The sequence below is a fragment of the Haliotis cracherodii genome, unplaced genomic scaffold (assembly GCF_022045235.1).
Source record: "Haliotis cracherodii isolate W230 unplaced genomic scaffold, xgHalCrac1.p SCAF_15, whole genome shotgun sequence".
Taxonomy (NCBI): Eukaryota; Metazoa; Mollusca; class Gastropoda; order Lepetellida; family Haliotidae; genus Haliotis; species Haliotis cracherodii.
Window position 1 is genome coordinate 13,529,868 of NW_027266270.1, and position 72,089 is coordinate 13,601,956.

The following is a 72,089-nucleotide window of genomic DNA, read 5'->3' on the forward strand; positions in this document are numbered from 1 at the left end:
GTCAAATGTTGCACGGATATCGAAGCACGAAGAAAAGGATTCTCATAAAAAACAAATGTTCTGCATGACATTTCCGGGCAGAATGGTTGTGTTGTTTTTATTTTCATTTATTTATTAATTTATTTGAACTTTCCGATTGTACTTTAAATCGAGGTGTTTTGTTACTATAATGTTGTATTTTAAGTCAGATAACACACAAGTATCTGGACAGTTTGGTGAAACCCACGAGCACGGGTATGATGCTGATAAACCTAGAAACATAATCCGGGCGAACCGGGATTCGACCCCACAATCATAGGTTTCTGGCATGCCCAAGGGACACAACTCTGCACAGCGACGACTGGGCCACTGGCAAAACCCTTTCCATATTCATAAGAAATCTCTTAGAAGTTATCGTTACCGTAAGATATTAAATGGATACGGTTGTCAAGTTTGGTGACGTGACTTTTGATTACCTGTAACCGTACGCCGACGGGATGTTGCTCACAATACCAGTCACTGGTTTGTCTGGTGCAGACTTGATCAATATGAAACAAATAAGGTATTGCATGCGTGCAATCCACCTGCTATCTTTTACTGAGTATTTGATTAAATAAACTTTCCAACCTTTGGTCTCAGTAAATCGTAATTAAACGAATTTCATTATTTATCAACATCAACGTTCTCCATCCTCCTTGTGATTAAATCTCAGTTCATGTCCCAGGTAAAAACAATAGCAACACTCTAATTCATATATAATAAATAATAAATATTCCCGATACTCATCCTACAGGTCAAGCGTGTCATTCACAGTTTAACCTTCATGGCATGTCCGTCACCATAGCAACATCAACATGAAAAACACATAGCGTGTCAGCACCATTCAGGTAAAAGCAGGTAATCAATATGCTGTTTGATACAGTTCAACCATTTCTAATTGGACATATGCAGTGTCAGGGCCACGTTTGTTCCCCGTGTCTCCACACAAGGTGATTTCACAATGATCCGCTGGCGAAGCTGTCAGTCACGCCCGGTTTGGGAGCGCACTCTTGTGTCACTCTATTGCATCTGCCACTCCGACTAAACAAAGGTACAAGCCGAGTTATGGGATTTGTGGAAGAGCGACATCGACCTCCTTGCACAGGTAGTTCAACCTTTCTTGATTTTCAATTATTTCAATTTTCGAGAAGATATCTTGCTCGTGTATATGTTCTGGGCACGTGGTCGTTTTTAGGTAATTCTTGGACACTGCTTACTAAAAGTCGCCAAAATATAATGATTGGCCAAGTATAGATAACAAGAGTTACAAAGATCTAGGGATATGGATATACAACGAAAGGAATTTCAGGTAAATACAGAGGTCATTGGAGTATTATGTGGTACTAACAAAATGTTTGTGAGGGAAATATATAAAGTCTGTCACAACTTTCGGACATTTAGAATATACACACATAGATGGAATGATCTATATTTGTTCCATACCTGGTAATTAGATGTTTGTTTTCTGCTTAACGTCAGCGATCCTGACCACCCGATTCCGTTAGTCGCTTCTTGCGACAAGCATAGTCGCCTTTTACGGCACGCATGGGTTGCTGAAGACCTATTTTACCCCGGATCGTCACTGGTCGATAATTGGATGTTGTACCAAATCAGTATCTGACGTTGAGAACCATGTCACAATTGAATTGTATTCCTTGGACGTTGACATTGTGTACACAGCTTATTATGCCATCGATCCCAATTGCGTGGATCGATGCTCATGATATCAATCACTGGATTGGCTGGTCCAGACTCGATTATTTACAGACCGCCGTCATATAGCTGAAATATTGCTGAGTGCGACTTTAAATAACAAACAAACCAACACGGAACCGCCTGAATAGTCTTGTGGTAGAGCGTCTGTCCAGAGAGCAGAAGGCCGGTTTTTCGATCCCCGTCTGCGTCATATCAAAATGCTTGAAAGATGGTACTTGTTCTTACCCTGTCTGGCAATCGGCATTAAGGGGCTAAAACACGGACTGGTCGGTACGTAATCAGTACACTGTGTCTGAGTGAGGTATTCATGTTAAATTGCGCCATGGTATCTCAGTGGGCTAGCACTGTAAAACTGCAATTTCTCCGGACCAGTACAGGCAGATATTCACACGAGTATGCACCTGCTATATATGTGGAATAATCTTGAACGAGAAGTTAAACGCCACCTCACCTCACCTCACCTCACCTCACCTATTATCTGAATCCAATGGTGATTAAATACATTAAACTTCTATTCCATGAGTTTGATAGATACATGTAATTTCTTAATTGAATTGACATGTACCTTCTCGGCCCATATCATACAGCAATAACTGCCCGTTTAAGGATATCGAAAAGCGTTTGCCAATGTACACATAGTTAAGTAGCGAACGCTGCAGAGTCGTCCTAATGTGAGTCAAATTGCAATTATGTATAAAACATGGCATAGTACAAAATCGAATAAACGTGAATAAACATCCAAAATGTAGTCAAATGTGACAAACAAAACTCTAACATGGTCTCGCTGAAACTAGTTCCTTCGATCCACCGTACCAAACACGAACCACGATCACTCGATTCTTTGAAATTACATCTAGCTGCTCGCACTGCTTAGTTATACAAAATGTAATCATTACAACTGAAATTAACAACGTAAAACATATAAGTCGCGTTTTAGTTTAGTATGACCTTCACGTGACGTTTTCGGGGGCACGGGTGGCCCAATCGTCTAAGGCGCCGCGATTCGCTGTGCAGAGTTGCGTCACTTGGGCACGCCAGAAACCTATGATTGTGGGTTCGAATCCCGGTTCGCCCTGATTAGGTTTCTAATTTTGTGAGCACCATACCCGTGCTCGTCGGTTTCACCGAAGTGGTAAACGTCTGGGACCTGCATCACTTCGGGCTTTCCTCCCACATTAAGCTGACACGCCGCGATATAACAGGAATACTGTTAAAAACTGCGTTAAACCAAACTCACTCACTCACTCACGTGGTGTTTTCACTCCTCCTTGCTCACTGACTTTTGCTATGTTAATTTCAATGGTGTGAGTGTAGGGTGTAATCGATAAAGCAAAACATGCTCAACCTCTTCGAAAACACCTGGTGTCATTATAAGTTGCCTTTTACGTCGTATGAAATGTGTATCGACAGATATTCGATAACGATAACGTTCTGGCATTGACGTTTTGAATTTACTACCCAAGGGAAATAATACGAGTGTATGATAGAGTTTAATCAGAATTTATTCATGTAAATTACAGCTTTATGGTGAAACATACATGTCCAATAAGTATTTCCTCGCCCGTATTCTCTGGCGTTGACGTTGCCAATTACAAAGCATGTTAACTTCTTCATTTGTCCGTAGAATTTAAGTATTCCAGACTTGATCAAAAGTTGTGTGATCGTCACGGGTCGAAATTAGGTCTTGCGCTGCTAGTACTGCTAAGTTATACAAAAATGTAATTATTACAACAGTTACTGAAATTAATAACGTAAAACATACAACACGCGTTTTAGTTTCCATGATATGAACTTCCCGTGGCGTTATCACTCCTCCATGCTCAATGACTCTTGCTATTTTAATTGCTAGTCCGTAGAATTTAAGTATTCTAGACTTGATCAAAAGTTGTGTGATCGTGGTTACAACACTCAAGGCATAATCAACGGTTCCTTAACGTAAAGTGGTGGACATGGAGTGATCATTACCAACGATGTAATTCCCTATTTTCGACTTGTTGCATATGTTTTTTTCATGTGATCAATTCACTTGCCTTTGCATGTGTTTGTGACGGGGTTGGTTGGTTGGTTGTTTTACGCCGCACTCAGCAATATTCCAGCTATATGACGGCGGTCTGTATATAAACGAGTCTGGACCAGACAATCCAGTGATTGATATCACGAGCATCGATCCATGCAATTGGGATACGATGACATGCATCAACCAAATCAGCGAGCCTGACCACCCGATTCCGTTAGTCGCCTTTGACGACAAGCATAGCCACCTTTTACTGCAAGCATGGGTTGCTGAAAACCTATTCTACCCCGGATCTTCACGGGTCTCACAGGTTTGACTTTGTATGTTGTTAGACCACCAGCTTAATCACTTCTCTTCATCGGGTTGCCAGTTCTTCAGATTCAGATTCTTTATTTCTCCACAAACCACCGACGGTGGTACAAGAGCATAACTTGACAGTTCCTAAGACAATTGAGTGGGAGTGTTGGAGACCAGGGTTTCCAAATAAATTTGAGCTATTGAGCGTTTACTCATTCACACTGAGTATTGATAGTTTGTTGGGGTATTATATTATATTATTACTCTCTTCCTGTCCGTTAGGTTTTGTAAAGTTATGAGTGACCTTTTTGAAAATAATTGACTGTACTTCTATGCTGTTTTTGGTTTCAACTTCTAATTTGCATGCGTTGTGTTGCATAACTTCATTACAATGTTACAAGTTACATTAAGCGAGATGCTGCACATTTGTGAATTATTCACTGCAGTAGACGTTTTGTATACACCAGGCCTACATTTAATAAGTAGTGAGATAGTATGGTTTTACACCGCTTTTAGCAATATCACGACGGGGGACACCAGAAATGGGCTTCACACATTGTACCCAAATGGGACTCGAAACCGGGTCTTCGGAGTGACGAGCGAACGCTTTACCCACTAGGCTACCCCACCGTCCCCATTCATTCAGCGAGAAAAGATATGTAAAAACATTTGTGTTCGCAATTGGGTAATTACGCACAGAGCTCTTACACTATTGCTCTAATTGGGTTATCCAAATTCATCAAGTAACTGAAATGGGTTATGGATTCACAAATGTGGTTTGCGTATGTTACGCAAATACTAGCTTATCAGGTGCTCTGGAGAAGTATGAATACATTAACATCTTGCACAGATCCCCTATTCCCCTACCCTATGGAATTTTGGAGAATATATCACACAAGCACATCGCACATAAAATATGCTGCACGTGCACATGCAAACATGCTCGCACAGCGTCATAGTAAAGCACTAGGACAGCCTTGTGATTAATGATTTCAAAGTTTGACAGAAAATGTATCGCCAGCGGGGTTCGAACCCGCATCGTTGATTTGGGGACGTGTAACTATAAATATGTTCAATTATTTGCATACTCCTTAAACGCTAAATCAAATTGTACATAATCTTGGGATAAAAAAGAGTACCCATACCAATGTTCATATCCAAAGCAATAAGGTAAGCCTTTGACGAAATATTCAGGCAAACATGTATACCCTAGTTCAATTACCTTCATGGTCTCGTGGTCGAGCGTCCGCCCGTAGAGCGGAAGGTTCGAGGTTCGATCCCCGGCCACGTCATACCAAAAGACGTCAAAAGATAATACTTGTTGTTACCCTGTCTGGCGCTCGGCATTAAGGGACTAAAACATGGACTGGTCAGCTCGGAGTCAGTATACTCTGTCTGAGTGGGGCATTCATGTTAAACTGCGACATGGTATCTCAGTGGGCTAGAACTGTAAATCGGCATCAGTCCGGACAAGTACAAGCAGCCACACACACACGTGCATGCATGTCGCTATATAAGTGCAATAATCTTGAAAGCGACGTTAAACTCCATTTCACCTCACCTCACCTGGTTCAAAGCTCTACATTTGCTAAAATCCCCATCAGCATGCATTTGACAACGTACAAACGACTAGTACAATACTAGTTTAGGACCCTACGGAATTATGACGAGCCGAGTACCATGCATTGTAAATGTCAGCTCGCGACGGGGCTTGGTGCACGTGCAACAGCGGCAGAGAACGTATTCCTCGTGCATCATGCATGGGCGACTCACACAGTACAAACACAGTTTACAAAGCTTTCGGGATTATTTTTCAAATATTTTCGCAAGAGAATGTTTTGTCAAAGTGTAAGGATGTGTTTTCAGTAGTAGAATATCTTCGGAATTCTCCATTCCCTAAAAATAATGGGCCTTGGCTCCATTATTTTTAAGGAATTGAGAGTTAATCGGACATTATCCTCTACTTAAGGGAAGTAAATAGGATTTAGTTGTGTTTCATTTCACCAATAGAGAGAACAACCTGCAAGATTGCATAATCAGGGCTTGTTTCGGCCCATGATAACAGGGTTCTGGCACGTCTAAGGCCCATAAAACCTACCTGGTGAAAAGAAAGCTATCATTTGAAATCAAAATAACAAAGCAGATGTCAGTAAACCACACACCGTTAGGTAAAAGTGAATCTAAATTACCATTTCATCGTGTTTCTAGAAAGAAAAGTTAACTCTATTTTTCAATTAATTCACTAAACATTTGTCAGTGTGTTTATTCAGTAAACAAATGAAAGATCTGTGCGTGCTGGAAGAGGCTTTATTTCCGTCATGGAACCCATGCTGCGCTGATCACAACTGGTGACTTTGTAATCTCTGTTAGAATAAGGCAGTTATTAGGGCTGTTAACGAACTAGCACTTGTTTGGCAGATAAGGTTTCATTAAAAAATAGGGGCGGTCGGGTAGCCTAGTGGTTAAAGCGTTCGCTCGTCACCGTCACTTGCTCGAAGACCCGGGTTCGATTCCCGACATGGGTACAATGTGTGAAGCCCATTTCTGGTGTCCCCCGCCGTGATATTGCTGGAATATTGCTAAAAGCGGCGTAAAACCACATTCACTCACTCACTCACTCACCCAGGTATTTCAGAAGCCATGATCGTGGGTAGAGAATCTCAGATTCGCCCGGGAAACAGCTCCAGCTGTGTCAGCAACTCACCCGTCCTCCACCACAGTCTTAGACGTCCATGATCGCGAGCTGCATCAATTCTGAATTTCTCCCACATCAAGACGTCACGCCGTCATATGGTGTTCAAACAGCGTTACCGTAGCCATCACTTCAGGGCGGTCGGGTAGCCCAGTGGTTAAAGCGTTCGCTCGTCACGCCGAAGACCCGGGTTCGATTCCCAACATGGGTACAATGTGTGAAGCCCATTTCTGGTGTCCCCCGCCGTGATATTGCTGGAATATTGCTAAAAGCGGCGTACTCACTCACTCACTTTAAAAAATATGGCGTACAATGACGATAACCACCTTGCGGAGACGCTTCTACTGTTGTAGGAATCGTGCAGAGTAATGGGAAATGTAATCACAGTGCAATGAAATTGAGCATGTCAGAAGAGAAATGTCGATCGTTGTGTGAGACTTTATAATTCTGTTTGTTTGTTTTAAACATATTTTATTGACATACATGGTTTGGGCAAAAGTTATCAAACTTAGGTGGCCCTTTCCCTAATGTATTTGCACAGACAATTATTTTTTATATATATTAACATATTCACATTATATGTTAAGAAATATATTAACATCATGTTTGGAAGAAGAACATAAACATACCTTAAATGTCTATTTGAACACGTTGTACTTGTATATACACATAAATACATAAACACAAATACACATGCAAGCCTACATATATCTTACGCACGCACGCACGCACGCACGCAAGCACACGCACACGCACGCACGCACACGCACACGCACGCGCATGCACACATATATACACACATACATGTACATACACACATGCACAAACATACAGATGTATATATACCCGTACAAATTATGCTTGCAGACAGAGGCAGATACACCCCTATATTCATATATATGCATGCAGTTTGCACTCTAATGTCGTAATTAATAGTAAGTGGTCACAGAGCGATATTATATACTTATGATAAAGAGTTATTCGAATATATATGATTGAACGCTGTTGAAAATTGTGACTTTCCTGGCATGCACTGATTTGGAAAACACCGTCACCTTCGTGTAGTGTTTCGAGTCGATAAATGTCATGAGTCAATGTGTCTTGGCATGTGTATCGGAATAAGTTTTACTATAGCTGTAAGTCACACACAGTCTAGCTGCTTTCACAAAATGAGTTTTATTTTTTTTATATTTAACAATGCTTCTTAAATGAAACATGACACTCGGAGGGTTAAATTTCCATATGACCTTTACGTATTCTCAGGTGTGTTCATATTTAAAAAGTGCATCAGAAATGAAACATGCCACTCGGAGGGTTAACTGCGCAGTTTAAATTGTAGCCTTAAAAATAACATGCAACGAACTATCAGTTGCGCAGATAATCTCAAATCACGACCTTGACACAAGGACTACGCCATGTGCAGACGAGGTGAGATGATATGATTATGCTGTTTTCTCCCTGTATTGTATGCATCGTTTATTATATGGGATCCAATCATATGTTTATATGACCATGGGGGCGTTGGGGGTGGGGGGTGTAGAAAAGAGAGGATACGTGTGTCTGTTCTGTATGTGAAACATACCTCCCAAGGCTTGCGGATAGAGCGTCTGCCCAGGCAGCGGAAGGTTGGTGATCCCCTGGTCTCGGCACACCAAAAGACGTTACAAGATCGTACTTGTACCCACGCCTGTCGCTCGGCATTTACAGGCAAACACAATGACTGGTCGGTACGGACTAAATGTACTGTGTCTGCGTGGAATTCCATGTTATCTCAGCGGGCTAGCACTATCAAATCGGGATGCAAGTCGAAGCTCTCTCCAAATGACTTCTTTGGTACACTCTGCATCACAACTATGGTTTTGCATGTTCTAAAATGACTCTTTGAGGCATATTGGATTCGACTTCTCACCTTTCTTTCTAAGAGGGGCGGTCGGGTAGCCTAGTGGTTAAAGCGTTCGCTCGTCACGCCGAAGACCCGGGTTCGATTCCCGACATGGGTACATTGTGTGAAGCCCATTTCTGGTGTCCCCCGCCGTGATATTGCTGGAGTATTGCTAAAAGCGGCGTAAAACAATACTCACTCACTCACTCACTCACTCACTTTCTTTCTAAGACGTTTTTCGTCTGGGTGTGTACGTCTGCTGTGTACAAGTGCAGAAATCTTTCTGCTTGTAAGTAAAGAAAAACGTTAAGAAATATATTCATTTTTCAACACAGTGGGGCGCAGTTTTAAAATCTCGGCCCAAACATTTCCTTTGTAGTTGACTCAGCATAGATAAATGCTACTGAGTTTATGATGACTCGGAGACTTTATTTCACCAGCAGAAACATCGACCCAGTTCAAGTTCGGGTAGCCCAGTGGTTAAAGCGTTCGCTCGTCACGCCGAAGACCCGGGTTCGATTCCCGACATGGGTACACTGTGTGAAGCCCATTTCTGGTGTCCCCCGCCGTGATATTGCTGGAATATTGCTAAAAGCGGCGTACTCACTCACTCACTTTAAAAAATATGGCGTACAATGACGGACCAGTCAAAGCAGCCACACACACATGTGTGCATATCGCTGAATAAGTGTAATAGTTTGCCTGGTCCAGAGTCAATTATATACAGGCCGCCCTGATATGGCTGGACTGTTGCTGTTTGTGGCCTTGAACAATCGATATTGATTACTACGATATTGATAAACATATTTAAAAATATTATCCAAGGATGTGACATACTTGAAGCACTAAGGTAATTTAAAGTGGGAAATCCCTTGTTACTGATCAGAATGGCCGATTGCCATATTACGTAACTGTTCGATTTATCATATTTTCAAAAATATTATCATCATCGTAATCATTATTATTATTATTATTATGTACAGATAAAAATTAAAAATGCAACAAAGAGGGTTTGGGTGATCCTGGCACAGTCAGGCTGGTTAGGCTCATCATCAGCTCAGGGCCCTTGCCCCCTCTACACGCAGCCCAGACAGCGAATTGGACTTCTCCCAGGAAGCGATGCCTAGTCAAACCCACCCAGAACTTGAGAATGTGAAACACTACAGCCTTCTGCATTACCCAGATTGTCAGAAGGGCTGTATTCCTGGTAACAAACCCGGGTACCCTCCCAATGTCTGTCAACAGATTGGGAGGCACCGAGAACAATGGGGAGTCGGACAACTTGGTACTTGGGATGCAAGCGTGACATTTCGAAAGCTCGGTCTGCATATTTGCCATGTTTTTCCTCAATCTTGTCAATCACATTACTGTCAAAAGGGACAGAAAACTCAATGATATAAACGATTTCACTGGATTTATCAAAAAGGACAAGATCAGGTTTGTTGGCCTGGATACGTCTGAGGCTGTAAATGGGCCTATTCATGAGAATTTTGAATTGATCATTTTCCATGACGCCCTCTACATATTCCGGGTCGTACCATGGATAGACCTCTGTGTCAAAACCACAAACATGGCGAAGACGGTAATAAAATGATGGAGCTACACCATCATGTCGTTTAAGATACTGTGTTTGTGCCAAAACTGGGCATCCACTGACAATGTGCTGGACAGTCTCATTAAATCCATTGCATCATCTACATTTCATATTTACATTTTGATGAAAATCCCACATTGACTGGTCCTGAGCAGTAAACGGAAAGCCTTCTGTTTCACTTTTCAGACCAGCCTATTTGATCCAAACGAACGACTCTGCAGGGTTGCTGACCTCATCAACAAACTGCACATAAACGCGAAGCAGTGGTCGTTCAGATAGCCTTTCCTTGAAAAACTGAGTCTGGGTCGATTTGATATGGCACTTCGCTTGGTTGACACTCATTTCTGTACCGTTCAGCAGTACAGGAACATGAAAAAGTCAACATTGACGTTGAGATTATGTCCCACATCCTTTGCTTGTTTACGAAAACTGTGGAATGCCTTGTTTTCATCATGAGCCTTGACATGCTGCACAAGAGGATCATCAGACAAATAAATGTGTGCAAATGTGCCCAATACAATTCTATCATGAAAAGCCTCCACGTTAATCAAACCACGCCCTCCCATTATGATTGGTAAATATAAGCGATTGAAGGAAGAGCGGGCGTGATTGGATCTCTTGTTTGACATGATTCTTCGTGTTAGGGTGTCAATACCGTGAATGTCTTGTTTCTTCCAATCAGCAACACCAAAAGAATACGAAAGGACGGGTACAGCATAAGTATTTGTGGCTTTAATTCTATTGCGAGCGTTCAGCTCTGAACTCCAGATTGTCTAAATTTGTACTCTGCCCGAAGTTTGTCCTTGATATGGACATTCTGGAGTTTCTCCCTTACCTGCATCCCTAAGAACGTGAAGGCCTGACCTTCCACGAGATGGTCAATAACTCCTCCTCCAAGTAAACTGACTGACCCTCCCTCTTCTACCCTGTCACGTTTCAGAAGAAGAATGTTGCATTTGTCAAGTCTAAAGGACATGCCCATGTCATTAGAAAAGGACTCAACTCGGTTTTTTTAGAGTGGATACATTGGCAATAAGTTCAATAAGTTCAAATAGTGCAAATACATCTCAAGTTAGTAGCAGTAGTAGCAGTAGTAGTAGTAGTAGTAGTAGTAGTAGTAGTAGTAGTTGTAGTTGTAGTAGTATTAGTAGTTGTAGTAGTAGTAGTAGTAGTAGTATTTCGCAAATTTCTGTACCATCTGTGACTCAAGAACCAGTCGTACGATTCTGTCTCAGAAATCCCCAGCAGATCAACAAAGAAAACTTACACTCGTCGGTCACGAGACTGATGACAGATAATTCGAAATTATTTCTTTTAAAACGACATTGCTGCTCAACAGCTTATCAAATCGCTGTCAAATTTGGCACGTTTAAGCAGCATCGGATGCCAGTCACGTTTTGTTCTTAAGCTCTTTGGACATTTCATAGGTCATGCACATTGGCAGCCATATTGGATGTAAGGTTTTCCAAGTTCATTTTGAGCTCTTTCAGAGTACATTTCTTCCATATTCTTCTCTGAAAATGCAAGTCGAAGCTCTCTCCAAATGACTTCTTTGGTACACTCTGCATCACAACTATGGTTTTGCATGTTCTAAAATGACTCTTTGAGGCATATTGGATTCGACTTCTCACCTTTCTTTCTAAGAGGGGCGGTCGGGTAGCCTAGTGGTTAAAGCGTTCGCTCGTCACGCCGAAGACCCGGGTTCGATTCCCGACATGGGTACATTGTGTGAAGCCCATTTCTGGTGTCCCCCGCCGTGATATTGCTGGATAATTGCTAAAAGCGGCGTAAAACAATACTCACTCACTCACTCACTCACTTTCTTTCTAAGACGTTTTTCGTCTGGGTGTGTACGTCTGCTGTGTACAAGTGCAGAAATCTTTCTGCTTGTAAGTAAAGAAAAACGTTAAGAAATATATTCATTTTTCAACACAGTGCGGCGCAGTTTTAAAATCTCGGCCCAAACATTTCCTTTGTAGTTGACTCAGCATAGATAAATGCTACTGAGTTTATGATGACTCGGAGACTTTATTTCACCAGCAGAAACATCGACCCAGTTCAAGTTAATATAAATTGTCAATGCAAGAGAATATAACCAGCCGAAACAGACTTCACTTGGCGTAAGGGCAAGTTGCTGTGGAAAGTACATGAATGGACCACTGAAAATCAGTGAAACAAGAAATTCTGAAGAAAGTTATAAAATATCGGGTAGCAAAAATCTCTTGCAAATTCCAACCATTACAGTGATATTAAATTATAATCGACTACAGTCAGTGCAGACGTTCCTTTCTTATTAAAACGCACACAGTATACTATTTATCTCACTTGTGTAAAAACATCAATTTTAGTCATACAAATTAAAAAGGAAATTCGTTAAACGTATACATTTGGATATATTCCATATTTCTGGGTTTACCGAAATACATGTAGATACGCGTAAAGTGATGGTTATACTCGTCTGTAGCTAATCACATATGATTAAAAAGTTGAGCATAATTTTCAATAACGGTGGTTTGTGTTTAACGCCGCTGTTAAAAATAGACACGGTCGATACTAAACAACATGTAAACACACATTACCAAATCTAACCAATATATATGGAAAGAGGTAGATATTTAAGGGAGCAGTTCGGAAGTGCATTGTAGGATTAAAACTTAATATGTTGTGAGAAAGTTGATTTAATAGGGTGGAAATCATGTACGTTTTATCGACAACGAACGTTCATTAAGTACCAAGAACTGATCCACAGTAGTATAACAAATAGTGTCACGGTACTGTAGCTCATATATATAAAAGTTGAACATGTCAGCAAAGACACACTTAACAGCCGGGGTACGTAGAATACGTCTTCGGCATCCCATGCTTGTCACAAAATGCGACTGTGCTTGTCGTAAGAGGCGCCTAACGGGATCGGGTGGTCAGGCTCACTGACTTGCTTGATGCATGCCATCGTATCCCAATTGCGTGGATCGATGTTCATGTCATTCACTGGATTGTCTAGTCCAGACTCGACTGTTTACAGACCGCCGTGTTAAAGCTAGAATATTGCTGAGTGCGGCGTTAAACAACAAACAAACAAACAAACTTAACAAACATAACTGTCAACTTTGTTATTCAAATATTTTGGGCGTAAGAACTGAGGATAAAAGAATGAACATGTATGATACAAGCAGCTAAATATCCACATTCTGCAAGAAGAAAAGGACGTTTGGGTAACATTGTTACAACACCCTGTGTGTGTGTGTGTGTGTGTGTGTGTGTGTGTGTGTGTGTGTGTGTGTGTGTGTGTGTGTGTGTGTGTGTGTGTGTGTGTGTGTGTGTGTGTGTGTGTGTGTGTGTGTGTGTACTTCACGCCAAGTTTCAGCTCTGATGATGATATACCTTCTAAGGACTCATTTTTCACAAATGCTATTGATTCTTGCTTGATCAATGATTACTTAGCAGTGGGAGCATGCCAGAAGGTACTTTTTCGAAGTGTCTGTAACGGACATATGTTATTATTCATGCAGGGAACAAACGGGCCCTGGTTATGGATATTTATAGTCGTAGTCAGTGGTTGAAATGAATAAATTATAGCCCCTTCGTCATTCTTAACATCTCCGTACAATTGGGATGGTATACTTGAATGAGTAAATGAATAAATAACACATGTTGAAAATCAATAATTTGAGTTGGGAAGTATTCGAGATTTTAAAAGCGTGTTTCGTCCTCGCGGAGTATGTGTCTAGCTGACCAGATTGTCATTAAAGTTTCACATTTACGCAATTTATCATTGTAGTTAAGTTCAATCATTACGTCCACGTCAATATAGAATTTTACGCCAGGGGGTTCCAAAAGGCCCTTGATTCTAGGCAGGATTCCATTGTGGGCATCGATTTTAGTGGGTTATAGTTTTGATAGAAATAATAAAGATAAGCAATAGATTTAGAATTGTAAAGGGCGATCTAATATTTCCCAACTCAAATCATTTATTTTCACTATTACCTGAGGCACCTGATAATATGACAGAACCATTTCAAATGAAAGGTCTTCAGCAACCCAAGCGTGTCGGATAATAATAGCTGCATGTACTGAGTCATATCATATCGGTATGTAATGATAGTAACAAGTACTGAGTCATATCATATCGGAATGTAATGATAGTAACACGTACTGAGACATATCATATCGGAAAGTCATGATAATAGCAAGTACTGAGCCATATATCGGAAAGTCATTCTAATAACAAGTACTGAGCCATATCATATCGGAAAGTCATGATAATAACAAGTACTGAGACATTTCATATCGGAATGTAATGATAGTAACAAGTACTGAGTCACATCATATCGGAAAGTCATGATAATAACAAGTACTGAGTCATATCATATCGGAAAGTCATGATGATAACGAGTACTGAGGCATGTCATGTCGGAAAGTCATTCTAATAACAAGTACTGAGCCATATCATATCGGAAAGTCATGATAATAACAAGTACTGAGTCATATCATATCGGAAAGTCATGATGATAACGAGTACTGAGGCATGTCATGTCGGAAAGTCATTCTAATAACAAGTACTGAGCCATATCATATCGGAAAGTCATGATGATAACGAGTACTGAGGCATTTCATATCGGAATGTAATGATAGTAACAAGTACTGAGTCACATCATATCGGAAAGTCATGATAATAACAAGTACTGAGCCATATCATATCGGAAAGTCATGATAATAACAAGTACTAAGTCATATCATATCGGAAAGTCATGATGATAACGAGTACTGAGGCATGTCATGTCGGAAAGTCATGATAATAACAAGTACTGAGCCATATATCGGAAAGTCATTATAATAACAAGTACTGAGCCATATCATATCGGAAAGTCATTCTAATAACACGTACTGAGTCATATCATATCGGAAAGTCATGAAAATAACAAGTACTCAGCCACATCGTATCGGAAAGTCATGATTATAACAAGTACTGAGACATATCATATCGGAAAGTCATGATAATAACAAGTACTGTGGCATGTCATGTCGGAAAGTCATTCTAATAACACATACTGAGTCATATCATGTAGGAAAGTCATGATAATTACAGGTACTGAGTTATATCATATCGGAAAGTCATGATAATTACAGGTACTGAGTCATATCATATCGGAAAGTCATGATAATTACAAGTACTGAGTCATATCAAATCGGAAAGTCATGATAATAACAAGTACTGAGTCATATCATATCGGAAAGTCATGATGATAACGAGTACTGAGGCATGTCATGTCGGAAAGTCATTCTAATAACAAGTACTGAGCCGTTTCAGTCCGGCCGTTTCAGTTTTTGATTTATTGTTCTAACCTATCGCCACGTACACGGAATTAAATGTAACACTGTTAAGATGTACATGTACCACGCTGAGGTAATAATGGTAAAATGCCATTTTATAATTACGAGGTGATCAAATTGATTTATACGGTTCAGCATCCATTGGCTATTAACCAATCAGAATTCAGCTAAGTGATCTGAAGGGTAATAGTAATCAGCAGTGTTAAAGTTATGAAATGTGTCTAATCTGTATGAATCTAGACGCCGTTTGAACCTACTTGAAAGTGATCAGCCGAAAGGGATAAAAGTGATGATCGGTGTACTGCCTGTTGTGTGTTCCTCTGTGTGTGTGTGTGTGTGTGCGTGCGTGCGTGCGTGCGTGTGTGTGCCCGCGCCTTTGTGTGCGTGCGTGCGTGCGTGCTTGCGTGCATGTGAGTGAGTGCTGTTCCCTTGACGTGCTATATTAAATCCCAGCAACCAATGATTTGCGTAAGAACATCAGTGACTGAAATAGAAAAGTTCAACGTCAACTGATTATTCTTTGACGTTGACGTTTTATTTTTCAGGCTGTGAACATCAATGACTGAAATAGAAAAGTTCAACGTCAACTGATTATTCTTTGACGTTGACGTTTTATTTTTCTGTCTGTGAACACAGTCAATGACTGAAATAGAAAAGTTCAACGTCAACTGATTATTCTTTGACGTTGACGTTTTATTTTTCAGTCTGTGACAACAGTCAGTGACTGAAATAGAAAAGTTCAACGTCAAAGAATAATCGGTCTCAACTTTCTTCCGAAACAGATTCCAATGGGAGAAAAAGGGGAAATAGTGGTACAAATAATATGAGTGGATCACTAATAATCAGAGAGATGACACCAGGTGTTTGCATAAAAAGTAAGCATGTCCTACTCGAACGATAGCAACACTCACACAAAGTACGTAGAAAAGGTGTTTGTTGCCTTACGTGCGAAGTCGCGTGACTCAAGGAAGCGACAAACAAACGAGGAGATTATATATTGTACGGATATGAGCAGCTTTCGCGACAAAACCCCATGACATAATCTTTGTGTGTATACTCCATCGCCTTCCTACCCGTGAGAATGTAATGTAAATGGATCATTTGGCAACAGCCAGTGTACAATGGTTGTGTGATTGTCCAACTGCCAAGGGCATATGATTAATATGAATACATGAAGGTCACGTGAATCAAGTAAGTCCATTACATAAACAAATGTGGGGTATTGTTCTCGTATCACACAAGCAGGAATTTCTCCGTGAGTTAAGCACCGACTGTTTACCGGTAAGATGCATTTATGTACTGGTTTGTGTTTTCGATATTGGGTCGCTTATTTTCTCAATTAACGAAACAATCTTGGTCACATGAAGTAGTACACAATTGAAGATATTAAACAGATTACATTAAATTACCGTATGAGTATCAAAGTGTCGTGTCGCTTTTGAGAGAAAAACGAAAAACTATGTGCTGTAAAGTTTGCCATTAAATATGAAAATGACTATGAACATTGTGAACAAAGTTGTTGTTGGACATTTAGCCTTTTTCGTTTTTATGCAAGTTTTAAACCATTCTTTGCCAAATAAGGCAGATTTTAGGTTTAATCCTTCTGGCTTTAAACACATGGGAGTGTTTGCTCCAGAATATCAACGGGGCAGCTTATTTGTTGTTGCTTGTTTGTTTGTTGGTTGGTTGGTTGATATATGACGGCGGTCTGTAAATAATCGGGTGTGGACTAGACAATCCCGTGATTTATATCATGAGCATCGATCTTCGCAATTAGGAAACGACCACCCGATCCCGTTACACGTGACAAGTGACAACATTATACATCTTCTTATGTCACTGGTGTTCAAACTTAGTAAAACTGTACACGGTTCTATTATTGTATTGCTAGGGGCGATGGGTAACCCGGTAGTTAAAGCATTGGCTATGCGGGCCGTTCCGCATGGGGACAATGAGTGAAGCCAATTCTTGGTGTCCCGCGCCATGATAATACTGGACTAATGGTAAAAAGCATACTCATCCACTCTCTTCAGCTCAAGAAAACTGAAAAACATCCGTTAGAGATCATAAATATTTAGGTAATATTTTTATGAAAGTGACCCGTGAAGATCCGGGGTAGAATAGTTCTCCAGCAACCCATGCTTGCCATAAAAGGCGACTATGCTTGTCGTAAAAGGCGACTAACGGGATCAGGTGGTCAGGCTCGCTGACTTAATGGATGCATGTCATCGATCGCAATTGCTCATGATGTCAATCACTGGATTGTCTGGTTCAGACTCGATTGTTTACAGACCGCCGTCATATAGCTGGAATATTGCTGAGTGCAGCGTAAAACAACAAACCAACCAACCAATTTTATGAAATTGTGTTCTCCGTCTTCATTTAAAAAAATATTTCAAAACAAATTCATGATCTGTAAGTTTTTTTGTTCACTATATGGACCTTTTGGGTAGAATCTGCATCCGAAACGTGACAGCATTAAGGCATTTATACTTTACGCCAGGAACGGGAACACAATAGAAGCCCTACCATTAAAGGGATTATCACCCATTAATCATTAGATAAACCTAACCAATTTCAAATGATTAATTACGATCAATTTATAGCGACAAATAACGAATCAATTTCACAATAAAGTGACAGGATTTTTAAATCCACAGAAAACAAGGCCACGGCTACGGACATGGTTTGTGAGCATCGAGTTTCTCAGGCTCGTTAAAGCGTGTTATCTTTGTTTGTTGGGATTGGGTATGATGACATGCATCAACCAGGTCAACGAGCCTGACCACCCGATATCGTTAGTTGCCTCCTAGGACATGTATGGGTAGCTGAAGACCAATTGAAACGGTATTCACGGGACGGAGTTCCAGCAATACTAAGGCCATAAGCCTTCACAAAGACCGTGTGCTGCGATCTATGTAGAGTATACTACGTTTATAACGAACACGCTTGTACCGAACTGACGGATATTGCGAACTGTTTTTTTGGTCCCGTCCATTTGCTGTATATATGCTACATATGTGCCTATAACGAACTACGGTTATAACGACTTAACATAAGTGGTCCATTTAAATTCATTTTAACCGTAGTTTACTGTACATGTATTTAATCAGATTATATAAGTATACAATTCTCACACGATAGCTGTATATCACAAGCAATCAGGAAAAGAAAACGATTGGATAGACATTTGTGTAATAATAGACACCATGGAATATTTATTAGTCCATGTTTCACTGCTCGGGATAAACCCACAGAGAGGGTTATGTGGGAATCTAACCCAAGCTCTATTTGGCAGCTACATTCAAGCGGAATAAGTCCATATGGCCACCAACGTGTATGAAATTGGATTGTATGCCTGCCGTCCCTATGAATGTGAGGGGCGGTCGGGTAGCTTAGAGGTAAAGCGTTCGCTTATCACGCCGAAGATCCGGGTTCAATTCCCGACATGGGTACACTGCATGAAGCCCATTTCTGATGTCCCCTGCCGTGATATTGCTGGAATATTGCTAAAAGCGGCGTAAAATCAAACTCACTCACTTTAAATGTAACTATTATTTAATTTATACAGATGTTGATTTAAGAAATGAAGAGAGTCTTTTATTGTACGACAGCGGCCACGAGTTGTTTATTTCTTATATGAGACATCAACATTATCTACAGCCTCTTTAAGGATGATGATAAAATGTATACGCTTTAAAAATATTTACCCGTATTTAAATCATGATGACTCCCTCAATAGATTCCCTCAAGTCCATTCTATGCACAGGTGGGTCTTTCCCGCATATTCTCACAATCATCACGTCGATTACCTGTACCCTTTCTCCCAATACCGTCGTCATATCTCTCCTGGTTTGGGATGCGATCGTTCGTCCATCGCCTTTATCTGCTTTGCCCAGCTACATCTATGGGGAACAACTTACTAGACACTCCCCTCTCCAAAATAACGGCGTCAAACATACGACGTCATCAAGTTGCGAGCGCATCTTCGAATCTCCGGAAATGACGTCATGATAGAACAATGTTTTATCGTGAAGTAAACCACGCTCCGTTCTTCATTATTCTTTCCGATTTATCGCGAAGCATACTTATATTAGTCAATAATAAATACTGAAACACTTTGAAAATGCATTTTGGATTTTGACTCTTGATAAGTAACAAGTTACTGGAAGCTTATGGCCAGGTATGTCACTGACATTCGAATCTTGCTCAGAAGGACAGTCGAGCATGCTCTTATTACCAAAGATTTCAAAGAGGATTAAGCGTTTGGTCAAGGTTACAACATCAAGGCCTCAGTAAAGCTTTCAAAAAGTCTTATGGTAGACATGTCGAGGACATTTCCGAATTTGACGCATCAGTGACAAAAATGATGTCCGATGCAATTCCTTATTTTGACATGTATTTTGACAATTTTCCCATTTTTTTCGGGTGAACAATTAACTTGTCTTTGCATGTGTTTGTGACGGGTGCCACCAGTGGGGCAGGATTCGATCACCTTGTCGCGAACACCTCGTATCATTACCTTTTGATAGTGATTCATAACCACATGCTCATGATATAGTCGGAATTGTACAATCGCTTCTGCTTTATGCAGATATTTCTATTGGATATGGAAAGGGTTTTGTCGCTATATGATGATGATGATGATGATGATGATGATTATTATTATTATTATTATTAATATTATCATATTCAAGTCTAACTACCACATACTAATTTCTTCGTTTTCTGTCAGTTCGATGAGAATTATTTACCAAGTTTCACTCTGCATTTTCATCGTGTGTCAGTGTATTTGCGCAAGAAGAATGAATATTGTATTACTAACGATTACAAAGGTCGGCTGTGGCTACTATGTCAATAACGTAGTGTCTGTTATGTTGCTCAAATATACATATATTGATTAGGCCATTGTCGGAAAGGAAATACATTTAATAATTTAATAACCGATCATTGATAACGATAACAAGACAATCATGTTTAATCCCCAAAGGAAACTGTGAGTGAGTTGGGTTTCACGCCGCTTTTAACAGTATTCCAGTCATATCGGCGTGTCAGCTTAATATGCGGAAGCGGAATATGCATGAATGTCTGTTGAGATGCATACCAACCTGCTTTGATAGAGCTGGAAAGGTTCAGTAAGAGGACAGTGTTCAAGATCTGTGAGCTGTTGCGAAGACAATCTTGTGGCAACTACACTGTGGTTGGTTGGTTGGTTTGTTGTTTAACGCCGCCCTCAGCAATAAATCCAGCTATATGACGGCGGTCTGTAAATAATCGAGTCTGGATCAGACAATCCAGTGATCAATGTCATGAGCATCGATCCACGCAATTGGGATACGATGACATGCATCAAACAAGTCAGCGAGCCTGACCACCCGATCCCGTTTGTCGCCTCTTACGGCAAGCATGGGTTGCTGAAGACCTATTCTACCCCGGATCTTCACGGGTAAGCCCTATGAACACGTAATCGTAGAAAAACAGTACATTAGCGATCTGTTATATCTTACTGTACAGCCAACGACTCTCTCTCTCTCTGTGGACATTCAGTGCCCGGACATAAATGTTTATGTCAATGTTTACGCAATTTTATACTAAATTGGTAACGTATCCTTCGATAAATGACATTTTATTTACATATTTTCATGTTTGCGTTTCAGAAACACAAAAGGTGCCCGGTATGTTTGCCCGCCTACCTGGAAGGATCATTAGGTCCTGTTTTCTGGTCCTGACGGTCGTATCAACTATTGCTTTTCTGGTGGCTTTCAATTATCCCATTACTGACATACGTCTAGCTGGAGTCTACATTAACGGTACAAAACTAAGAACCATATCAGGCAGCGAAACGGAACATCGCAACACACATCTACCAATAATTCGAACTGTAAACGTCTCACGGCCCGTGAGTAGTGTTAAAATGGCACAACCAGACCAAAAGGGAATCCCATCCGACAAAAACCCAATAACATCCCCAAAACCGCAACCACAATTAAAAGTTAAAACTTGGAATCGTCCTGATGAAAACCCAACCTTCTTCAAACGTCGGGAACACAAAGTTACTCCACTGGATTTTAAATTTACAATTTCTAGTGACATATGTGCTGACGGTCAGACGGATCTGATTATAATCGTGCTGTCGATGATCCCCCACAGAGATTTCCGGGATGCGATACGCGAGACTTGGGGCAACGTCCACAATAACACGTGGGCAGGGACAACCTTATCGCAGGTTTTCAGACTTGTGTTTCTGTTCGGTACAACTGAAAATGTTTCAAAGCATGAGGACTTATTGAAGGAAGCTTCAGAGAAACATGATATAGTCCAAGCCAATTTCACAGAAAGTTACTTCAATCTAACCTATAAAGTTCTATCCGGGTTCCAGTGGGTGAAGGACCATTGTCCCAGCGCCAAATTCGTAATGAAAAACGACGAGGACTCGTTTGTACATATCCCATGGTTACTAGAACGTTTACGGTCAACGGCCTGGAACAGTAAGATCATCGGACCATATTTTACCAATCAGTTGCGATACACTGCAGGGAAATTAGCAGTGAGTGATCATGCATATCCCTTTCGTGTATACCCGCCTCATGTGAAAGGCAATGTCTATGTGATGCCTACCAACACGGCTATGCAGATCCTCGAAGCAGCAGAATACATGCCGTACATGAACATGGAGGATGTTCATATCACAGGCATCCTTGCAAAGGTTGTTGGCGCAGGTCATAAAGCTATCCCCAGAAGCGAATATAATCCAAATAGAAGGCCGAACGTGTGTGAATTTGCACAGAGGAAGAAGTTCGCCGGAAGGGATGTATCGGCCAAATATGCAAGGGACATATGGGTTAAATTAGAAAATCCAAAGTTATGCAGATAGCAAACGTACACTGTGCGGGTGGAACTAAGTTTGAAAACCAATGACATGATAATATGTATATGTATAACTCATGCTTGCCGTAAAAGGCGACTATGCTTGTCGTAAGAGGGGACTAACGGGATCGGGTGGTCAGGCTCGCCGACTTGATTGATGCATGTCATCGTATCCCAATTACGTGGATCGATGCTCATGATGTCAATCATTGGATTAATTACTGACCGCCGTCATATGGCTGTAATATTGTTGAGTGCGGCGTTAAACATGAAACAAACAAACTTACATGGGTTAAGCTTGTTATTCCATATGCAGGCAGACTCATCTACCAGCTAACCATCCAGTCGTCTAATGACTGGTTACTCTGTGCAAGGGACAAGGATGGTGTAGCTGCATAAGGCGCTGCAAATCGTTGTGCAGGGCTGCGTCTAATCAGGCGTTCCAGAACCCTCTGATCCCAGAGTCGCCCTGATTATGTTTGACAGCACCATACGTGTGCTCATATCATGAGAAGGGGCACGGGTGGCCCAGTCGTCTAAGGCGCCGCGATTCGCTGTGCAGAGTTGCGTCCCTTGGGCACGCCAGAAACCTATGATTGTGGGTTCGAATCCCGGTTCGCCCCGATTATGTTTCTAGGTTTGTCAGCACAATACCCGTGCTCGTGGGTTTCACCGAAGTGGTAAACGTCTGAGACCTGCATCACTTCGGGCTTTCCTCCCACATTAAGCTGGCACGCCGTGATATAACTGGAATACTGTTAAAAGCGGCGTTAAACCCAACTCACACACTCACTCACTCACATATCATGAGAATGTGTTCACGAAAAGGTGAGTGTATCCTGCCCCATCATTTGAATCCATCACAAATACATGATGAAGCAAGTCAATTGCTCAACTGAACAAACACAGGAACACGTGGCACGAGTCAAACAGGGAATTCTATGGGACTTTATTTTTTTACACTTATGCTTTAACCTTGGTTATGTCTTCCCCATATCTACAATAAAAACTATCCCAATTGCGCAGATCTATTCTCATTTTGTCAATCACTGCATTGTCCAGACTTGATTATTTACAGACCGCCGTCATATAGCTTGAATATTGCTGAGTGCGGTGTTAAACAACAAACAAAGCAAAAAATATATACACATGCACAAAAGTTAAGCGCCACCATATTCATAGTCTCTTGATTTCACGTGTGGGAATCAGAAATACGAAATATGATGATGTATGACTGAATTAGGCTTCCATAGTTTCATGAACCCAAATTTGTCCAGATAACACAAGGAAAGCGTGCTTTACGTGTTGCTGCAGTTCCCCTACCCTATTAATAGTGAAATTAAAGTTTCAGACACGTGGTTGCATTTGGCTCCTGTGTGAGATTCCCCTCTCGATAGAGGTTGAAAATCAGCCATGGTGAGGAGAAAGTTAACGAACGCTGAAAGATGGCAAGTGATAGGCATGAAATATGCTGGCATGTCATGCAGGGCCATTGCAAGACAAAGGGGTCGTCATCACAGTGTTATCACTCGTTTGATTGTCAAACATGGTCAAACTAATGATGTCAATGACAGGCATAAGTCTGGTAGGCCAAGAACGACCTCTAACAGAGAGGATAGACGTCTTTTCAGGATAGTCAGACGAAATCCATTTGCCACTTCAACAGATTTAAGACTGCAGTGGATTACCCATCAGAGACTCTCGACGATGACCGTAAGGCGTGCCTCAGAGCGGCTGGTTATAACGCCAGAAGACCAGTAAAACGTCCTCAACTGACTGAGCGGCACATGCGGAATCGTCTGATATGGTGTCGTGCCCGTAGTCGATGGAACTTGGCCAACTGGAGAAGGATCCGTTAGTCTGACGACTGTCGAATGCTGCTACGAACTGTTGATGGTCGAATACGTGTTTGGAGGCAACGTAACACTCGTTTTGCACCAAGGAACATCCAGAAGACCTTAGCATGTGGCGGGGGGTCTGTCATGATATGGGGTTGTGTTTCCTTCGGCTGCAAACTTCCGCTGATAACAATTCGTGGAAACCTGAATGGCCAACAATACCAAGATGCCGTTCTAAGTCCAGTGGTAGTCCTTCATTTTGACAACAATCCTCTTCAGACAAGACCTGTTTACATGGACGACAGAGTTAGGCCACACAGATATCGGGCAGTTTTGGCTTATTTGCGTCAAGACGCTATTGCCACTCTTCCTTGGCCGGCCTGTAGTCCGGATCTTAATCCGATTGAGCATCTCTGGGACATGCTTGGCCGGAAAATCAGACATCGTGATCCCCCAGTTCAAAATCTCGCTGAACTTGAAGCCGCACTTCAGGAAGAATGGATCCGTTTGCCTCAAAGAAGCATTCAACGACTTGTAATGAGTATGAGGCGTAGGGTTGAAGCTGTGGTCAATGTCCGTGGATCATACACACGTTACTGACGTTTCTGTCTTGCAATAGACTCTGCACTCCCTAGGGTGTCTATGTGACACCTAATATGGTCTGCTGATATCATGACAGTTACATGACCAAAATGTTTTTCCAATGTTTTCTAATCCTTCAATTTCTGGTCTTCGGTAAAATTTCTTTCTGCTCATATTCTTTTGGAACACAAGATAAACTTGCTTTGGGACAACTTTTGCATCACATGCGGTTTACATATACGGCTTATAATAATCGTACATCTCGTTATAATAGTCATCATTAGGTGCCAAAAGTAACAGCTCAAAAACATGGTGGGTGGCGCTTAACTTTTTGTGCATGTGTATATTTAAAGCTTAGATAAGGCAGTGAATCTTCTAATTCTGATTAAACAGCTTTTGGGAAATGTAATTACCAAGGGCTGCAGGTGCAGGAATATTGCTTGACATAAAGGGAAAGTACAGTCTTGTGGATAGTGTATAGTCACTTTGACTATTTATGCGTGGATCTAGCAATGAAATATTAATATACCTCAACGTTTAGCTTAGATACATGCACACATATTAGCATTTGACTGCTTGCCAGCTTAGGGGTCACCATGAGAATGTCTGATTAAATAACTGATGAGAACTTTACTTTAGAATTCTAGTGTTTTTAAATCTGGGGCTGGCGGACCATGTTCTGGCATCAGTTGAGAACGTTATGAGGCACAAAAATAGATATAGTACTTGTTTGGCAGTGCCTCCTCGCGGTTGTCTCTGGCACGACATATGTAAAGTAGTGTCCTGGTCCTGAAAGTACTATAATATTCTTTGACCATTCGATTCCGGGGTAGAATAGGTCTTCAGCAACCCATGCTTGCCGTAAAAGGTGACTAACGGGATCGGGTGGTCAGGCTCGCTGACTTGGTTGATGCATGTCATCGATCCCAAATGCGCTGATCGATGTCGAGTTTGTTATTCAAATATTTTGGGCATAAGAACTGAGGATAAAAGTATGAACATGTGCGGCGTTAAACAAGAAACCAACCAACCAACTAATCTTTGACCATCCTAGGTGGTCTTTTCTAGAAACAATTACTTGGTCGCGGACGGGTTCAAACCAATTCCGTGGTGATTCTGACCTTGGAAGGTAAAGGTGCCTCTTTCTCATCAGTCGACATGTATCACAGGTTATTCCCTTTCAACACGCCATCAATCACCATATTGCGATAATTGTGACACGTAAATGCATGGCTGTTTTAATTGTCAAGGTACGGAATACTGGGTTACAAGCAAACAAATGTTGCCCATAGATTTCTATTGTACCGTTATTGTTTTGTTTACGTCCATTCCACGTACATGTGTGCATAACCTGGCCTTAAATCCTGTAAATGACAAACTATGTCTGACTTCTCCAGATCGATTTCCCGTAAAGATCCGGCCTGGAATAGGTCGTCAGCAGTCTATGCTTGCCGTAAAAGGCGACCTTGCTTGTCATAAGAGGCTACTAACGGGATCGGGTGGTCAGGCTCGCTGACTTGGTTGATGTATATCATCGTATCTCAAATGAATGTATCGATGCTCGTGATATCAATCACTGGATTGTCTGGTCCAGACTCGATTAATTACTGACCGCCGTCATATAACTAAAATATTGCTGAGTGCCGCGTTAAACAACAAAACGCTTCACTGCACGGTCTATGTGATGTACGTAGTTCAGTGGAATCTCTTCCAACCATCACATCGTCCACAGAATTCGCAGTCGTTGCATCCCTAAGACGTGCGGGAAACATGAATTTCGTTTCGCGCTGACTTTGTTTCAACGTTTGTCAGCACAACAACGGTTCTCCTGGGAGTCGCCTAAATGGTTAACCTTAAGACCTTTCCTCGAAAGAAAACACACTGTGATATAATTGAACTATTGTTCAAACAACTGCCAGTGCTTTTCGTGAATAATGGCCGATGTACATCGAGACCGTGAAACAGTACACCGTCCGGCCTTGGATCCCGAAGTGAACCTGATACAGCCAGACCGTGAAACGGTACACCGCCCGGCCTTGGATCCCGCAGTGAACCTGATACAGTCAGACCGTGAAACAGTACACCGTCCGGCCTTGGATCCCGAAGTGAACCTGATATAGCCAGACCGTGAAACAGTACGGCCGCCCGGCCTTGGATCCCGCAGTGAACCTGATACAGTCAGACCGTGAAACAGTACACCGCCCGGCCTTGGATCCCGAAGTGAACCTGATATAGCCGGACCGTGAAACAGTACACCGCCCGGCCTTGGATCCCGAAGTGAACCTGATACAGTCAGATCGTGAAACAGTACACCGTCCGGCCTTGGATCCCGACGTGAACCTGATACAGCCAGACCGTGAAACAGTACACCGTCCGGCCTTGGATCCCGACGTGAACCTGATACAGCCAGACCGTGAAACAGTACACCGTCCGGCCTTGGATCCCGAAGTGAACTTGATACAGTCAGACCGTGAAACAGTACACCCTCCGGCCTTGGATCCCGAAGTGAACCTGATACAGCCAGACCGTGAAACAGTACACCGTCCGGCCTTGGATCCCGAAGTGAACCTGATACAGCCAGACCGTGAAACAGTACACCGTCCGGCCTTGGATCTCGAAGTGAACCTAATGTGAAGGTATGGAGCCTTGCATCTAGCAGGTAACGTCAGAGGCAGCTATATCTTTGAAGACGATTAGAGAACAGGCATTAATCCTGACTAGCACGAGCTGCCACCCACAAATGCATGCACGTTACAAAAAGGGTGAGGTAATCTTACACGCGACATTAAATAAGAGCCACAATCATCAGAAATGTCCGGTGAAAGCAATGTCCATTTACTTTACTGGCTCTATATCGTAAGCATGTATTCATAAATTAATAACAAATAGTGATGATACTAGGGGACACCCGTCACAAACACAAGTAAAGGCAAGTCAAGTATTCACCTGAAAAATACATGGGAACATATACTACAATTCGAAATAGGGATTTGTATCGCACTTTGAGCATGCACGAGTATGGAGCTTAGCGTTGTATAAGAACCCTTATTTTTATTTTTATTATTTTTATAAGCTACTGTAGGGATTCAGGATTGTAACTGGTCGCCATCAGCCTAGATTGTACGCTGGTCGTGAGCGGATATCCAGTGATCAGCCTCAATGATTTGGATGATGTTTGTGTCTTCGTACGCCGATTGCGTGAATCACTTCTCACATCATCAACCACTGGTTTATCTGGTCCAGACCCAGTTGGGGCTATGGGGTAGCCTAGTGGTTAAGGCGTTCGCCGAAGACCCGGGTTCGATTCCAGACATGGGTGCAATGTGTGAAGCACATTTCTTGTCGTGGGCACAATATCCCACAAGTATGTTCAACAACAAACAAACAAACAAGCACAACTATAGATTTTAGTTTTAGATAATAGTCCTCAAGCTTCTATGCTGAACATACTTGACTATGAGTGCTCAGAGCGCTCCTTTTGTTTAGCAGTTGTTATTACCGACATTTTAAAGTGCTGACAACATAACCAACAAAGCTACAGGTCCGGGGCTATATGTTTACTATACAATTCCACGTAAGTGAAACGAACTGTGAACAATGCATCCATTAACGTAACGTTTTGGCTCTATTACGAAACATGCAGGATCGTCTACAGGATTTAAAGCGACAAAACCCCAAAACAAAAGTTTCCTTTTTAATAAAAGTTCTCGATTGTTCGATTACGATAGACTGAGAGTTAGTCCCGGAAATAAAGTTATCTTATTTCAAATATATATATCAACAAAATAAGAAATTAATAATGTCCAAATGGAGTCCTAGAGCTCCCAGAGCTAATTCCTAGAGCTGAGGTAATGTAGACTTGCCAAATTATTCAAGACCTGAGTTGTACGAAGCATAGGTCCAGAAGCTCCAGCCTTTGGTGTCGACACAACTTTTGAGATACAGTCGGGCATGCTCTTATTACCAAGATTACAAAGAGGGTAAGCGTTCGATCAAGGTTACAACATTCAAGGCCACAGTGAAGCTTTCAAAGAGTTTTATGGTACACATGAGGACTAAGTAAGGATAAGAATTTAAGGATGAACAACTTCTTTATTACAATTAAGAGCGACGTTTCGGTGTAGGTTCTAACACCGTTATCAAGCAAGTGTGTTGCTTGATAATACAACTTGATAACGGTGTTAGAACCTACACCGAAACGTCGCTCTTAATTGTAATAAAGAAGTTGTTCATCCATAAATTCTTATCCTTACTTAGTACTCCAACTTCTAAATGCCTATCATAGAAGTTACACATGAGGACATTTTCAAATTTGACGCATCAGTGACAAAAAATGATGTCCGTTGCAGTTCCCTATGTTGACTTGTACCATATGTTCCCGTGGTTTTCAGGTGAATAATTGACTTACCTGTGCATGTGTTTGTGATGGACGCCACCGGTGGGGCAGAATACGCTCGACTTTTCGCGAACACCTTGATTTCTATTGCTCTATTTATTATGAATCACAATCATGTAATACTGATGTCAGGTGTTCTCTAATGCACACCAAGCAAACGAAATGGTCATAAAAGAAATGGACTACCTGAGTCAATTAGCAACTGCACTGTCAACTGCGGAAATACAACATCTGCGTCAAAGTAATTGTGAGAATTACAAATTGCAATTACGTTTTCGTTCTGGTCCTTCCATGTTTTCAAGAACCACGCAATCAGCTGATTCCCACGGCAGTGCCGGTCGTCACAGAAACCATTCATACTGGCATCGAATTGTTTTATTCGGAGACATTTGAAAAAGATGTTATCATTGAATTGTCAGTTGTATTGTCACATCACGCCTGGTTAACAGATTGGTGAGGGTTATTTGAGGGAAAATCTATTTTCTTTGTTATCTATTGATGAACAGCCGCATGTGCCGGAATGCGTACACGCACGGCACTGGTGTGTTCGGCCGGCTTTACTTGATTAAAGTGATCTCACTGAGATGAAAGGCATCTTACCTGTACCTTTTTCAAGGAAAATATACACACAGGGCCAGTCGGCCGCCCACCCGCACCATTCTAAATAGAGGTCCATTCCGGAGAATCTGTCACTACACGAAAACGTCCATTTCTGACGTTTGGAATAGTTTTGGCATTCATGTAAATTGCACATATTTCCAAATATTGCAAATCATTTGGTTCTATTTATATTCAAATGCATTGACATGTTGTAGAAAAACACACATCTACAAACTCGTTCTTGGTCCTGGAAGGTGTGTAACGTCATATAAGCCAGGTTAATATATATCCAAATGTAACGACATATATGCCAGACCGCCTCCGTTGTCTAGTGGTAGAGCGTCCGCCCGGAGAGCGGAAGGTCCGGGGTTCGATCCCCAACCGCGTCATACCAAAGGACGTTAAAAGATGGTACTTGTTGTTACCCTGTCTGGCCCGCGGCATTAAGGGGCTAAAACAAGGACTGGTCAGCTCGGAGTCAGTATACTGTGTCTGAGTGGGGTATTCATGTTAAACTGCGGCATGGTATCTCAGTGGGCTAGCACTATAAATCGGCATCAGTCCGGACTAGTACAAGCAGCCACACAAACACACACACGTGCATGCACGTCGCTATATAAGTGCAATACTCCTTTTTTATTCCACGATATCATTCATGTTATCCTTTTGCTTGCACTGTAATATTCATAAAAATAATATTTAGGCCTCAATTATTAGTTAACCACCATAACAGTATGATCTGTGAGAGATTGCAATATCTGGAAGAGTTACTGCATAACAACGCAGTCTAACGGAAAGGTACTCTATTACCATATTGTTTGTTGGTTTGCATTGTAATTACCCATTTACTTGTTTACTGGACTAAACTGGACTATGAACGCATTGAACCGTGTAAGTTAAAATCGTATAATCGACGGGGCTTGTGGCCCGTCACAAACACATGCAAAGCCAAGTCAAGTGTTCACCTGAACAAATACACTGGAACATATTGTACGGGCCAGACTGCATCGGACACCATCGGTTATCCGAAATGATACGTTCTGAGGTATTCATTCCCTGCTCTTTCCTATGTATGGAATTTTGGTTTGGGTTTGGTTTGTTGTTTAACGCCGCACACAGCAATATTACAGCTATATGACGGCGGTCTGTAAATAATCGAGTATGGGCCAGACAATTAAGTGATTAACATCATGAACATCGATCCACGCAATTGGGATCGATGACATGCATCAACCAAGTCAGCGAGCCTGACCACCCGATCCCGTCAGTCGCAGACAAGCATAGTCGCCTTTTACGGCAAGCATGGGTTGCTGAAGACCTATTCTACCCAGGATCTTCACGGGTCTTATGTATGGGACGATACAAGGAAACATGAATGGTAATAAGTTAGGAACCTATGGAACTGCCAATTCAACTTTACCCCAAGTAGATATGTGAAGTCAGTTAAACCTCGGGATGAAAGGAGTTATTTAGCTAAAATCAGGTGTGGATCTCGTCCTTTATCAAGGAAACAGGCCGTTTCGCCATGCCACAAAACCCACTTCCAGAGAGAATCTGTATACACCGCAATAATCAGCCAACACCGGGCTGAAAAATTATATCTAATCTCGATTCAAAATCCAAGCCCCTTTTTGGGCACTTTACGCCGATGGTGCGCTTGCAAGGCTGAGCATTTTACAACTGCTTTAGTCAATTACTAATATGGATGCTCTGTATTTGTATTAAATGTAGGGGGCGGTCGGCTAGCCTAGTGGTTAAAGCGTTCGCCCGTCACGCCGAAGACCCGGGTTCGATTCCCGACGATGGTACAATGTGTGAAGCCCATTTCTGGTGTCCCCTGTCGTGATATTGCTGGAATTTTGCTAAACGCGGCGTAAAACCATACTCACTCAATATATTATATGTGAATGATTATATGGTTTGCATGTGTCTCATTAGCCTGTATGACCGAATATTGATATATATATTGTAATAATGTGTCTAGTGAAATCTAAAATGTAGCGAGTGACACAATAATAAAAAAAATATTTCTTCTTCTCTTCGGGGGCACGGGTTACCCAGTCGTCTAAGGCGCCGCGATTCGCTTTGCAGAGTTTCGTCCCTTGGGCACGCCAGAAACCTATGATTGTGGGTTCGAATCCCGCTTCGCCCCGATTATGTTTCAAGATTTGTCAGCACAATACCCGTGCTCGTGGGTTTCATCGAAGTGGTTAACGTCTGATACCTGCATCACTTCGGGCTTTCCTCCTACATTAAGCTGGCACGCTGTTATATAACTGGAATACTGTTAAAAGCGGCGTTAAACCCAACTGACTCACTCACTCTTCTTGTCCTCATTAAATCACAGCTTATTGTAGCCAATAACATGAACAATAATCACCCGATTGTGATATCTGTGTTTGTGTATAATCAGGTTGACTGATATCATGACATGGACCTAACACATGCATTGTTATCTCCTTTGATGTTATTTCTTAGTTTTAATGTCACCATAATCTCTATTCTTTCTTTTCACAAGTCTCTTTTTGAACCTTTTTGCTAGTTTGCTGTCTTTTATTTGATTAGCATGTATTACAATTCTCCACTGCAATAAAGTAAGCACTTAACCTGGTACATGGGGCACAGTCTCTATCGATTTGTTTGTTTGTTTGTTTGCTTGCTTTTGTGTAACGCCGCACTCAGCAATATTCCAGCCTATATGACGGCGGTCTGTAAATAATCGAGACTGGACAAGTCAATCCAGTGATTGATATCATGAACATTGATCCACGCAATTGGGAAACGATGACATGCATCAGCCAAGACAGCGAGTCTGACCACACGATCCCGTCAACCGCCTATTACAAGTATAATCGCCTTTTACGGCAAGCATGGGTTGCTGAGGACCTATTTTAACCCGGATCTTCACGGGTCCAGTCTCTATCGAACCAGTCAGATGATGTTAGGTATAACTATGCATCACTGAATGTGTATGTCCATGAAATATAACCCATTTAGGCTTCCTGTTGGGTTTAGCAGCGTGGAGGAGAACATCATTTATTTCCTGAACACTTAAATATAAAGTTTACGTCTTCAGGGCGACTTGTTACGTCAGCTTTACACTTTTCACATATTGAGTCAGCCCACTTGTTTGTTGTTGGTGGTGTTGTTGGTGTCGTTAACGCCGAGCTTGTAAAAAATCAAGACAGGACCAGACAATATAGTGATTGACATTTTGAGCATCGACCGACGCCAATGGGATACGATGACATGCATTAAACAAGTCAACGAGCCTGACCACCCATTCCCTTAGTCACTTCTTACGAGGACTGTGGGTTGAATCTGAATGTCTTTCAGAGTGAGTGACGTCAGCCAGTCATGTTGTGATCGGTAGAATGCACAAACTGAGAGGAAACGGAGTTGGATAAACCCATTCTGTCCCAGCCAGTTGTCATCCAAAGTATTGATGTTATCTGTTTGAATTTTTAAGACAAGACATTTAGGCAAGAAGCGGGAATTACCATTTTTACCAGCTGTGTCCCCTCCTTGCTGCTCTCAATAATGGTCAAATAGCTAATTCGCCACTTATTTGACCCCCTGAACTAGTAACATGAGATACCAACGAAACCGCCTCATCTGTTTCATATTTCATATTTAGACCTGTGCATAAAGATCGCACAAGGCTGTGTGACTAGACTAACATCTAGTCTCTGAAATGAATATTTCTTACAGAAAAAACAGTTGTATCATTATCTTAATAAAATATAAATAGATAGGAGCCCAGAGACTCTCTATATTTTGATACTGCGGAAATCGAGACTTGCCCACGATTAGACACTTTCATGGGCTGCTTCGGATGTATTTGTTTCCGGGTCTGTATGACAGACAACTGTGTGATGAAAAGATGGCTTCAACTTTCCAATAGTCTACTTTCCTTTCATGTGCGGCAATATTCCAGCAGCTCCAGTTCCAGCTCCGGCTCCGGCTCCGGCTCCGGCTCCAACTCCAGCTCCGGCTCCAGCTCCAGCTCCAGCTCCAGCTCCAGCTCATGCTCCAGCTCCAGCTCATGCTCCAGCTCATGCTCATGCTCCAGCTCCAGCTCCAGCTCCAGCTCCGGCAGCTCACAATGGTTGAAATATAATCGAGCATGGCCTTTCTACGAAGATTTCAAAGAGTGTCATACGACTCAAACGTTGTTTGATCAAGGTTGGAGCATTCAGTACCTTTGTGAAGCTTTCTAAATGTGTTAAGTTAGACACGAGGATATTTCCAAATCTGACACATCAGTGATAACAACATCTGATGCAATGTCCTATTTTTGCTTGTACCACATGTCCCCGTGTGTTTTCCGGTAAACGGTTTACTTGTGGGGCAGGATATGCTCACCTTTTCATCAACACGAGTTTTTGATATAAACTAGTGTCCAAAAGAAACGATACCAACTTATTTTCAAAATTGTTTTTTACTAAGTGAATTGTCTAGTATGAAAACATGCCAATTCGTATTGCACATCCCAAACACAGCATAGTCGATAAAAATACCGGGAACACGTGATCACTTCCGGGGAAAAACGTAAATTTCGTGAAAGTGACATTTCCCTCTCTAGCATGTTCTGCACATGCATAAAAACTGTATAAAACGGCTGATCAGACACGTTGATATCACAGCAACAAAAAGAACACAAGATATGCCACGTTTCACAGCCATCGAGAGAGAGAGAGCCGTTGGAATGGTCCAACAAGGAGCGTCACACGTCGACGTTGCCAGAAGGTTGGGCTGCGCACGCATCACTATCACCAGGTTGATGCAGCGGTTACGTCAGACAGGTCAGACGTCAGACAGGCCCAGGAGTGGAAGACCACGAGTAACAACGCCCCGTGAAGATCGTTACATCCGGGTATTACACCTGAGGAACCGCACCGTAACAGCGACGTCCACGGCGGCTACAGCACTGGGACACAGGATCAGTCGACAGACCGTCTACAGGAGACTACGGCAGTATGGTATCCGGCCACGTCATCCCCACCGCGGACCGCTCCTGACGCCTCGACACCGGAACAACAGACTGATCTGGGCCAGGCGAGTTCGACGTTGGCAACGGCGGGACTGGGCACGTGTTATGTTCTCTGATGAGAGCAGATTCCTCATCTTCAGAAACGATGGACGGCAGCTTGTATACCGACGATTTGGTGAACGTTTGGCGCCTAACTGTATCCAGCAGGTCCGGCCGTTTGGAGGTGGAGGGTTAATGGTTTGGGGTGGCATATGTCGTGACGTCAAAACGATGCTTGTCATAATTCGTGGAAACCTGAATGCACAGCATTATCTTGACAACGGCCTGTTGTGGTGCCCTTTATTCAGCAACAGCCTCGTGGACTCCTTTTCCAACATGACAATGCAAGGCCACACACAGCAAGATTGACACAGAACTTCCTTTCCAACGCCAACGTACAGGTTTTGCCATGGCCCGCATGTTCACCGGACATGAATCCCATCGAGCACTTATGGGACCACCTCGATCGGCAAATCCGACGTCGCCGTGTCCAGGACTTGGAACGATGTCTCCTCGAGGAATGGCAACGCATCACTCCCAACGTCATCAGACGTTTGACGTCATCAGTCCGTAGGCGTGTTCTGGCATGTATTGATGCTCACGGTGGACATAGCCGCTACTGACTTGACTTTGAGACGTGTGGTGTGACATTTCCCGTTGTTTCTGTGATCAGTGCGCTAACGAAATGTTCACCTATCTTTAAAGGCTTGTCATATTGGTTGTACAGATTTTATTGAAATGAAATTTTTGTACAGATGTTGTGAAAGGATTTCTCAAAAGCATAACACCAATCCTAAACTTCTGCATTGTTTAGTTTTTCTTTTATGTCGTTGCAAACAGGTGGTATCGTTTCTTTTGGACACTAGTTTAGTCGAAAACATTCCGGCTTTTAGTACCACTATTGAACATTTATTGAAATTATTTTTGTCGCTCCTATTTTATTGGAAGGGAAGCCCAGCTGGACCCTGTCCAGCGGTGTGCTGTAAAAGTTCCGATTTTTCCTGACCGCAAAATTCGGTCCCAATCATTAGGCTGCGACTGACAGCAACTCCCTGTTCTGCCATCGTTGTCATCTCGCCCGTCTGAGCTTGTCGATGTTGACGTGCCAACGTGATCCCTCGGAAAGGTTAATAGGTGACGGAAATAAGCAACTGGTGACATGTTCTAATACAGGTGATGCTGATGTCATCACAGACAAGAAGCGTTTGCTATAATGAGGTACATTAATCTTCAGTGAAGGATTAATGTCTCAATCGTAGAAACCCAGTGGCATAATTTGGAACATTTTACAGCTGCTTCTTTCACTTTGTGACTGACATGCACATACTCCGATTAACTGAATCAGTGATGTGAAGAAACACAGAGGTGGATCCAGGAGTTTGGAAAGGGTGTGAGGGGTGTGAGGGAGGAGCACTCTATAGTGAGTGAGTGAGTGAGTGAGTTGGGTTTAACGCCGCTTTTAACAGTATTCCAGTTATATCACGGCGTGTCAGTTTCGGGGAGGAAAGCCCGAAGTGATGCAGGTATCAGACGTTTACCACGTTTACCACTTCGGTGAAACCCACGAGCACGGCTATGGTGCTGACAAACCTAGAAACATAATCGGGGCGAACCGGGATTCGAACACACAATCATAGGTTTCTGGCGTGCTCAATGGACGCAACTCTGCACAGCGAATCGCGGCGCCTTAGACGACTGGGCCAATAAATCCCTTGGTAAACTTGGAAGCGTATGGAAAGAGTCGCCTCCCTTTGACCAGTATCATCACAACGGCCGTTCTCTGTGGCACCACTGTCCTTAGTTGAAATCGTAGATACGTGTTGGGCATCCCAGAGGTTCTTGTATATTTACATGTTGAAACTATCTTCAAAAAACAACTTGCGGTTTCGCAAACCTCTGCTACTATCGCATAACATTCCTTACGTGTTCCAAAAGCCACGTCTTAGCAACAATGTTGCCCTATTTGTGAAATATATATTGTTTCGGTTATTGTATGATCTGTGAAAGCATGAAGGGAGGCATGTCTTAGAAGTTTACCGCTTTGGTGAAACTCACGAGCAAGAGTATACGTATGGTGCTGACAAACCTAGAAAGATCATTAGGGCGAACCGGGATTCGAACCCACAATCCTAGGTTTTGGCGTACCCAGCGAATTGCGGCGCCTTGGACGACATGGACACTGTACCCCCATTTTGTGATGAGGCTCAAACATTTAAACCTTCCACGGAATTTCTATTATGCGACAACTGCCTTTCTATTGTGTGAGTACTGTCTTTCAAAAGTGTGACTACTGCCTTTCTATAGTGTGAGTACTGTCGCTCTAACGTGTGACTACTGCCTTTCTATTGTGTGAGTACTGTCTTTCTATTGTGTGAGTACTGCCTTTCTATTGCTTGAGTACTGCCTTTCTATTGTGTGAGTACTGTCTCTCTATTGTGTGAGTACTACCTTTCTATTGTGTGAGTACTGTCTTTCTATTGCGTGAGTATTGTCTCCCTATTGTGTGACTACTGCCTTTCTACTGTGTGACTACTGTCTTTCTATTGTGTGAGTACTGTTTTTCCATTCCTTGAGTACTGCCTTTCTATCGTGTGAGTACTGCCTTTCTAATGCTTGAGTACTGCCTTCCTAATTGTGTGAGTACTGCCTTTTTTGTATTTTTAGTACTGCCTTCCTATTGTGTGAGTACTGCTTTTCCATTCTTTGAGTACTGACTTTCCATTGCTTGAGTACTGTCTTTCTATTGCTTGAGTACTTCCTTTCTGTTGTGTGAGTACTGCCTTTCCATTGTGTTAATACTGCCTTCCCATTGCTTGAGTACTGCCTTTCTATTGTGTGAGTACTGCCATTCTTTTGTGTGAGCACGGCCTTTCAATCGTGTGAGTACTGTCTTTCGCTAATGTGAGTACAACTTTTCTAAATGGTTATTCATTTTGTACAACATTACCAGTTTTGAATTGTATCGTCTGCCTTTTAAGGACTTACAATTTGTTTCATTGAAAATCTTTTGATGACTCGTACCCAGGCAGCGCCTCACATGGTTCTAAGAGCATCTCAGTATATTTTTTCCAATAAGTTAGCTTGTTCATTAGTACAGTTGTCCCAAATATAACAACAATAATAAAAAATTGGTAAAATAAATGATTGGTACATAGTTTCTAAGGTAGTTCGGGATAGACGATATTTATAACTTCTTAAACATTTAACCAGAGGACAACATTTCCTGAAAATATCATCAATGTGCATTTTCCATTTACAGTTACTTTGTAAAGTAATACAAAGGTACTTTTGACTTTGTACATCTTTGATTTCTGTACCATTCATATATAAGTTAGGTTTGCGACTTGGGTTTGCTTTACGGGTACGGTACATTGAATAGATTCAGTTTTTTCGGGACTAAATTTAACTTGCCATCTGGCAGCCCATTCTGAAATTCTGTCCAGGTCATTATTGAGATTTACGAGCAGCTATATCAGGATCTTCTATGATCACATACAAAGATCAGCATTAAGTCGTATTTTACTAAACAATAATGGTCCCAAGACGAGCCCTGTGACACACCTGGCAAGACAACTTTTGAATCTGAACTACAGCCATTTATAACTACCTTTTGATATCGATTTTCTAAGTAACTATCAAACCATCTCAATAAATTCCCACCGATACCATAATGATGTAGCTTATAAATTATTCCTTTGTGCCAAACTTTATCAAAAATGTGTCACAAAATGCAACTCTAACTTCCTTACCTTCATCTAAAGCCTTTGCAATAAAGTCCTGCGTGAATCCAGATTGTAGGTTAGTGCACATTATTATTCCTTAAATAGTTGTACACATGTTTAAATATACATTTATTTTAAATATCTTTGCTGAACAACTTCTGAGCGCAATTTGTACATTTATTCACGTTATTCTTCTAATGAATAGGAATGATAAGAGCTTATTTCCATAGTGATGGGAATATTGCTCGTTGAAGAGAGAAATTGAATAGTTTAGTAAGGATTGGGGCTAAACTGTTAGCTTATCTTTAAGTACGTTATTTCCAATACTACATTTATATCGTGTTAGTACTGCCGTTCTATTTTCTGGGTTCTCGCTTTCTATTGTGTGAGTGCTAGCTCTCTATTGTGTTAGTACTAGCTTTCTATTGTGTGAGTACTAGCTTTCTATTGTGTGGGTATTGCCGTCCTGTTTTAAATATGGTAATATCGGGCGAAGAAGTCCTCTCCGACATCAGGTTGGTTGGTTGGTTGGTTTGTTGTTTAACGCCGCCCTCAGCAATATTATAGCTATATGACGGCGGTCTGTAAATAATAGAGTCTCGACCAGACAATCCAGTGATTAATATCATGAGCATCAATCCACGCAATTGGGATCGATGACATGCATCAACCAAGTCAGCGAGCCTGACCACCCGATCCCGTTAGTCGCCTTTTACGACAAGCATAGTCACCCTTTACGGCAAGCATGGGTTGCTGAAGATCTATTCTACCCGGGAATCTTCACGGGTCCCGACATCAGGAACCTTAAAAGAAATAAAGTTACTAGGTTAGATTTTGTTTAAAAACAATTGTGTTATTGATGCTACCATACATTTCATACCACTGATTTCTTTAATTTGATACTTAGTTCTGGTTTTGTACCAGTTTACTGGCTGAAGAGTACAATCAAACCGATATATAAGAAAAAGGGTGGACACCTGGATCCGAACTCATATAGACCAATGACAACTCTCAGCTGTCTCGGAAAACCCTTCACAAGGATCCTTAATGCGATGCTCAGTGAGTGTGTAGAACAAAAAAATATTTCAACTCCATTCTAAGCGGATTCAGAAAAGGGTTCTCCACAAGTGACAATCTATTTGTTCTACATGCAATCAGGGAAATTTTAAAACAAGCAAAACGAAAACTCCATTGCGTCTTTATTGATTGGCACTGTGTGGAAGGCTGGTCTGTGGTATAAACTATTAAATTATGGTATATATGGTAAAGAACATGTACCATAACATAAAATCCACTGTTATGCTACATAATCAAATACTCTCATTCTTACCATATCACATTGGAGTAAGACAAGGCGAAGATATCTCGCCCCTTTTGTTTTCACTTTTTATAAATGATATTCAGCCCTTCCTAATGAAACGAGGAAGTAAAGGTGTTAATTTAGATTACCAAATCGAAACCCTTCTAACAGTTTGCCTGCACTTTATTGTTTTGTTATATGTGGATGATGATGCCTTATTCAGTGAAGACCCTGCAGACCTACAACCATCCTTGACAATTTCAATGGTTATTGTTCACGATGGAAACTAGATGTAAACTTGTCCAAAACCAAAATGATAGTTCTTGGAACCAGGCCTGATAGAATCAGCAATCTGAAATACCCATTCACTTTTGGTAATCAAACTATAGAAGTTGTCGATAATTATATTTACCTTGGAATAAAGTTTCACAGAAACGGGAGATTTGTAGAAGCCATCAAAATTGCAGTTGAAATGCAACAAAAGCTATGTTCTCATTAATAAAAAAGCACGTTGGATTGTTTAATATCCGCATTTGACACTTTGATTTCCCCGATCCGAATGTGCTGTTGTGAAATCTGGGCATTTAAAGACATTAAACTAATCGAAAAAGTTCATTTAAAATTTCTTAAACTGACAGCAGGTCTTCGAAATGCAACACTAAACTATAGGACTTAAGGGGAACTCGGAAGGGAACCGGTCTAAATCAAAATGTACAAACGTGTTATTCTATTCTGGCATGAAATGGCAATCTATAATCAAACTCCAAAATTAACAAATATTATTTATAAATTTATCACCCATAACTACGCTGATATCTCTGAAAAAACTTCCAGGGACAACACTTGTCAAGAAAATATTAAACAACTGTTGACTCGGTGAAATATTTGACAACCCGTTAATGTGTTCTTCATTGCTAGCTTTAAAACTTGAAGAAATATTGAAAGACCAGTTCCTGAAGAATTGGCACAGTTCCAAGGTGTGTACTATAGAATGTTGAAAGAAAATATATCCTTTGAAAAATATCATTATCTGCCTGAAAACGTTTATCTCAAGATCTTACAATTTAGAAACACAAACCATAACTTACCAATTGAAACTGACGCTGGTCTGATATCCCTAGAGTGGAACGTTTGTGTAATCTATGTAGTTCTCCTGCGGTTGGTGACGAGTTTCATTACCTGTTTAGATGTGAAGCTCTTCTCCAGTGGCGGTCTATGTACATACCTAAACATCTCTCTGAATGGCCTAATGTGTATAAATTGAAAAAGAAAATTATTTATCCAGTACTAGAGTGCGAGAGTTAAAGATATGAAAAAATTGTCAAAATTCATCAATACCATTTAGAAATGTTGAAGCTGTTAGAAAACGTGTATGAGATTCTTGTCACGTTATTTCTGTCATATTTCATTGTAATCTTTGATCCCTACATGTATTTGCATAATTCTCCTGTCATCTTGATATTGATATTATTATAATATTATGAATTTATATCATAATTTTTCTCATGTACCACCGTTGGTGGGTCTTTCTGAGATGATAAACTAAACTGAACTGGTAAATGTAAATATGTCAATGGCAGGGACTAACCAGATTAGATTGTCCACCGAAACAGATGACGGATGGCAAAATAGCTGTGAAAAGTATATGAATGGAACACCGAAAATACTTTCTACTGTGTGGCTACCGACTTTTTAGTGTTTGAGTGAGTGAGTGAGTATGGTTTTGCGCCGCTTTTAGCAATATTCCAGCAATATCACGGCGGTGGACACCAGAAATGGGCTTCACACATCGTATCCATGTCGGGAATCGTCTAGTGTTTGAGGGCGGTCGGGTAGTCAGTGGTTAAAGCGTTCGCTCGTCACGCCGAAGATCCGGGTTCGATTTCCGACATGGGTACAATGCGTGAAGCCCACTCACTCATCCACTCTAGTGTGTGACTATCGTCTTTCTGTTGTGTGGAAAATGTTTTTTGTGTTGTGTGGGTAATGGCTTCATGTTGTGTGAGTGGTCAGCCAGTTAGAGAGAGGTATGTTTTCTTTCTTATATAAACGAATATTTTACGTAATAAGCTTCGACTTCAGAGCAGCTTTTGAATCTATACTTGCATGTGTGTGGGAGTTAAACGCGACATAATATATCTACAACAGTTTCTGTTCCGTGAGACTCCAGATCCACTCGATGTGTTTATTCTTTATATCAGGATTACACACTGACATTTAACTGCCCATATCTCAAGAGATACTGAACTTATAACGTTTCCATGGAATTGTCGCTGGCGAAGAGTGCTTCAGTAAATTCCCGTTTTTCGACCACTCTAGGTTTTCCTGAAACTAGAGTTTGACACGTTGTCTTTATTCATAGTATATTTCACATTTCATATACACACAAAACATATGCACACACGCTAATACACACACAAACATATGCACATACATGAACAAACATATGCACACACGCTCATACACACACAAACATGTGCATATATGTGCAAATACACACGCAAACATGCACAAACACGCACATACACACACAAACACATGCACACACGCTCATACACACACACACATATGCATATACATGCACATACACACACAAACATATGCACATACATACATATTATACACTCATACATATGCACATACATGCTCATACACACACAAACATATGCACACACATGCCATTACACACACAAACATATGCACACACGCTCATACACACACACACATATGCACATAGTAACATGTACATACACACACAAACATATGCACATACATGCACATACACACAAACATATGCACATACACACATACACTAACAAACAAATGCACATACATGCGTATAAACTGAAACATATGCGCACACATGCTCATACACACACAAACATATGCACATACATGCCCATATACACACAAACATATGCACATACACTCATACACTAACAAACATATGCACAAACACGCTCATATACACACAAACATGCACAAACACGCACATGCACAAATAGGCACATACACACAGCCATATGCACAAACACGCAATACTTGTACTCTTCAATTATTGGAGGAAATAAAGAATGTCTGTCTGTCTGTACAAAGTCATAGATGCACACACAAACATATGCACAAAGATATACATGCACATACATACATAAACATATGAACACACAAGCACATACACACAAACATGTGCACAAACACGGTGATACACACGCAAGCATATGCACAAACACGCACATACACAAAAACGTATGCACAAACACGCACATACACACACAGATACATGCACAAATACGCACATACACACACAAACACATGCACAAGCACGCCTATACACAGACAGATTCTACACAAACACGCACATATACAGACAGATACTACACAGACACGCACATATACACAAAAGCATGCACATACACGCACATATACACACAAGCATGCACACACACGCACATACACAGAGATACATGCACACACACTCTCAGTCACACACACACGTGCACACACGAATGCGCTCATGTATACACACACACACGTACACACACATACACACTTTATTCACGCAACCCCTGTACTCACTTATAATCCATGCATGGCGCAGGAGCTGACTACAAGGAGGATTGGATGGCCACAATGGGTGACCTGACCAGCCAATCACCAATACTACAGTACATATGTTACGGACGACATATGTTACATCTAATTCTTGCCATCTAAAAGATGAAGAAAAGTATTTATACAACATGTTTACAGCACAACAACAGGCTCCACTGAAAGTCGATACCGGTGTCTGAACAAAATGTCAAACATACACAAATAAGTGGAAGACCTATATTGGTAAATGGATATAGTAGAACAGCTTCTCGCACAGCCCGCCAAAACACACTCCCAGAAGTCCTATTCCTTGTTCCAAGTAGAGCATTCACCAATACCTCGCAATAACTCCCAGCCATTACTGTTGAGCAAAGAGCATTACGCAAGCGAATGTTTAATAAAACATACGTAATACATACGTAATTAGAAATGTTTGAACGCCAGGAAATTACAGCGGATTTACAAGAGACGGAATGGCTCCAGTCAAAGACAATCACCATGGGGTCGGTTCCAGAAAAACCGCAAACCTATTATTTGCGCGTCGGCCCAGTATACCATCGTGCCATGTGATTGGTTTTTGATTGTATTCGGAGACTTCAATGAAACACCAAATGATGCAAATAGCAAGTACCGAGGAGGATGAAGTTCAAACCGTAGACCTTGTTGACGTTTGAAAGGAAGAGTCGGGAGGGAACATAAAAAAATGTTGACTTACGGAGAAGTAATGAGTGTCGAAAAAAACCCAGATCAGTTTGAGAAATGGTTGAAGAACCGTGTCACGTGTGACTCACCCAGAATCGTTTAAAACCGTGTTAGGGTATTTAATAACATTAATTCCATTGACTCTTTACATGACGTTAGATTCCAGTCGTTTAACTTACCCTTTCTGCATATAGATTACCGTAATCAATAATTTGGGATATATCTGCAGTACACTGTACCCTGTATGCTACATTCATCTGATAGCCTCCCACAAAAGAGGCTTCTTGTAATGGTTCCAGTAAATGGCGAACGCGTCCATAACTGTCTGCTATTCAATGAGTCGTTTCGTGATGAAAGAAAATATTTCTTCTTTTTGGAAATATCATATATACCTATTTTCTGGAACCGTAGTTCCGTGAGTCACTGGCGGACCTAATTGTGTTAGTGAACGAAGACTCTGGCATCTCCTGCAGTTACCTACTGAACCGGTTACACAGGATGGGTAGAAGCACACGGGATGAAAAGACACAACTGACCTCGTTCTCAATGCACTCTCCCCACCTCAGCCAATAGCCGCTCTATGTTACGGTACTCGTCTGATAATTCACAACCCCAAAGAAAACTTTTATTTTGTTCATTTGTCAGAAACATTGTTGGTTAGTCTTCCTTGCGTATGTGCTCTGGTTCGGATATCTGAAGGAGAAGGTACATGTATATAGGGCCATTTTAAGCCTTCCGAAAATGCCAACACATAAAGATGCGGAAAACTTTGCTGGAAATTGTACTGAACTAGTGGTATGACGGTTGTAAGACGTGTGTGGTCAGATGGCCAACAACTAGTCTTTTATCTTTCTAACACCTGATTGTTTTTATTTTTTTATTTCTGACAAAATGAGTAAATGCCAACTGCTGGGCAAAAGAATGTATACACCTATGTTTGACGGTGGCTAAAAACAAACAAGAAATCGATGATGATGTATTGGAATCGGGTATCATGATTGTGTTTTGTGCCTTCAGTTTTCAATGTTTCGGCGACTGATTTCAGCCTAGTGACGTTTGTTATTTTCTTAGTTAAAACCAAGTGTGTGCTTTCTTTAGACGGCAGTTTATGAGCTAATCCGCATCCCGGATGTGTTTATCACATTTTTGTACTGTTCGTACATCTACATCTCCGCTATTAGCAATATTCCAGCAATAACACGGCGGGGGATACCAGAAATGTGTTTCCAAATTGTAACCATGTCGGGAATCGAACCCGGGTCTTCGGCGTGACGGGCGAATCATCTCCAGAGGAATTAGCGTGTTTAAATATTACAAATATTACGGCCCCGAAAACAACTAAAGTCATCCTGTTTGATTCCTTTTAGCCTTACTGCAGTTATCGATGTTGTCAGTCCAAAACATGCAATTGTTGAAATCAACAAAGACTCATTCACATTCATATGCTCATTATAATGTCGTGTAAACGACATTATGTAAATCGCTGCCCTTACCATTATTGTCCCAGGAATCCTGGAGTGGACTACTGTTCTGGAACATTGGATCGGAACCCAAGTAAACTTTCCATGGCACACTGGATGCAGAAATGTTCTTCTCACCTAAAAATAAACAACATGAACGGAGTCTATGAGGACACAGTTGATAGAACAGAGTTATATATTGCTGTTCGTTAACCTAGGTAAGTAGATGTCATATTGCTTTCAGCAACCTTAAACTTGTAGGAATACCGGGTCAAAAGTCCGTGCAAGACCCGAGAACAAAAGTAAATCCGTTGGTGACATTGGAACCGGGCTCACTGTGTCATTGTTTACCCCGATGACCTGGTCCGATGCTCATGGAATATTTACGTGCAGTGACAGAGCTGGAATACAACTGAATGCGGCATTAAACAACATTCAGCAACCTTGCAGAAATAGAAATGGCGTAATGAATGATCAGATCAAAATATCGAATCCAAGCGAACACGCTTTAAACTGAACTGCTGCCTGTCTCTTTCTGAGGATACTGTTACTTTGAAACCACCTTGAAAATTAAAATCCTAAATTAACACATTTTATACATCCTATTCTATGAACATATCCTGTGGTACAAAAACATAGTTACACATTCATGCCAGTGACATTAAAATACACACGTCAATCACGACATGAATATTGAAATAAAAACGAAAGAATAGAGCATTCATTTCACATTAAATAACAATTTTACCACATATAAATGCTTTGTGGTTATAATTCGGAACATAGTAGCATAAATACACGATGCAAAAAAGGACCTGTTCTGTTTTCACAAAGCCATTGCATATTTCATTTACATGGAAAAGACGTAAATCTGCCAAATAATGTGACAACGAAAGAAAGATAGCGCGAAAACTGCAAATGCCACCTCCGTTATGTTTCATTCGGGAGACAGACGTGTGTTATTGAGCTTTGTTATATAAAGTACCGGGGAAAAGAAAGTATACCGCATGTTTGATGCGAGCTAAATCATGGTTACCATAAAAATGGTCACTCGATGGTGATGTATTTGATACGGGTATCATAGTTGTTCTTTGGTCAATCTCTATGATTATTTTTATCTATATTGATGCAGAAATATGGTTATAAACTCTGTATAAACACTGAACAGTGAAATAACACCGATATATATAAGATGTTTGAAAAGGCATACCCAGTGATCGGCAAATCCACTATCGGTTACATGTTATTGTGATTTGAAACCAGATCTCATTTCTTTAGATTCATTGTATTTCAAATAATGGATCGCTGAAAAATAATCACATGGCAATTTTCTTCTTTTTCCAAATGTGTATTGTATTAAATTTCTCTTTGATAATCAGTTATAGTTGGCAAAATCATACAAAGTATATGTATATCGAAGTTTTGTCGTATGTATTAAAAAACGAAACTGAAAGAATCCAAGGTTTCCATATACATATGTATTTGATATAACATATCTTGTGTGTCTTATAGAAAATGAATTTCATATTACATCAACTGCCAAATGTATAAACAAACCAACAAACAACATACAGTGACATACTATTTGACATCCTCGTTTATCAAGTGTATAATTACATCTGCGTTATATATACCTTGGTCCCACTTTCTACCATGAGTTTTGAGTTTTCGCGTGGGTATGCTTTTATGCCGCTTTTGACAATAACCCAGCAGTATCACGGTGGGGGACACCAGAAATGATTTTCACGTGTTTTTTCCATCATTGGGAATCGAACCCATGCCTTCAACGTGACGAGCGAACGATTTAACCTCTGCGTTATCCCACCGCCCCAAGTCCGACTCGAATTACAGGCTGCAACAAATAGCTGTCCAATCAAATGACCGTCCTGAGTCGGAGGAAGAATCGGGCTAGTGATATATTTTCTGGATAATCGAGGGGCGGTCGGGTAACCTAGTGGTTAAAGCGTTCGCTCGTCACGCCGAAGACCCGGGTGCGATTCCCGACATGGGTACAATGTGTGAAGCCCATTTCTTGTGTCCCCCGCCGTGATATTGCTGGAATATTGCTAAAAGCGGCGTAAAACCAAACTCACTCATTCACTCTGGGTAATCGAGGTTGACTACTGAAATGAAACATCCGTATTTAATTGTGAAACGGATAATTTATCTTGCTGAATACGAAAATCGTTATATAATAAGTTGAGCAATGGTAAGCCATATCACCACGTCAACTTCCAACCATGCCATGTATGCACGTATCTGTTTGTGTGGTAATTATGATAATTGTGGGATAATTATGTGGGGTAATTATGAAGACATGTAATGAACCGATAAAGCTGAAGGTCAATACAAAATTGAATGAAACAAATATTCGATGATTATTAAGCCTAAATAATGTCAAACAAACGAGCATCAGTGTTAATTAGCAATTGGCACAATTGGTTAATGGTCATTACGTGAACAGCATGCCACGTTACAGACAGACAGATAATTTGTCCCAGTCTCACCTCATATATACTACAGTACAATTAAAATACAACTTGATCAATTCGGGTGAGGTGAGGTTTAACGTCGCCTCCAAGATTAATGCACTTATATAGCGACGTGCACGTGTGTGTGTGTGTCTGCTGCCGATTTATAGTGCTAGCTCATGCTAGATACCATGCTGCAGTTTAACATGAATACCCCACTCAGACACAGTATACTGACTCCGAGCCGAACAGTCCTTGTTTTAGCCCCTAATGCCGAGCGCCAGACAGGGTAACAACAAGTACCATCTTTTGACGTCTTTTGGTATGACGCGGTCGGGGATCGGACCCCGGACCTTCCGCTCTCTGGGCGGACGCTCTACCACTAGCGGTCCTGATCAATTCGGAGCCCCACCACCTGGAGTAGCGAGAGACTCCTAACACGATCAATAATGAAAAGGCATGAAAGATAAAATACGTTAAAATACATATAAAACACTTAGCTACGATTTGATATATCGTTTCTTAAAAAGCAATATATGTAGGGCATGACAAAATAATACTTAATTGCCATCCAGAACTATTTATTTGTCTTTCGACAACTTGTCCAGATTTCAAGTACCCATAATCTCTCCTATTTCCGCTATACGCAATCACTAACCTCTATTACCAGATATCAACAGAAATGGATTGCTGTCACTAAAGTCCCGAATTTCATCTGGATCCTCTTCAGCTCAGTCATCAATATAAATAGAAGTAGAAAGAAGAGCGATGGATGACGTGACAGGAATGCATTACTTTGTCCAGGCGGCCATTCGTCCTTGATCGACGACAGACAATGGCTGCACGTGACTTCGTTCACACTAAAGCTTATGTGCGGTGGAGTGAGTGAGTTGGGGGGTAGGGAAGGGGGTTTAGGGATACGTGTGGTACATACGATTTAAGTTAACTTTTATAGATTTGAAATCAACCAAGGAAATGAAAAATAAAACTCTCTCTCTCCCGTCAGTTTTTAAACAATAACATCGGGATGTTTTAACAGGCCGAAACGCCGCTTCGAACAGTATTCAAATGGATCAAATATTCCAAGTTGTTTATTGCCTTGGGGAAACCGACGAAGAGCGGAAGGTTGGTGGTTAGATCTCCTGTCGCGTCATACCAAAAGACGAATTGTTGGATAGGCATTTGACGGATGACAAAGAAGGCACAATTTATTATAACAACTTCTTTAATTACGAATTGACCAAAAGACAAAAAAGGTGGTACTTGTTGTTACCCTGACTGGCGATTGGGATTAAGGGCATAAAGCACAGACTGGTCGGTTTGGGGTCAGTTAACTTTGTTTGCATGGAGTATTCATGTTAAACTGCGGTATGGTATTCCAGTGGGATAGCACTATGTGAGGGACAACAGCTCGGACTAGTACACACACCAAACACACTCAAACTCACTCACTCACTCACTCACTCTCTCACATTCACACAAACAGACACACACACACATAGACGCACATAGACGCACACACACACAAAACACACACACACACACACACACACACACAAACACGTCCCTATATCTGTAGAGAAATCTAGAATGGCCCATATCACGTCACCCCACCGCGACTACAACGACGAGGATCCATGACCCGGGGCCGCCTCCGACGTAACAGACGTTGATAACAATAACCCCTGCGTGATTTCATTGTCTAACCTGTATCCCTGGCACATTACGTTTACCCTCGCAGCTCACATTGCGCACATCAGTCACAGACCCTAGTAATCTAGTTTGCATGGACATTCGCCGACACCAAAATAGCCGTGTCCACCATAATCTGGCTAACTTGAATATAATCCCTCCAATTTAGACACAGAGGTCAGACGCGACTGCAAGACGGAGTTGAAAATGAAGAGTCGCGACAACGCCGAGTAAAGCAGCTAATGAGCGACCAGGGACAATAACATAGGCTTATTGGGGATCTTAATGGTCACTAGTGTGGACGGGAAGGTTTGTACTGGTCATTGGTCAAGAGTTTCATCAGCTAGAATTATGTTTCAAATCGTTTGTTCTTGAAAGGAAGGATCATAATGTGTTCGTGTATTGTCGGTCGTGAAATTAAGAACTTCCTTCATCCGACGTGTCACTGTGGGTGAGGGGCAGCGGTGGGGGGGGGGGTCTAGTTGGTAAATCATCGAATCGTCATCCTGAAGAATCGGGTTGGTTTCCCAAAATGCGTACAAAGTTTTTGTGTCCCTAGAGGTCATACTGCTGGGATATTTCTAATTGCGGCATAAAACATGCTCTCACTATGGTGATTGTGAAATGGTGTGACTTTGTTCCCAAGACTAAAGTAATAGTGATGGACTGAACAGATGGTTCAGGATTATAACTACATCATAACGGAGGAAACGTTTGTCATTGTTACCATTAATACTCCCGCGACTGTAACCTTGATGATTGCTTCAGTGGTGACTGTAACCTTGATGATTGTTACAATGTCGACTGTAACCTTGATGATCGTTACACTGACGACTGCAAACGTAATTGTTACATTGAAGACTGTTACCTTTTTTCACAATGACGACCGCAATTGTAATGATTGTTTACTAAACGACACCTTGGCGACCGTTACTGCAAGACAACGGTACCCTTGACTATCGTTACCAAGATAACGATTGCCTTGATGCTTGGTTACTGTAACGACTGGACCCGTCAAGATCCGGGGTAGAAAAGGTCTTCAGCATCCCATGCTTGCCGTGAAAGGTGACTATGCTTGCCGTAAAAGGCGACTATGCTTGTCGTAAGAGGAGACTAACGGGATCGGGTGGTCAGGCTCGCTGACTTGGTTGATGCATGGCATCGTATCCCATTTGCGTGGATTGATGCTCATGACATCAGTTACTGGATTGTCTGGTCCAGGCTCGATTATTTACATACCGCCGTCATACAGCTGAAATACTGCGGAGTGCGGCGTTAAACAACAAACAAACGAAACCAAAACTGAAACGACTGACAATTTGATGATCGTTGCCAAGATTATCATGATTGCTAACGATACTATTGTAACCATGACGACAGTAGCCATCATGAGTGTGACCATGGCTTCTGTACTGATGGTGACTGTTACTTTAACATGGACAAGTTTAAATAAAAAAACCGGTAACATCCGTTTCATGCACAAAAAGTCAACGCCACTCACTGCCCTAGTATACACACAATACATTGTCTAGGCTAATGCAGAATTACCACGGCTGCCGCCCCAACCCCTCATTTCCGAGGGCTTCCCTCTATGCGTCAACTGAGAAAATAGGTTGTCTATAACGTTACGTGAATCAGCTTGTCTAGGAAGCTAGACCATGCCTGGCAGGAAAAGAACCTCCCATCTTTACATCTGTCACGGAAACTACGTCTCTCGCCAGATCTGCTTGCTTCACGCGGAGAGTGTGGAAGAGGCTGAAGAAAGGTAGTTCTCTGACACAACTGATACCCGCTTCAATGCAGGTGTTCAATAAACGACGTGAACGATTTGACCTTCAGCGTGCAAAACGCTTTTACACTTCCTATCTGTTTTAGTCGTCTAAACAAATTAAAGAATAATCCGAGCTGCTGGCGCGATATCGGCTCAGTTGTGTCTTTTGTGCGCCACCTAAATAAACATATCAGCAGTTACCTTATATCACATTGCCGTTCTCTCACCGGAAGTGCCCGATTGGTTGTAAAAATGCTTCTGGAATACAAAAAATGCCAGTGGCGGTTTACAAAAGCTACATCTGTAAGGAAAAGGGGATTATTAGAAAACTAGACTTTCTGCTAATCAGTAGGTCTTCTCTTTGATAGAATGTAGGATTTTTTTTCTGTTAGACACTGAGGCTTCTCTCTGGTCGTCATGGGGAATCTTCAGTGGCTAACGGAAATATATAAGAATAGTTTCTCTCTGGTAGTCGATCCGTTATGATCCGGGCTCGAATAGGTCTTCAGCAACCCATACTTGCCGCAAAAGGCGACTATGCTTGTCGTAAGAAGCGACTAACGGGATCAGCTGGTCAAGTTGATGCATGTTATCGTATCCCAATTGCGTAGATCGATGCTCATGATGTCAATCACTGGATCGTTAGATCCAGACTCGATTATTTACAGACTGCCGTCATATAGCTGGAATATTGCTGTGTGCAGCGTTAAACAACAAACAATCTAACAACTAAGCTGTGTTAGTCAGTACCAGCTCTTCGTTCAGCGAGTCTCTCTGTCATTGCACTGCATGTCAGGTTAGTGTGGGGGAATAGTACCATGTTTTAGACGTTTGCAACTTTGGAGCAACCAATGAACAAGAGTTCTGACAAATCTATCGAATCTTGATCATATGTTCTGGCTAGTCCAAGATATCTTCTCTGCTAGCTGCTAGTCAGTCGATCTCTCTGGCGTTCAGTAGATCGTCTCTCTGCCAGTCCCTCTGTTACTCCGCAGTCTTCTTCTCTGTTTGTCAGTGGGTATTCTACCTACTAGTTCTTCTATTCTCTCTGCCAGTAAGTAGATCTTTCTGCTAGTCAGTTGATTTCTCTCTGCGATCCGTAAAACTTCTGTCTGATAATCAGTAGATCTTCTCTCTGTTAGTCAGAAGGCCCTTTCTCTGTTAATCCGTAGATATTATCTCTGCTTATCAGTAGACCTTATATCTGCAAGATAGTAATCTTCTCTCTCCTGGTCCGTAGATCTTCTCTCTGCTTGTTAGTAGATCGCTGCTAATCTGAAGGTCTTCTCTCTGTTAGTCCTTAGATATTCTCTCTCTTAGTAGGTCTTCTCTCTACTTGTCATCAGGTCTTCTCTCTACTTGTCAGTAGGTCTTCTCTCTATTTGTCAGCAGGTCTTCTCTCTACTTGTCATCAGGTCTTCTCTCTACTTGTCAGTAGGTCTTCTCTCTACTTGTCATCAGGTCTTCTCCCTACTTGTCAGTAGGTCTTCACTCTATTTGTCAGTAGGTCTTCTCTCTACTTGTCAGTAGGTCTTCTCTCTTCTTGTCAGTAGGTCTTCTCTCTAATTGTCAGTAGGTCTTCTCTGTACTTGTCAGTAGATCTTCTCTCTATTTGTCAGTAGGTCTTATCTCTACTTGTCAGTAGGTCTTCTCTCTACTTGTCAGTGGATTCTCTCTCTGCTAGTCAGTAGACCTTCTCTCTGCTATGCAGAAAGCTTTCTCTCTATGTTAGTGCACACATCTTCTCTCTGCTAGTCCGCAGACTAATTTCTCTCTGTTAATCGGAAGGCCTCTCTCTACATGCCCATCGGTCCTCCCTCATTTAGTCAGGAGACCTTCGGGGGGTTCGGATAGACCCGGGTTTGATTCCCGATATGGGTACAATGTGTGAAGCCCATTTCTGGTGTCCCCGCCGTAATGTTGCAGGAATTTTGCTAAAAGCGGCATAAAACCATACTCACTCACTCAGTGGACCTTCTCTCTGCTGGACAGTAGAAATTCTCTCTGTTAGTCCGTAGATCTCTCTGGTCGTCAGTTTATTGTCTCACTGCTAGGTCTTTTCTCTGTCGCACAGCACCATTGCCATATGTGTGTACAGTGAATAATCAGCTGACTAGTTTAGTGTCGTTTTTTTACAACAGTACGGAATGACTGACATCAAACCCGAGAAAAATACCTCATTAAACATAAAAACAACGCTTGGTGCAATACAACAGAACAATATCAGGACAACGAGACATGTTTATGTGCCCCATGTGCCAATCTGTCAGTAGTGTTTAACAGATTTCAGTAACAAATGTTTGCACGGACTTCTTGATACAGTGAGCAGTGAGGACACATTCACAACGGCAGAAACTACGTCCCAGTACATGCTGAAGCAGGACCGTCTCACTCCTCGAGGGGTGTGAGATTACTGACACAAGCTGGATCAAGAGATCACATTTCTGGTTGCAGATAGTATTTTAAAAAGAAAGTTTTAGTTAGCTGATCCGATGACGTAACCTGCTGGCTTGGCGTATCGTCGAGCCCAGATACCGATGCTCTTGGTTCCAACTACTGATTACTTGTGGCTGGCCCCTGTAAGTGTTATAATCGTGTTCTAGGATTCACCAGAGAGCTAAATGCCAAGGATCTACAATACTTTGCGTTTTCCTCCTATGTCCCGTTATAATCTGTCCCTCACTGTGATCACAAGGAGAGGACCGCCTCCGTAGTGTAGTGGAGAGAGCGTCTGCCCGGTGTGCGGGAGGTCGTTGGCTGGATCTCCTGGTGCGATAAGACACCGTGTCCTTGGTGGAGTGGATAGAGCGTCTGCCCGGAGAGCGTGGGGTCGTTGGTTCGATACCAGAAGATGTTACTTGTTGTTACTCTGCATGCCGCATGAGTAAAACATAGACTTGTCGCCTCGGCGACAGTATAGGAGCGGGTTATCCATGCTTAACTGCGACATACAGTGGGCTAGTGAGAAAAAAATAAACATTTGACCTGACTAAAACAAGCAGACACACACACACGTGCATGCACGTCGCTAGATAAGTGCAGTAAAACGTTAAACCCCATTTCACCTCACCTCACCTCACAAGGAGAGTGACTTAGAATTAACGCTGCCTTTACAAGCATTCCAGTTATATCGCGGCGTGTTAGCCTGATGCGGAATCTTAGACGAAATGACACATGCCGAAGATGTTTTCCACTTTACTGAAACTCAGAAGCACTCCTGATATGTCAAGGGCGGTAATCGGGTATTATTCCCAAGTTAAATCTCACAGTTCAGGGAAATAACTTCACATAGGGAAAGTCGACAACTCTGCCCCATGGCTTTTCGTTGTGGAATAATAATAATGATAATAATAATAATAATAATGATGATGATGATGATGATGATGATGATGATGATGATGATAATAATGACCCGTCCTTTTATAATGCGCCAAATTCCACTCAAGTGAATGCTAATGATGTTACATTATTATTGTCACCCCGGTCAGTGGATCAATGTACATTTTAATTTCATTCTCAGCTCCCTAGGGATTATACAACCCAACCTACCTGTGAGGCGCTAGAAATGTAACAGTCACATTCCACCGCAACGTCCCGGGTACCCACTTACTGCCGAGTGAACGGATGCATTTTCGAACAAAGCCACGTGTCTAAGGAGACGCCATGTATTATAAATGTTTCAGTTTCGACACAGACATGTATTGGAGACAGCAATGTAAAGGTAAATGATGATATCGTTGTCAAGAAGGAACACCTGATCAGTGCATCATTCAAAAGTAGAAACTCTTTTTGTTTATTTGTTTGTTTGTTTGTTTGTTTGTTTGTTTAACACCGCGCTCTCAATATTCCAGCTATATGACGGCGGTCTGTAATTTATCGAGTCTGGACCAGACAATCCAGCGATTGACATCATGAGCATCAATCCACGCAAAAGGGGTACGACGACATGCATCAACCAAGTCAGCGAGCCTGACCAACCAATCCCGTGAATCGCCCTTGACGACAAGCATAGTCGCCTTTTACGGCAAGCATGGGTTGCCGAAGACCTATTCTACCCCGGATGTTCACGGGTCTTAAATGTGTGGATCTAATAGTTCGCAAATAACGAAATTACTGAATGCGCTTTTAAAGCCGTTTTTAAATATTCATAACTATGAATTTCTAAATTCCAATCTCGCCCTTCACGTGATATACATCACATCTTTAATCGTATTGATAGCACTGTCTGAATCGGAATCCAGAAGATATCGCGGTCATGTTTTGACATAATCGTGCAAAAAATTAATCCGGCCCCGGCCAAAGTGTTATCGGCCGGCCCAGCCATTCTTTCATCTGTCAAAACACCAGTATTTAGGTTTCAGGTTTGGCACAAACTCACTAACAAACACTACCCCGGCCGTCTCAGGTCAAGACTTATAAGATCGTCTTTAATTCCACGGTTAAATAGATAGGATTTTAAGCCCTCTGTTTAACTCCTTCCTAATGTGTTTTCCAAGACGGCGGCCTCAGTCAACAAGTGGAGTCAGACGACCTTTTTATTCAGGTGTTGCTACCAAGAAAACTTTACTGGCAGCTTACGGTGGATCTCGCCGACGCGTGGGACTATTTTTCCCGAAGGACGACGTAATCTGGTCATGTCTTTTCACGAAGCCTGCAATATTTTTCTGGGAAGAATGTCGTGTTTTTGACATACAATCATTTTAAGGCAGTTTTTGAGACAGAAAACATTTCTCGAGTGCTACCCAAGTTTTCTGGTTTAGTTCTTGGGTGTGGCAAAATCTACATACAATCTTTTCACACTCATTTCCTTGAAATATGTACACATATGTTGTTGCGCCGCCTTTAGCAATATTCCAGCAATATTCACGGCGGGGGCACCAGAAGTGGGCTTCACAAAATATACTCCTGTGGGGAATCGAACCCGGGTCTTCAGCGTGACCAGTGTCAGTACCAGTGTCAGTATCTTTCCAACTAGTCGTGTCGTTTGGTCAGCGTACAAAGTTCTTTACAACTTCAGTAAGAAATTGCTTGAAATTATCTACATGATTTGCCACTCTGGTTCAACTTTGAAAAAGTTCAGATAATTTGAGTTAAATTGGAGAATAACAATATTTCATAATGTCAATGATTGATGTACTCTGAATTCATAGAGGCCAAGATTCGCATTTTCTTAAATTCGATTTTATTCGAACACGATTTAACACCAAATTGCTCGTATGAACAAACTGTTGGCAGACATAATTCATAAACGATTTGAATAACGGCCCACATCAGAACATGAAGATGCTTTGATATAAAATACTTCGTTGTCATTCCAATATAAAACGAAAAGTGTTTAAAAGCAAACTACGACAATACAATTTGTTGAAGTAGTTAACGGTTTGTATAATTTATTATCTGGATATGAGTTGATAACGAACTCGGCGGTCCCCAGGGCTTAGTGATTGATTATTTCCTGAGTAACAACAACAGAGTCGTTTACTTTTCATACCAAGTTGTTAAAGCGGAAATAGCAAAGTTAACCGCCAATTTAAAGATGGTAATTGTAATCTTTAAATGCCAGCTCTATCAATGGCACGGTGTCGTTGTCGGATCACACGATACCGGGAGGTAACTGACATCCCCACCCCCACACCATCATGCAAATAGCTGCCGTCAATTACCTTTACACTTTGTACGGCGTGTGTGTGTGTGCGCGTGTGTGTGTGGGGGGGGGGGGGGAGGGGGGGTGGGGGTGGGGGTGGGGGGGGGGGGGGGAGGGGGTAAGACACCTGTTATCCATTGCAAATCCTGTTTGGATCGCGCCAGAGCTTGATTTTCTGTGTATTTCAAGACATGTTCGGCGTCAATGGGACACAGTTGTGTTGTGAGTGTGCATTAAACTATTCGTGAGCATATAGATAGACAAATCTACACCATATTGTAGACAGTCAGTCACAGGTAGAGACAGGCCTACACCATACTGCAGACAGTCAGTCAAAGGTAGAGACAGACCTACACCATATTGTAGACAGTCAGTTTAAGGTAGTGACAGAACTACACCATACTGCAGACAGTCAGTCACAGGTACAGACAGACCTACACCATACTGCAGACAGTCAGTCACAGGTACAGACAGATCTACACCATACTGCAGACAGTCAGTCACAGGTAGAGACAGACCTACAACATACTGCAGACAGTCAGTCACAGGTAGAGAAAGACCTACACAATACTGCAGACAGTCAGTCACAGGTAGAGGCAGACCTACACCATACTGCAGACAGTCAGTCACAGGTAGAGACAGATCTACACCATATTGTAGACTGTCGGTCACAGGTAGAGACAGACCTACACCATACTGCACACAGTCAGTCACAGGTAGAGGCAGACCTACACTATACTGCAGACAGTGAGTCAGTCACAGGTAGAGGCAGACCTACACTATACTGCAGACAGTCAGTCAGTCACAGGTACAGACAGACCTACACAATACTGCAGACAGTCAGTCACAGGTAGAGGCAGACCTACACCATACTGCAGACAGTCAGTCAGTCACAGGTACAGACAGACCTACACAATACTGAAGACAGTCAGACACAGGTAGAGGCAGATCTACACCATACTGCAGACAGTCAGTCACAGGTAGAGACAGACCTACACCGTACTGCAGAAAGTCAGTCAGTCACAGACAGAGACAGACCTACACAATACTGCAGACAGTCAGTCACGGGTAGAGACAGATGTACACCATATTGTAGACAGTCGGTCACAGGTAGATACATACTTATCTATATATTGTAGACAGTCAGTCACAGGTACAGACAGATCTACACAATACTGAAGACAGTCAGTCACAGGTAGAGACAGACCTACACCATACTGAAGACAGTCAGTCACAGGTAGAGATAGACCTACACCATATTGTAGACAGTCAGTCACAGGTACAGACAGATCTACACAATACTGAAGACAGCCAGTCACGGGTAGAGACAGACCTACACCATACTGCAGACAGTCAGTCACAAGTAGAGACAGACCTACACAATACTGAAGACAGTCAGTCACGGGTAGAGACAGATCTACACCATACTGAAGACAGTCAGTCACAGGTAGAGACAGATCTACACCATACTGAAGACAGTCAGTCACGGGTAGAGACAGATCTACACCATACTGAAGACAGTCAGTCACAGGTAGATACATACCTATCCATATATTGTAGACAGTCGGTCACAGATAGAGACAGATCTACACTACACTGCAGACAGTCAGTCACGGGTAGAGACAGATCTACACCATACTAAAGACAGTCAGTCACGGGTAGAGACAAAGCTACACCATACTGAAGACAGTCAGTCACGGGTAGAGACAGATCTACACCATACTGAAGACAGTCAGTCACGGGTAGAGACAGATCTACACCATACTGAAGACAGTCAGTCACAGGTAGATACATACCTATCCATATATTGTAGACAGTCGGTCACAGATAGAGACAGATCTACACCATATTGAAGACAGTCGGTCACAGGTAGATACATACCTATCTATATATTGTAGACAGTCAGTAACAGGTACAGACAGATCTACACAATACTGAAGACAGTCAGTCACAGGTAGAGACAGACCTACACCATACTGAAGACAGTCAGTCACGGGTAGAGACAGATCTACACCATACTGCAGACAGTCAGTCACAGGTAGAGGCAGACCTACACCATACTGCAGACAGTCAGTCACAGGTAGAGACAGATCTACACCATACTGAAGATAGTCAGTCACGGGTAGAGACAGAGCTACACCATACTGAAGACAGTCAGTCACGGGTAGAGACAGATCTACACCATATTGTAGACAGTCAGTCACAGGTAGATATATACCTATCTATATATTGCAGACAGTCAGTCACTGACAGAGACAGATCTACACTACACTGCAGACAGTCAGACACTGGCAGAGAGTCGGTTACAGACCCACTTTAGGCTCTCTTAAATGTGTCTGATCACAGATAAACCTATCACGGTAGAGCTTACAGGGACTATATGATCGCTATTACGATAGGAACACAGCATGTATACATACACACAAACACACACGCAAACATACATACACATACACACACAGAGTAAAAGACAACAGAAACACACAAATACACACACACACACACACACACAAACAAAACACATATGTACACAAACACACGCGCAAAACACACTCTCACATACACGCAAACACAAAATACACACGCATACACAAAACACACACAAAGCACACATTCGCGTAAAAGAGACAAACATAACCACACATGTACACAAGCACACACGCAAACATACATACACACAACAAAATAAAAACCCTAAAACAGAACACATAAATACACACACAAAGCACACACGCATTGGCACATGTACATAAACACACACGCGCAAAACACACGCAAACACACACACACAAAACATATAGATAAAAAGACAGACACACATAAACTCACAAAAAGCACACACACACACACATTTATGTACACAAATACAAACAAACACACTTACGTAAAACACACATATACACAAACTAACACGCAAACAGTTATTTAAACTAGAGTTTGACACCTTGTCTTAATGCATAGTATAGTTCACATTCTATATACACACAGACATATGCACACACACACACATACACACACACAAGGCACACACACACACAAGGCACACACACACACACACAAAGCACACACACACACAAAGCACACACACACACACACACACACACACACACACACACACACACACACACACACACACAAAGCACACACACACACAAAGCACACACAAAGCACACACAAAGCACACGGGAAGTTTCCGCTCCACGCCGCACAATCCCCCTACGCCAATCCACGGTATCATCATGCGATGCATTACTCCACAAATGACCCCATCATAAAACCGCCCATCCCTTTACTCGAGGTAATGACCCGTTACTCTCGGTATAAACGTGTGACGCCACCTAGGCATGTAGATTGCTTGTATATTTCAAATCGATACCGAACATGTAGCAGTTGCCATTGCACTTCAAACGCACCGAGAGCCCTATAGCAATCTGTGTCGCTTTGAAACACATCACGTTTGTGTTAATGCCTCATACCCACTGCTATTGACAAAACATTTCTCAAATACCTATCAGTCATAACGAGATCACGTCCTTCGTTATTTTAGAACACGTATGTTATTAGCGTCAAATATTTCACTCAAAATGCAAATAAGTTTCATTCTCTGATCTCCCGTGCTTACGCCGGATTAAATCCCAATATGCAGGTCGTTGATGTCGGCGCGCCACATGGCGACATCATGCACGACTGCCGAGGCTTGGAAATTCAGTGTTGATTTTCACAATGAAATCAACAAGTTTGCACATCGTCCTGGAAATAAATCCATTAGATCGGTTGTCGCTGTCTGCACGCCGGCGACGTGGACGGGAAACAGACGTCATTGTCTTGAGCACTGACATCGCTCTGTTGTTCTTTGCACGGGAAGGGTGAGCAGATGAAATGGACATCGAGGCTCGTGCTGTCATGCGCAAGGACAAGGCCGATCCATAGGACCATTACACGCAAAATATAAAAGTCACAGCCACTCTCTGATCCAGGAAATGTCCCACACGCTAAATTGATTTGAGGCCAGTCAGACCTGTGTTTGGCTCCTGTGACGTGAAAGCGGGAGGCCACAATCGTTTTAGGTTACATCGCGATTGGACTTGTCAGTATAAATTACGTGAGCAAGTTTTCGTAAAATGGTATTAGCTACAAACCCGTTTTAGTAGACTTACCAACGTTTTAGATAGTGATTGAGTGAGTATGGTTTTACGCCGCTTTTAGCAATATTCCAGCAATATCACGGCGAGGGACACCAGAAATGGGCTTCAACCATTGTACCCATGTCGGGAATCGAAACTGGGTGTTCGGCGTGACGAGCGAACGCTTTAACAACTAGGTTACCTGACCGCCCCAGTTACTTTTCGAACACTGAATGCTATGACATATTATCTGAGATGATAATGAGTAATGTTTGACGCCGTTTTCACAGTGTTTTACTTATTTCACGACGCATCAGTTTAATATGGAAGCAAAACCGTAGTGGAGCGGGTTGTAGATGTGTACAACGTCGATGAAACCCAAGAGAATCATAAAAAGACAGAATAAGAATTCGAACACATTCATCGCATCCTGGCACGGGTAAGGGACGTTACTCTCCATAGAGATCGGCGAAGCATTCGACGACTGGTGCATCCGTAGACCCTTGAATACTACGAATTAATCAAGAATAAAATATGTCATATTTTTCCACTATCTTTCGCAAGATATTTTAGTAACCGTGGGTATTTTGTACCCACATAGAATCTAAACGATGTATTATAAACAGACAAAGAGTATGAAAAGAACCCTGGCCCGCGCCTAGCTCGCTGTCAATAAGCAATATTATACAGACTCCACTATTGACGGGGCCGTGATGTCGGGTGACTGACAGTTGTCAATAACGAAAACATCAAACAAACAATACTATAACCTTGGTATATACGACACGCAATCGCACTGGTGATCACATAAGGATCTTATCCATGTGTAACGCTAAATAATTCACGTACCTGTCGGCTGTTACCATGGAAGATCATTACCAGGGCGGAGCTACTATGAGTGGACGTTTTGTTTTTTCTGTCCCCCAGGCTTAACAATATTGTACTAACTGATGCTAATCCGCTAATCTCACAGGGTAAATCGTGTTTTATTCATGACGAGATGGGACGAGTGATAAGGTGACAAAAGAAATCAACCAGTGAAACCTCGAAATATAATGCCTCAGTTCCTAATATAAATAAATCAGCTATCATCAAGGTAGTGCGATCCCTAAAAAGTTAATCATTTTGTGGAGTGTTTTTATTCTTGATGCTTACTTTAATCTAAGTTGTGAGCACAGGGAATTCCAGTTTTATGGATGTAAGTCTCTCACGATAGAATATAGATTAACTGTCACGTGAATTGCAAGTGGATGAAGCATTTTAGTTCACTCAAGTAAAATAGCATTAAAATATAATCGGCGGGTACTGCGGCATCCTGTTTGAAAGTTTATGGGTAAAGTGACTCATCTCGATGGGACGCTAGACATATAGGGAAGACATCTATCTCCAGGCACTCGATGTAGCGCATACATGTACTGACGATGGTTCTAGGAAACAAAGACTGTTACATGAAACGAAACCACAAATCATTCTGTAATATATGTAATGGGTATTATTGGTTTCACTAAGAGTTTCTTATATTTTGTAGGAACTCGTGAGTAGGCATGCACACACACATACACACACACATACACACACCTATACACAAAGACACATACTCACACACACATACAAGCATACATACACACATATATAATAATTATATATACGCAAACATACACACACACACTCACACACATACACACACACATACACACACCTATACACAAAGACATACTCACATACTCACACACACATACAAGCATACATACACACATATATAATAATTATAATATACGCAAACATACACACACTCACACACACACACATTCACACACTAACACACACACATTCGCACACTAACACACACACATTCACACTAACACACATACACATAAACACACAAATTCATACACTAACACACATACACACACATTCACACATATATAATAATTATATATACGCAAACATACACACACTCACACACACACATTCACACACTAACACACATACATTCACACACTAACACACACATACACACATTAACACACATTCACACACTAACACATACACACACATTCACACACTAACACACACATACACACATTCACACACTAACACACACACACACACATTCACGCACTAACACACACACACATTCACACACTAACACACACACATTCACACACTAACACACACACACATACATATGATAAGTCGGAGAAGGTGAGGTGAAATGGGGTTTAACGTCACGTCCAAGATTATTGCACTTATATAGCGACGTGCATGTACGTGTGTGTTTGTGTGGCTGCTTGTACTAGTCCGGACTGATGCCGATTTATAGTGCTAGCTCACTGAGATACCATGCCGCAGTTTAACATGAATACCCCACTCAGACACAGTATACTGAGTCCGAGCCGACCAGTCCTTGTTTTAGCCCCTTAATGCCGCGGGCCAGACAGGGTAACAACAAGTACCATCTTTTAACGTCTTAAAGCGGACGCTCTACCACTAGACCACGGAGGTGGTCGATAAGTCGGAGAAACCAGTGGCTGCACGAATGAGTTAAGATCAGACAGATTGCGTAGATCGATGCTCATGATATCAATCACTGGATTGGCTCGATTATTAACAGACCGTCGTCACATAGCTGAAATAAGGCCAAAATAATGGAAGATACATCTATCTCGGACAACACACCTACGATGAGCACCCGATTGCATGATAATGAACATGAATACACACCTGGATAACACAGTAATAATGATCACTACATCATGTCTTGCTTAACAACGTGACAGTTTGCAACACTGTTCATGTCTGTGATGTTAAAGTACAATAACGTGCATAATTAAAACAGTTTTGGTCAGTTATCAATATTTTTAGCATTCCAATAAATAATTCTCTTTTGGCTTCAGTGTATATATATGATATAACGTCATATATAAAAGTCATGTTTTTATCAACATGCATTAACCTAGACATTGGTATATGACTGTCAGTTCCTCCCTATTAATTGATACATTTTTATTTTAGTCATGTGACAACTCGATCCAAAGATTCACGTATCTATTCCTCTACTACCCGTGAAGATCCGGGGTAGAATTGGTCTTCAGTAACGCTTGCTTGCCTTAAAAGGCGACTATGGTTGTCGTAAGAGGCGACTAACGGGATCGGGTGGTCAGGCTCGCTGACTTGGTTGATGCATGTCATCGTATCCCAATTGCGTGGGTAGATACTCATGGTGTCAATCGCTGGATTGCCTGGTCCAGACTCTATTATTTACAGACCGCTGTCATATAGCGAGAATATAGCTGAGTGCGGCGTTAAACAACAAACCAAACAAACTCCTCTACTGTACGTTAACCAGTTTTGATCGTCAACGATCTACAGGAGGGAAGACATTCCTTTGAGTTCGTACCGCGAACTATGCATGTGGAAGATTGTTAAAATACCATGCTCACGAATGTAATGAGAAAATACTATCTTCGGAAGTAAGAATTTTACAGGCAACTGTGACACTTAAATGTTTAAGGAAAAAAGAGACGCAGTGCACCCACATCTTGATCTAATGCAGACCCTTCAGATTGCACGCACCTGTGTTAATTTCGTGATATTGACACACGTCACATGTCTGTCGTGATTCAGAGGCCCGACGCACCCCATCCCTCCCCCACTCCCAAAGGAAGTCTGTACCTATTTGATCTCGCCCTATGTTAACTACATCGATAGCAGTCAATCAAAACACACTTCCTCTTAAGTCCACACGCCACAATAACTGAAATCGACATTTTAGAGAGTCTATATCAACAGCTGGGGCATATACAAACACATGTCATTAACTGTTTGGAAACGTACCAGTCAGCACTGAAATACCGGAACGTCGCCCTGATATATCGCTATTTGTTTAGGTGTTTGTGAGTGTCGTCCTACTTATAAACCCTCATGTTATATTTTGGGGATATTATGACGGATTTTATTTTTTTAAATATAATAAAATGTCTGGTCTTAATTGACGATGCGGGCAATGGTGCATATATATTTTTTTAGCTGAAGCATGCGACTCACACATTTCTGTGGACAGGATAGACAAACGTAACGTGCTACAGGGAACATGCCATGTGTGCGTGCGTGCGTGTATGCTTGCGTGCGTGCCTGTGTTGCTGCTTGTACTTGTCCGAGGACGAATACAGGTTTTATACTAGAGTCCACTGAGATTCCATGCTTGAGTTTTAACACGGATACCCAAGCACAGTAAACTGCTTCCGAGCCGACCAGTTCTTGTTTTATCTGCTTAATGTCGAGCGCAAGACAGGGTAACAACAAGTACCATCTTTTAACGTCATTTGGCTTTGCGCGAGCGGGGATCGAACCGACGACCTTCGGCTTTCGCGGCAACGCCCTATCTCCTAGACTACGGAGGCGATCAAGGTGAGAGGGATAAAGACAAGACATGACACACATGATGAGGATATGATACGAAACATGGGACATCTATCTGTGATGCAGGAGATTAACACACAGGGGACCTTTAATCATATCTTACACACCGGACACACACACACACACACACACACACACACACACACACACACACACACACACACACACACACACACGCACGCACGCACACGCACGCACGCATGCACACACACGCAAACACGCACGCACGCACGCTCACGTACAGACGTGCACACACACGCACACATACACACAGGCACGCATATGCACACACACACACTCACACAAACATTATTCCTCTTTCCAGTTAAAGAAAAATAGAGTTTAAATATCAAAGTGTACTTATTGAAGATGTTCATACTGATAAAACGTCTCACGCACGATCTTACTGAAATATTGTCACATGCACGATTTTTTATGAAATAACGTCATACCACGATATTACTGAAATACCGTCACACACAGGATCATAAGGACACGACGTCACACACACGACAAGACGTGACACCTAACAGTACGCAGACCTTTGGGCAATGCAACACACTTGCAGATTTACCTCTTTCCTCCGTAGTCAACACACTGCAAACAGTATCCGTTTCACAGTCATTCGTTTCGATTTCCCCTGAAGAAATGTGTTATCTCCCTTCTTATATAGCTTCATAAATCTTCGATAACGTTGTGTCATCTCTAGTCAGCCCTAGAGTGATTTGCACAGTTTCTGTAGGGCATGACACAATCACACTAGACAAACCAATTAAACCTTGGCAGATAGTCAATAGCTTCTCTCCAAAAACATATTCAACCATTTTGGATAGACACGATTTACAATATAAATTGCCAATTTAATTTTGAATAATATCCGTGTTACTTCATGACTTCAGATCAATTGACGCTGCCTTTCATACATTCTGACGAATATCTCTATTCAAATGTAATAACCCTTAACTTTATCAACCCTTCAAAGATATTGGATTTCTTGTTCGTTACACGGAAACGCTTGATTCTCATCGGGTAGACTGCACTGCACAATGAGGTGAATTTATGTACCCCTTACGAAGTCCGACTTTAAACAATTACTTTCGAAAACAAACAGCCCTCTTGTCCCTGAACAAATATGGCAGCAAGTGCGCGCGTGCGTATCGCGCGTGTAACATCACGTCCGGTTCTCGCGTTGAACCCAGCTGACCTTCATAAATCGAAAAGTGATTTCTTTAACAACTTGTACGCTCGTCTTTCGTTCGCAAAGCAAATTTTCTCAACTACTCTGAAAGGGTGCAAAAAATCAAGTGTTTAGGAATAATTTGTATTGAATGAACGGATCGACCGTCCTCTCTTATCGTTATTCCATAATGAAAATCCAATGGTAGAATCGTGTTTAGGAAGTGACGTTTTTGTAGAGATTGTTGCGAGCCATGTAGAAGAGGGAGTAACATTTCCGTGTTTTTGTTGCATGGAAGAATCTTTTGAAGCAAATAGTGACAGCATCTCGTAATTGCTATTTGGCTTAAGGCAGGAGCTATTAATATTTTCGCCCCCAGCAACTTGTGTTGTGAAATAGTTTTTTATATATTATACTAAGGTATCTTTTATCGTGTATCATTCACTTTTGACATAAGAACTTTACTTTAATATAAATTTTGTGAATGCCAACGGTTATTTATTTTTTTCTTTAGTTTTAATCTCTTTTTAGCACGGAAACTTATTGTACCACGCGGAGATTTAATGTGGCGTATGAGAATCGATTTTAATGACAATCTTATTTATTGATTTTTATACGGAATATTGAGCCTTTTAGGAAGAAAGTTAAGGGGTACGTTTAAGATCTCTTTTACCAAACACGATTGTATTTGGCAAGGAAATCAAACTACAGATTCGGACAAACCGTATCGACACCAGTAGCAGGGACGGAATTAGAGGTTGCGCACACGCACGCACGCACGCCCACACACACACACACACACACACACACACACACACACACACACACACACACACATCCCCTACCCCACACCCACCCCACACCCCACACCCCAAAAAAACCAAAACAACAAACAATTTTTTTTTTTTAAACACACAAAAGAAACAACACACACCCATAATAAAGTTATGAAATAAGTAAATGGAGCTAAAATTTAAATTTAATCAGGCATGATTTAATTTGACAACGTCAATGAGGTGTTGTGATAGGAACTTAACGATTATCAGTTTATAAAAAGTTTTAAGTTGCTCTATACGCAGGCTAAACAGGCTATTCCCTGCTTTTGGTTCGGAGTCTAGAATAATACCATCATTTTCAAACAAAATCTCACGGGCGTGTTTTTGTAACCTAACCCGTGGAACCTGCAGTACTTGGTATTATGGCTGAAGATGAGCGTTCCAGACATTATGATAACTTGCACTAGGGGCCCGTGAGTACAGCCAAGTGTGGCTGACATCACTGCTCCCATATTTGGATATCATGACGCGATTCTGAACCAAGACACACATATATCATAGAAGTTGGTTAGTTTCTGTTTTGTAGGCCATCGGCCCATGTACACAATTGATACAACAATATCATACATATATGGCAATTAGGTGGTAGATGACACAATATACTAACTATCAAGTGCATATTTACGTTTCAGAGATTCGTTAACGAACTTAGCACATTTGTTAAGGATTGACACATCATTAGAAGTCAGTAATTTATGAAATTTACAAATGTTTGATGAAATATGTCACTTCGATATGTACTTATTTCTCAACAATACATATCAAATATGAAATGGAGTTCATCTTCAATGCTATTAGTATTACCCATCCTTCAAATTCGGTTAACCGTTATAGCTTCTTTACATCTGAGTGAGTGAGTGAGTGAGTTGGGTTTAACGCCGCTTTTAACAGTATTCCAGTTATATCGCGGCGTGTCAGCTTAATGTGGGAGGAAAGCCCGAAGTGATGCAGGTCTCGGACGTTTACCACTTCGGTGAAACCCACGAGCACGCGTATGGTGCTGGCAAACCTAGAAACATAATCGGGGCGAACCGGGATTCGAACCCACAATCATAGGTTTCTGGCGTGCCCAAGGGACGCAACTCTGCACAGCGAATCGCGGCGCCTTAGACGACTGGGCCATCCGTGCCCCCTTTACTTCTGATATTACATATATCATAACTGAGTTAGGAGTACATTTTCCCTTGTACAAATGTTGTTTGCCTTATACCAATCAAACAATATGGTTCAGGATGACACAGATAGCGATACAACTGGCGGAAACTAAAACCCACTCTTGCCTAAAAGTGTCAAATTAGTAAGAGAACCATCCACTGGTTTCAAAAAAGTATATATGCCGACCATAAATACCTAGGTTTGGTTCACTATGGCATTTATAACAAAAAGTGCTTAATAATAAAACTAGACATGCAGATCGGAATAATCTTATGCTGTGGTTTATTGTTTTAATTGATGCGCGCGCGCGTGCGTGCGTGCGTGCGCGCGCGTGTGTGTGTGTGTGTGTGTGTGTGTGTGTGTGTGTGTGTGTGTGTGTGTTCATTCGGGCTTCAAAATTAAGATCTTAAATGGCTGATATCTCAAAATGATTTGGGGGCAAGGGTGGCCCAGTCGTCTAAGGCGCCGCGATTCGCTGTGCATAGTTGCGTCCCTTGGGCACGCCAGAAACCTATTGTTGTGGGTTCGAATCCCGGTTCACCCTGATTATGTTTCTAGGTTTGTCAGCACCGTACCCGTGCTCGTGGGTTTCACCGAAGTGGTAAATGTCTGACACCTGCATCACTTCGGGCTTTCCTCCCGCATTAAGCTGACACGCTGCAATATAAGTGGAATAATGTTAAAAGCGGCGTTAAACCCAACTCACTCACTCACTCACTCACTCAAAATGATGTCATTGGGGGTTGGTTCTTCATCTCTTCATAGTATCTATTTATTACCTATATTCGGCACAGGAACTCGTCATTGGTCAGTTTGAGTACCATACCATCCAGGGACGGTGTAAGTAAAGAATGTCGCTAATGCTGTTCCGGGACTAATCACGAGTTCATGTGCACTCACCATACGTTATCTCCTTGTGCTTTCAGTGTAACAGTAAAAAGATGACGGGCAATGAAAAACGGCAAAATATGCCCCTCATCCCTCCCATTGTGGAAAAGCTGTATCCACCCTGCAGCGTGAGAGGCACGGTGTGCTGGTGCGAACAGGTCGTGGTGAAGAAATAATGGCGTCGAAGGCGGTAAAAATATGTTGAGAAGCAGATTTGACAATGCTCAGACACGGGGGTGCAGGTGACATCTCGTTATGGCGACGCAATTCGCTGTGCAGAGCGGCGTCCTTTAGGGGTACCAAAAACCTATGATCATGGGTTCGAATCCAGCTTCGTACCGTTTATGTTTCTAGGTTTGTGACCGCCATTCACCTGCTCGAGGGTTTCATCGAAGCGATAAACATCTAACACCTGAAAAAGTATATGCGTGGTTAGCCTAGGATGTTGAAAATAAAATTATGTTCTTTGAAATATTTAACCAACAGTGTAAATATATGTATTGTTGAGACTAGTCAGCTCATAATCAGATATTCAAAATAGTCACATGCCTATTCCAAGTTTGAGATTGGTATAATACCGAAGATTTATTTGACAACTGTTCGTTCTACACGTTTATGCAGATGTGGTATACTTACCTTGAGTATACAATTAAACAGACATTCCAAAGATAATGATGTTTTAACATCGATGTGTCCTGACAGCAAATATTACCAAGAAGACGAATACCATGTGTTATTAATATGTCCAGTATATAAGCCATAAGAATCAAATACCTGACTATTATTTTACGTTTCCAACACAAAGGAAATGTGTACTATTATTGAACAGCTAAAATGCACATCTATTCTGATCCAATATACAAATTGTGCTTTTTACCTCAACAAAATGTCATTGAACTCACTCACTCACTTAAATGACTCACTCGCTCAGAAACACCGCTAACCATCGTTTGTTTGTTTGGTTGGTTGTTGTTTAACGCCACACTAAGCAATATTCCAGCTATATGACAGCGGTCTGTAAGTAATCAAATCTAGATCAGACAATCCAGTGATTGATAGCATGAGCATCGATCCACTCAAATGAAATACGATGACATGCATCAACCACGTCAGCGAGCCTGACAACTCGATATAGTTAGTCGCCTCTTACGACAAGTAGCGACACAACATGACCCTTGTTGTCCAAGTCGACCAATGAATCCTTCTCCTATGGACACTAATTTCTCTTACAGGCCCAAGAGAATATTTCTTTTTAAGATCACCCACATCATGGCATCTGGCCCTAAAATACGGGCGATGGGGTAGTGGTTAAAGTGCTCGCTCGGGTTCAACTTCCTACATAGGAAGTCTATTTCTGGTGTCCCCCGCCGTGAAGTGCTGAAGTATTTCTAAATGCCGCGTAAAACCATACTTATCCACTCACTCACTTGAGAGTTTCTAAATACGTAATTCTTCCCGATACAATTATTTTTAGCAGTACATGACAGGCTTCTCCACTCCAGTGGAACTACATCTGATATCCTCTCTACTGTATCAACACTGACTCCTTCTTGTATATATACTTGTCAACCATACTCTGTACATCACTTGCTTGATAACGGTGTTAGAACCTACACCGACATGTCGCTCCTAATTGTTTAAAAAAATTGTTCATCCATATATCTTATCCTTACTTACAGTTATTTTTGTTTAATCACATACAAACCTTTGTTTCTATACTGACAACGCTGGTATTGCATGTGCCGTTTTTCCAAATATAATGATAATAACAATAATATCAAAAGGTTCTGAATGGTTCAGTAAAATGTATCAGTATGCAATGTCAGATCACATTTTACTGGTTTCGTTATAAGGACTGAACGACGTTTGGAGGATATGCATACTTTCTTGTCATAATATACATCTTTTTACACAGGAATGTTTGAATATTATATCTATTATCTACTCTTTCAGCAATATTCGACAACTGTTCAGCGATTTGTTTTATGGGGTCATCAATTGTTTGGTTATGTCATTGCACCGTTTCATGACACCATTAACGCTACGGTCACTCAGTAGGGATGGGTGTGTATTTCATCCCTATATTTGTCTATCTCACTGACAAGTATATCATAAACACCCAAACCCTCAGACTATTCACGTGAATAAATCACAGCGGAAATAACATCATGCATAACGATTTCAAGTGGAAAGTCCAAGCGGTTGTCTTCATATAATTGCCTTGGAAAATTTGTTCTAAAAGCCATGCCTTATCCGCTAATGAAGCATCTCTATG

At 41.7% G+C, this 72,089-nt stretch overlaps 1 protein-coding gene and 1 pseudogene across 1 annotated transcript; one reads left to right on the top strand and one right to left on the bottom strand.

The window, feature by feature from the left end:
* Positions 1-1,070: 1,070 nt before the first annotated feature.
* LOC139461831 (beta-1,3-galactosyltransferase 5-like) lies at positions 1,071-22,418 on the top strand. Its single transcript, XM_071243311.1, has 2 exons — positions 1,071-1,123; positions 21,202-22,418. The coding sequence occupies exons 1-2, from the start codon at positions 1,084-1,086 to the stop codon at positions 22,416-22,418; spliced, it is 1,257 nt and encodes a 418-aa protein (XP_071099412.1). The 5' UTR covers positions 1,071-1,083.
* A 35,979-nt stretch (positions 22,419-58,397) lies between these two features.
* On the bottom strand, positions 58,398-59,402 carry LOC139461537 (serine-rich adhesin for platelets-like; annotated as a pseudogene).
* Between the last annotated feature and the right edge of the window lie 12,687 nt (positions 59,403-72,089).

Excerpts from the sequence above, each read along its gene's own strand:
- LOC139461831 (XM_071243311.1), top strand. The coding sequence starts at position 1,084 with ATGGGATTTGTGGAAGAGCGACATCGACCTCCTTGCACAG. Across the intron at positions 1,124-21,201 it reads ACATCGACCTCCTTGCACAG|AAACACAAAAGGTGCCCGGT; the intron begins GTAGTTCAACCT and ends TTTGCGTTTCAG.